Source organism: Symsagittifera roscoffensis, chromosome 6 (genome assembly GCF_963678635.1).
Source record: "Symsagittifera roscoffensis chromosome 6, txSymRosc1.1, whole genome shotgun sequence".
Taxonomy (NCBI): domain Eukaryota; kingdom Metazoa; phylum Xenacoelomorpha; order Acoela; family Convolutidae; genus Symsagittifera; species Symsagittifera roscoffensis.
This window is the reverse complement of record NC_087067.1, coordinates 12,927,190-12,999,278: the sequence shown is the minus strand read 5'-3', so window position 1 is coordinate 12,999,278 and position 72,089 is coordinate 12,927,190. Positions and strand designations below refer to the sequence as shown.

The 72,089-nt window shown below is 34.0% G+C and overlaps 1 protein-coding gene and 1 long non-coding RNA gene across 2 annotated transcripts; one reads left to right on the top strand and one right to left on the bottom strand.

The window, feature by feature from the left end:
• Positions 1–13,208: 13,208 nt before the first annotated feature.
• Positions 13,209–23,213, bottom strand: LOC134848004 (uncharacterized). Its single transcript, XR_010162884.1, has 3 exons — positions 22,726–23,213; positions 16,119–18,607; positions 13,209–15,155 (listed from the first exon to the last, which is right to left on the bottom strand). It is a non-coding gene; the product is annotated as an uncharacterized LOC134848004 (long non-coding RNA).
• A 15,926-nt stretch (positions 23,214–39,139) lies between these two features.
• Positions 39,140–70,887, top strand: LOC134848600 (receptor-type tyrosine-protein phosphatase kappa-like). Its single transcript, XM_063866117.1, has 9 exons — positions 39,140–39,165; positions 39,548–39,668; positions 57,103–57,306; positions 60,515–60,712; positions 62,339–62,408; positions 62,625–62,740; positions 69,597–69,642; positions 69,952–70,126; positions 70,576–70,887. Exons 1-9 carry the CDS (start codon positions 39,140–39,142, stop codon positions 70,661–70,663), a joined length of 1,044 nt encoding a protein of 347 aa, XP_063722187.1. The 3' UTR covers positions 70,664–70,887.
• The last annotated feature ends 1,202 nt before the right edge of the window (positions 70,888–72,089 follow it).

The following is a 72,089-nucleotide window of genomic DNA, read 5'->3' as shown; positions in this document are numbered from 1 at the left end:
AAAAGTTCAAGAGCGACTCAAAAGAAAAGGAATACTCAGTCGAAATTCGAAGAGCTCGATATAGCGAGGCGGAACGCGGCCATTAATAGCTCCAGAGAGACTCTACTTAGAGAGGAGGAAGAACAGCGTAAAAGACTAAGATTTCCAATAGGCCTTGAGAGCGACCATGAGACAAGCCCGTCGGGTAAACCCGACCATCGTAAAATTTGTGAAAACGAAACTAGAACGACGAATCACCTAAATGAAGACTTATCAGACGACAATGCTAGTGACCTAATTCCGTTACAAGAACTAATGAACAAAACCTCAGATGACCCTGTAAAACCAAAAGAGCATTAACATTAGACCGGACAGATCTTAAGGCTGAATTCACGGATCAGACCGAACAGAAAGCAGAGATGACTAAGATTCAGCTTATCGATCTGGATTCAGGCGACAATGGTGTGGACCCACAGGTGACTCCGCAGCTGGTTCTCTTGGATAGCTTTGATGAGGCGGAGAAAGGTAATCAAAAAGCGCCGATTCCTCGGGAAACTCCTGGAGGGGAACCGATTGGGAAGAGCGACGAGCCGGTCGTTATGTCAGAGGCGGAGAATCAGCAAATAGACCCTGTCCCTATCAACAAAAAACCGAAACTGTCCGGTACAGCTAAGAGGAAAGCGTCATCTTCGGTGAAATCACCGCCCTCGAAGAAACTACCTGAGATTTTTACCCGACAGAATACTAGACCTATGCGATCCAGACAGCCCCCAAAGATGCTGGGTGAAAGAGTGTTTACCAGCGTAGTAGACCTAACTGACGAAAGTTTTGACGAGCCAATATCTAGGCCTGTTTATACTCCCCCAGCCTACCCAACGATAGAAGCAACCTCGGTCGAAATGGAGAGCCATCATGTTGACGTTGTGGACTTAACAACCTTGACACCACCCTCATCATCGCAACCCACAACAGTGTACCTGCTGGAAGAAAGCTTCGAGTACCCGAGTGATACAATGTCCCTTGTAGCAGCCAATCAAAGTACATCAAGCAAGAAGGTCACATTCAGTCCGGAGGTCTGCACTACCAAATTCCACCCATCGGGCCTACCCTCCGAAACTTCTGAACCAACATCTTCACCATTAGTACTCGATCCGGACTGGTTAAATACTTCCTCTATCATTTCAGCGATAGAACTCTTAGGACGGCAAATGACGCTCGAGGAGTTAAAGAGATGGACGATTAATAGAGCTGCAAATCGGGACGCAAGTTAGAAGTATTGAAGTCCAGTAACCTTACCATAAAAACTTTCAGAAACTTTTAGACATTCCAAAACTCTTTTAGTATCTTAGATTTTGTGTACTGTCGAGCCTCCCGTAACATTAAAACGCATTTAGAGCTAAAAACAAACTTCAAGTGCTGGCCTAATACGCTAAAATTTATTTATTTCTGGTTCCATTATAAAGCTTAAATTGAGCCATATAATCACGCTTTCATCTACTGCTAAATCCTTCTCTCATCCATTGGGTGTCACTATTGGATAATTATATGACTTATTCATTTTAGTGCTACTTTCGTGCCCATCGGGCCCTCTTGTGGGGTTTTTCCTAACGAGCCTACCCGATTATTTATCCTAGCGCTAAAACATTTCTTGGTGTGGCGAAGAATATAGATCATACACTCTGTATTACATTATAGTGCTACTTTCTTGCCCATCGGGCCCTCTTGCGGGGCTTTTCCTAATCAGCCTACCCGATCATTTATCCCAGCGCTAACACCTTTTTTTGTGTGGCGAAGAGTATAGATCGCGGGGAATGTAAAATGAGTTATTTGATGTTGACCTTTCAACCTTTGAGTTATGCTTAGTTGTGACCTTTTACCATACCAATTTAAAAAACACCTGCCAAAAGCGCAACAGCTTTTGTTAGATTTGGAGTTTGTTCACTTTCAATTTTGATATGCAACAAATCATCTGAAACCAATTCAACCTTTTTAACATCTTTTACCTTAGTTAGATACCACAGTCTTTTATTTAGTCTTAGATAAAAGCCTACAACCACCTTGTAGGAATCTTAAACAACCTCGTCTTAGTTTAAGTTATACAGTCTTATTCAACCCAACGTTTTATCTTAATTTTTTAACATGTTCTTGCGCTGATATGCGAAAAAATTCGAAAAAGATTTCCACAAATTTTTTTTTTGACTGATTACTAAAAAGGATTTACCGCGGCAGCTCGCGAGTTTTTCCCCAAAGCTCAGCACTTGGGATGTCATTTCCATTAATCAGGCTGTTTTCAAAGCAGTCCAAAAATTTCATCTAACAACTGAGTATTGGCAAAACCTAAAAAGTCGCGAAATAATTCAACGATCGTTTACATTGCCTTATTTGTCTATCGGATTGGTCAGAACAAACTACACGCGAACAAAATACGATCGGAAAAATCTTATTTTTATCGGAATTCACGACGGAACTTCAAAATCGAAATGTTTTTTATTTTTTCGGCACTGTTGAACAATAAAAAAAATTTTGGCACTGTTGAACTAGTTTTTCATTTTCGGCTCTGTTGAACTAATTTTCTTTTTCGGCATTGTTGTTCATCGGCACTGTTGTACTGCCACGTCAGTAAGCAGACAAATACTATATTAAACCCATCAGAATCGAGATTAGAAAGCAAACTTACGAAATAAACCATGATTAATTGTTAATTTTTTCCTTGTCTCGATTCTGATTGGTTTATATAGCTTTTGTCTGCTTACTGACGAGTATAAATACGCGGTTGTCTAACTACTGCTACATAACCACATATATCACATGTATATATCAATAGTAGTGCGGCCTGTATTTTGACAACCGAGTATTCTGACACTATTAACCAATCAGAATCGAGACAAGGAAGAAATTAATTTCATATCTTCCTTGTCTCGATTCTGATTGGTTAATACAGTGTCTGAATACGCGGTTGTCTAAATACTGCTACGTAGCCATATCAATACACACGTGTGTTAGGGTGGTTTGTGCGGGCACAGTTGATAAAAAGAATCAGAAGCAGACTGAGGCGGAAGCTGAAGTGGCGCCAGTTGCGGTCAACACCGAGTACATCTTCCAGTACTACGCCATCAAGCCAATCTACACTGAACGTACGCTTATTCGGATCAACCATACAATCCCCCCTCCTCCTGATAGATTTAGGGGGGGGGGATAAAAAATTGATTTTTCATTGATCAACTTTGAGGGCAAACTAAATTGATATACCAAAATCAATAATTCATAATTAAATCTGAATTAAAATTTGGTTAACTAACAATATATAATACGCATTCCTTGAGAAAAGTTTTCTCAAGCTGTTTGTTCTGCGCTTTTTGTTTGAAATGAATTATTTGTAAGAAATCAATTTTCAAATTAAAATATATGGCTGAGGGGGGGAGATTGTACGGTTGATCCGCTTATTCTTATCCTTGTTCCCCTTTTGCAGAGACAGACTGTCCCAAATGAAATAATCCGACTCAGAAATTAGTTCAACTTAATTCAATTCAGCATTTTAAGCCTGTTAAATTGATCTTATTATTGCTTCAAAAGACGGAAAATTTTACACTGATTTAAAAAAGTTCTTGTTTTTAGCCAACATTATAACATTATTGTTTTAAGCCCATGTTGAAATGCATTCGGAGTCGGAACATTCAGAGTCTACACCAACTAGGCCGGGTTCTTTTTCCCTCGGGCATCTTTCAACTATGTTCTAACTCCTACAAATAAGACAAAACTCCACTATCGAACAGTGAAACTGTAAAGATCACGAAAGACAAGATCAACTTCTAACTTCGAAAACGGAATTTAAATATCAGATTTCTCAACGAAGTATAAATTTTACCCATTGACTCATATTGGGTTAGTTTTATCGAAAAAAAGTCAGCCATTAAATATTCAAGAAGTTCAAAGAAACTGAAGGCCATATATTTTTTTAGAAAAAAATACTGATTTGTTTTTTTGGAAAAATCCCAACTTCAAAAAAAAACATGGCCATAAACTTTTGGAAATTTTAAAACAAACTATGAATGACACTTTTTTATAACACTAACCTAATTCACTAAAATTGGATCAAAAATGAAACATAGGCAACAGACAGTTGAAAGAATCCATGAATTCAATTAAACAAAAAAAATGCTGACTTGATTTTTTGAAAAAATTTCAAATTTCGAATTGCCATTTGATAACATTCTCTGACACTTTTCCAACTGTCTGTTGACTATAATTTATTTATTTTAATTGCATTGAGTTTTATATATTTTTACAGACAAAAGTTTTAAAAATTGCTTAACATTCAAATTATGTTTTGGCAGTTTGACTTTGATTGTTCGGCCCAAAAATGACATGTTATATGAGTACGGAATGTTTTTTAGGTGTTAATGACCGGAGTGAAGACACTGATAAAGGTCGCAGTATTTTCTTTTGCGTGTTAATTTGCTTTGTTAAAGGAAAGGCAAATTCCACTGCCAAACAGCGAAAAAATAAAAACCCCAAAAAACGCGATTGACTTCTAGTTTAAAAAATGATTTTTATTTTTCAGATTTCCCAAGTGTTTAATGATTATACTTATTAATCAAGTTTTTTCAAATTGGGTTACTTTTGCCAAAAAGAGCCAATCATAAATTGTTCTAGAAATTCGAAAGTTGAGATTTTTTTTCATAAAAACAAGTTCGTGTTTTTTGTTTACTTGTGTTCATTGACTGTTAGCGCGTGAGCGGCAACGCGGCAACCATAAGAACAATACGGCTCAAAAAATGTTCCAATTTAATTTGAGACAAAATCTTTGTCTATATTATGCTAAATACTTCATTTTTTTAAAATTGTGTCTAGATGGAAATTTGTTTAAATCAAAAATTATATCATAGACGTCAAGGGGCAGTCCGCCGAACGTTTTAATTATAAAATGAGTTGCCCCATGTCCTATCACGTATAGTTTTCAACTCTGAGAATGAATGGTGTATTGCCAGCTTGAACATTAGTATAGTATGGCGAATGTTTTCAAACACATCCTTTTTTTGGAAACGCGTCACTAAAAAGCCCAAATGAAGCCAGAAGAAGTTCTACTACAAGGCACATTGTTGGACTGACATACAGAAAAACTGCAAAACATAAAAATTTCAAATCATCGGCACAATTTTTTGTCGAGAGAAACTTTTTTTGAGAGAAACTTAATAAAACACTGGACGATCCATTGGCTCACTTACTGTTTTGAACTAAGCTAACTAATTTTTTTCGACCCTGATAGAATCGTAACATCTCAATTCAGATAATTGTCTTGCCATAAAAAAATTATCTTTCACCCCAATTTTTTTTAGTTATTTATGTTTTTTTCTCGAAAAAAAATCTGTAGATTAATTTCTTGACTTTGTTGTGTTTTAATCTTCGAATTGAAAAATTGAGTGTTTCGATTTCTTTTTTCATTGACTCCAATGACAATTTTTCAACTGTCTGTTGGCTATGCTTAAGAACATGATCTCAAATGATTTTTTGCAAAATTTCACATTTTAGGTCTAATGTAATTCTTAGGTTTATGATTTAATACTTGGCTTTACTTTTGTCGTCAAATCAGTCAACTCTTAAGCAATTGTATTAAAAAGCAAACAATTTTTCTGCAACGTCAAAAAACAAAATAGATCATACTTCAAACGCTTGCAATGTGACAAAAATAGAGTGAAAAGTGTGAGAGATTTTTTACCGTCAACGAAAAAAAGACATGTATATATAGATTGCGTTGAAAATTTTTTAACTAAAAATTGATTGTTCGCGGATCTGATGTTTGACTACTACAATCTTTGTTCAAAATTTTTTTTTAATGACAAAAGGCTAAGTTTCTCTAAGTAGGTCAAATTATTGAGAAAAGTGCCAATGACACAACATTTCTAAACTCAAAAACCTTTAAACGTGATCAATTTTTTAAACTCGAAATCGGAAAAAAATCGAAATTAATTTTTTTCGACTTTTCTTAGTTCCTTAAATGTTTTGGCTGTGATCCTTTAGTTATTTATTTGCACCCCAAATTCTTGTTAATTGAATTTTGATTCTGATTAAGATCAAAAACGGTTTTACGGAAACAAAAAGTAACGAAAAAAAATTTGCGTTAAATTAAAAAAAAACAGACATGCAAAAATCGAGGTTTTGATATTAAAATCAACCAAACTAAATTTCTAAAAGAAAAACAAGGAAAATCAAAAACATTTTTTTAATAGCGTTTCGTAAAAATCATAAAAATATGCATCTTTTTGTTGACAGCGACGGGATTAAAAAATCTTCTAGGAGTTTTTTTTTCTATCCCTTAAACTGTTTTTTTTTCAATTTCTTAAAAACTGATCGAAAAAACTTGTACTTTTTTTTCGAGTTGCACTTTATGAAACATAACACTCAAGTCAGTTTTTTGCGAATCGTGACATAGGAATTAGTTTATTTTCAGTCAGTTAGATAATATATAAAAAAAACTTGAGTTCAGTAGTTGATTTTATTTTATAAACTTTATTTGAAAATAGATTTGACTTGAAACAAAAATTCAGATGATACACTTGTAATTTATAGAACCTTGGATGTCTCTTATAACTTTTTAATCAGAAGAAGCAAGTTTTTCCGAAAATTATGATCGAATTGAATGATTTAGTTTTTCTACTTTTCCCGCTAGACTAAGTGATTGTGATTTTATGGATTTTTTTGTAGGTTCAAATTTACCAATAAAATAAATATCTTGACATGTTGTTCAACCAAAAAGGGATGTCATAAAAAAATACCAAAGGAGACCCTTTGGTTGGCGAGGAGGTCGAATCGCCGAGGGGGGCAGAGCGAGCCCTCCAACCCTCCCCTCAATCCGCTCCTGCTTCATTACGAGGCCAAACTTGTGTCTGTATGTGTCTGGATTCCAGAGACAAGTCTTTAAATAAGTTCCAAAATGTAAATGGATTCCACTTACAAAATTCCCGTGGATTGCGCGTACAAATACCTATAAAGTGAAACTTGTCGCTACATTTGTTTTAACTATAAGTTTATTCCGCAATTATGTTTTTTACTGAACTAAACCAGTTGTTGCATAAGAACAACTAAGAGCTAGAGCTGCACTGATTATCAAGCAATGGGGTAATTCAAAATATAAGATTTAACCGTTTTCAGCGGAACCTACGAACAAATCCTAAAACATTGTTTTACAAAATCGGTGGGTGTCACCCTTTAGTAATTATGAAATTTCCCAACAAACAAATTTTTGCGGAATCAATTTGGAAACACAATCATCGAATAAAAATAGTATTTGGGATTTTAGTTATCTCAGAGTGCTTTATTTCAGATCCTCAATATTTGAGGTGAGATGGTTGGTTAAAAACATCCTTATTTGAGCTGAAATGGTTGGTTGAAGATGGGAGCAATTAAAAATTATCAAAAATTGAAAACCTACAGCTGAATCACATGTCATATTAAAATACACAAATGTCTTCATGAAAAAGTTGCATTATCAAACTGTTCTGGTTTGTTTGCAATTTGAAACTATTTGAAAACAGACTAAACTGAAAAGAATTCATTCGAATTGAATTGAATTGAAATGAACTGATCCTTTAGTTTACTTCAGTTTGTTCTTCAGTTGGGTGTAGGAAGTTGAGTCTAAGATGGCAGGAATGGAGATCGAATTTCGCGATAAGCTGGGGGCAGGAACTTAGATCGTTGGTGACTACCTGGTAAATAACAGATTTAATATAAAACGATATTTTATTTGTAACTGGATTCCTCAAACAAAATGCGGAATCCGCTTACAATTTGCAGATTCTGCTAACAGTTTCGGATTCCGCAGCAGCTCAATTTAACTATAGCTATACTTCATGTTTTGTTTGTGGATTCCACAAACTGTTCCGAATTCCGCAAACTCATCAGTTTGTGGAGCAATTTTGAGCGGTACAGTGTTTTAGCTATTTGTTTGCGGAATCCAGAACAGCTAAAAGACCAAATAAAAGTAGCAATGTTGCGGATTTTGCGACAAATTGGATTTTGGCATGATGCGGAATCCGCTTACAACTCACAAAATGTACAGTTTGGCTTCGTAATGTTTGATTACTGTCGTCGAAAATTCTCTGCTAATGTTTTTTGTTATTTGACTAAATTGAATTAATACAGGAACGGCAAATTGAGCTAAAAAAATTTAATTGACTTGTCAATTCGAAAACTATTTTTCTCAAAATGGATTAGATTTAACAGAAACAATAGTTTGAAGCAATCAGGCGGTAAATTGTTTGTATTTTTTTCTGTTTCCATGTATTTTTTCTGTTTCCTTGAGTTCATGAAGAATGACGAGGGTGCGGGGGTTAGAAGGGCGGTACATTCAGCTTTCCGATGGAATAGTTAATAGCCTTCAAAAACAGCTTTAATTGGTTTAATATATGAATTGTGAGAGAAGATTAAAGGGAAACGACTATTTTTCATGAAAAAAAAACAAGAGTGCAGAGTGTTCATATCTCGTCAAACTTTCTCTAGCTTGTGTTGTTATGAAGCAACATCTGACAGGTTTCAATTATTGATTGTAAATTTAAAACTTCTTTTTCAATAATATAGGTCTTTTATAATGATGATTTTTAAATATTTTTTTGTCTTGAAGTCCTTAAGTCTGAAGTCGTCTTAAAGTTTGTTCACGCTCAAACTTGACTTTTTGTTTCGATTTTTGATGTTTATAACTTGAATTCAATTCCTTTGTTTTAAAAAAGGCAAACTTCACTATTGACTTTTTGTTTAAAAAATTTAGTGTAGTTTTCTGAATTCCCAGCAGAATAAAAGTTTATTTATTGATCCAGTTTTCTATAAATGGGATCATTTTACAAAAAAAAACTATCACAAACAGTATGACGATCACAAACAGTATGAAAATGTTGAACAATTTTTGGTCAATTTTATTTTATTGGTTTCCTTGTTTTTTCAACTCTTCTTTCAACTGTTTGTTGTCTATGTTGATTTTTTTAGCCCCACATAAGTTGATAGTGGGCATGAACATGGTGCGCATATTCGTGGACGACCCAACCCCAATTGCTATGATTGTCACCCTCACCCTTATCCTGTTAATGGCAATCGCGGTCAGGGTCAATATTGAGGTCAAATTACGTCGGCGGTGAGTTTTGAGAAAATGTTTGATAATGATTATGAGAACCTATTAGCTAATTGGCAGTCGTTAGGGTGTTTTCCGTGATGTGATTGTTTTACTACTTATGTAAATTATTCATATCAAGGTGTTTTCATATCTCCCTCTCTCTTTTTTTTGAGCAAACTGGTAATAGGCGCTCTCTTTTTTGCAGTGGTTTGCGGTATGAAGGCCCATTCAGCAAAAAGCGGGGAAGAGAAAACAAAGGAGGAGATGGCACTCTTCAGAATGGAGTCAGATTATGGTAAGAATTTTCAGAATTTTTCATGCTCGTGTTATTAAAAAGAAAGGAACTTTTCGACGCCATCAACGCCATCGAAGCACGAGATTTAGCAAGATTTTACATCTTTGAAGCTCTAGTTTTTGCTCTTTGGGTTTTTTTTTGCTAACTTGGGTTTGTTGCCATTTTTCCTGTCTGGCGAAAAACTTGAACCTAGCGCTGATGAAAACCGCAAATTATGATCATTTTTTGCTCTCTTTAGGTTCACTGTCATTTTTTCCTGTCTGTTGGCTATGTTTTGCAAAACTTGAACCTAATCAGGGGCGGATCTAGGATTTTCTCGAGGGGGGCAGACTCAATTTTTTTAGGTCAACCAAATTGACTTTCTGAGCTCTCCCAAAGCTTTAAAAAGACCCTGTTTTGGTAAAATATCTGCGCCGCTGACAAAAATTTAAAAAACAAGCCAAAAACGGCATTTTTAGGCACTTTTTTGAATTTTCGACCAAAAAATCAACGCCCCCCTCCCCCCTAAAATCGGCCCCTGAACCGAATATTTCTGAAAACCGCATTTTATAATTTCTTGGCTCGCTGTGCTGCAAATTGGTCACATTTTGAAACTTCATTTAAACTTTATGAAGTGAATTGCTGAAAAAAAAATACTTGTGGTTCTGAAACCAATCAATTAAATCTTAAGCACATTACTTGGGTTGTCTTTATTTTGAAAAAATTAGCCAATTGTAAAAGATTCTTAAAAATCAAAAATTGATATCTTTTTTGGTTTACCTGAGTTCGTTTACGCTTTTCCATTTTCTGTTGACTGTGTTTTTATATTTTTGAATTCACCGACCATTGGTGCTTTTTGAAAGTCGATGAACGTAATTCAGACTCTTATTTAGGTGCCGATGATTTTTTTCGTTTTTTTTTCCAGAAAGTAACGGAATATTTGTGCTCGGGGTGGGTTTTTTTTTCTTCAGACAAATTTGGACTTTTTAAATAGCCACATTTGACGGAATTTTTTTATTCAAAAGGTATTGTTGTCCTGAGCTTAAATTTGAAAAGATATTTCACCTGTGATCATTTTTCGTAATGTTATGAGGGTTTAAAGATTGCCATTTTGACCAATTTGGGACAATTAACGCGCGATATAAATCGCGCTATTAACGCGTAAGCGGAGATTTAATCCGTCTTGAAAATTGTTCCAAATTGGTTGAACGAAGCTTATTTTTCATAATTGATTTGTTACAAGTAGCGAAATCTATCCTTTTGTACTTTATATGGCGTGTGGGGGGATGATTTTTCTAAAAAAATTTCAAGTTTTAGAATAAAAAATTTCGTTTTATTTTATTTCATATAATTTTTTTGATTATATTAATCAGGGGCGGATCCAGGATTTTCCCGAGGGGGGGGGGGGCAGACTCAATTTTCTTAGGTCGACCAAATTGACTTTCTGAGCTCTCCCAAAGCCTTAAAAAGACCCTGTTTTGGTAAAATATCTGCGCCGCTGACAAAATTTTAAAAAACAAGCCAAAAACGGCATTTTTAGGCACTTTTTTGAATTTTCGACCAAAAAATCACCCCCTCCCCCGCCTAAAGTCGGCCCCTGAACCGAATGCTTATGAAAACCGCATTTTATAATTTCTTGACTCGCTGTGCTGCAAATTGGTCTAATTTTGAAACTTCATTTAAACTTTATGAAGTGAATTGCTGAAAAAAAAATACTTGTGGTTCTGAAACCATCAATTAAATCTTAAGCACATTACTTGGGTTGTCTTTATTTTGAAAAAATTAGCCAATTGTAAAAGATTCTTAAAAATTAAAAATTGATATCTTTTTTGGTTTACCTGAGTTCGTTTACGCTTTTCCATTTTCTGTTGACTGTGTTTTTATATTTTTGAATTCACCGACCATTGGTGCTTTTTGAAACTCGATGAACGTAATTCAAAATCTTATTTAGGTGCCGATGACTTTTTCGTTTTTTTTCCAGAAAAAGTCTTAAGATTTTTTCAAGCCCAAATGTACTTTTTCCCGGTTTGACATTTGTTTTCTTTTCAAGTTTATGTCTTTTCTTAAAACCGTATTATTTCAAAGAATTTTACACTAATACGAAAATTGAAAGCATGGTTTTGAATTTTAAAAAACTGAAAAAAGCTGTAAACGTGAAAGATTCATTAAAAAATTATGAAATTCAGTTTTTGCTAAGACTTTGAGGTTAAGATGAGCAAAAAAATTATATAAATTGAACAAACAAAGCAATTGTTTTTGTTTCGGTTTGTTACACTTTAAATCACTAGTCAGAAATTTTTTTGTCGATATGATTGGAATAGTCGAGAATTCCTTGGACATTTTTCCCCGTAGGCTTTTCGAGCTGTTTATAAGGTGGGTGAAACTAGATAAGATTTTTTTTCTAGCGTTTTGTTTTTTTTGTTTTAAATTCTAAATTTTAGTAATCTAAAGGTTTATCACTTATATACTTGATGTACATTAATTTTTTTTCAAATGAAGGTCTTCAAACGCTTAAGCTTTCATTATGTGTATAATTAGACTTAATAACGCCACCAAATCCAATTTTTAACGGTTTTTTGAAATTCAACAAATGGTTTCTTTGTTCATTATATATTTTGCTCCAAGCAAAATAATTCTCAAGATAACCGCAATAAACGGGTTTAAAATTTTCATTGGTTGTATTTTTTGTTCACCATTTGCAGCAAGTTTCAACTTGGTAGATTTTTATAAAAGTATTCAACGAAGCCTTGATTTATTACTTTAAATAATTAGTCAGGGTTTTGTAGGAAAAAACCGGTACTTGTTTTGTTTGTGTTATTCTCGTTATCCTTGATTTGTTGGCAGCTCTAATAAACCTCTTGATTGGCGAAATACAAATCGAAGCAAATCGTCTGTCATTGAGTAATTTCGAGTTAAATGAAACCAAATGGAACCAAATGAAAGCTTGTGCTTGTTGTTCCGACTTTCGATACGAAAGTAACGGAATATTTGTGCTCGGGGTGGGTTTTTTTTTCTTCAGACAAATTTCGACTTTTTAACTAGCCACTTTTGACGGAATTTTTTTAAACCATTCAAAAGGTATTGTTGTCCTGAGCTTAAATTTGAAAAGATATTTCACCTGTGATCATTTTTTGTAAAGTTATGAGGGTTTTAAGATTGCCATTTTGACCAATTTGGGACAATTAACGCGCGATATATTTCGCGCTATTAACGCGTAAGCGGAGAGTTAATCCGTCTTGGAAATCGTTCCAAATTGGTTGAACGAAGCTTATTTGCCATAATTGATTTGTTACAAGTAGCGAAATCTATCCTTTTGTATTTTATATGGCGTGTGGGGGAATGATTTTCATAAAAAATTTCAAGTTTTAGAATAAAAAATTTCGTTTTATTTTATTTCATATATTTTTTTTTATTTCATTACTGCTGCTCCATAAACCTTAAAGGCAGTCGGAACATTCAGGGCTTCGCCCTGATACGAGCAGTCTTGTTTTATTTGTATAGGGAAGTTTTTGGCCTACGTTTTTTTTGATGCTCCAAATTCAGAAGAAAAAATGATATCATTTTGATGATTGAAGTGCTTTTTATCTCGGTCTGGTCTGATATACAATATGTCTTGCACTCAATACCAACAATATAAATTAGCTGGTATCAAAAATCTATGGTTGGATTTGAAATTTGCTAATTTGGCGAATTCGGAAACATTAACATGTAAACAGCAAATAATTCCGACTCAGAAATTTTTGCCAAATTAAAGTAAAGCACGCTACCAAAACACTTAAAAATAAATTTTAATTAGAAAAATAGTACCAAAAGTACCAAACATTTTTATATTACCAAAATCTATAATTGCAATTTTAATAATGCAGACCCGCGTGATATAATTTCCACCGTCATTTAATGGAATTTTGATCAATACGACAAAGTTATTGATCATCTACAGGGGGTCCTTCCGGATAGAGTTTTTGCAGCCACTCCTCAAGTACAGGCGATGCATTTATGTCTTTCTCCGCAAGTTCAGCTAGATCCAATTTTTCTTTCTTTTCCGAGGCTTTTTTTATTTCCGCTTCCAATAATTCGAAAAGCACATCGTAACATTCGCCACTGAATGGGTCCATATGCAGGCCATTAAAAACAAACTTTGCGACATCGAGGAAAATAACACTTGATCCACGTGTATCTATTTGCGATAAACACCATCTCGCAGATTCGGCACAAGATCTGCCAATTTCCCGTCTGTTTGCTACTAAACTACACGAAGATTCCGTATTCAGACTGTTTCTGTATTGCTTGAACAGGGCATTGGTGATATCCAATCTTGAATTAAAACTTGATAGGATGCTTTGATACTGACTTAGAGAAAAAAGTGATGCGCTATCGTCATCCGGGTTCTTTTGAGACTAAACGGGGAGATATAGTAATTTTTTAAACAAAGAGTTTTACGCCTCTATCTCGTGCCACAAAAAGGGACTCTTTTCCGTTTTCCCCTATTTTTCCCCAGAATTTTAATTCCAAATGTGTTTTTGCTCAATAATGGCTAAATGAGGTAACCCAGCTTTTCAAGGTCAATTTTTTTTGTCTTTTTCTGGTACATGCATGATCACGACTTGATTTCTTCATTTTGTAAGTCTTTTTCTAACAATTTGTAAGACTTTTCCAGAAAAAAAACTCCTGCACTTTTATTTTAGTCAATATAAGAATAGAAACTCTATATGTCCCTTTTCTCTAAAGCCAGCTGCTCTTTGGAGGAGTTGCAGAAACTCAAAATGATTATAGTAACTTGTGTCCATTCGTGGTATTGTTTGAACATGTAAACTCGTAGTTTCAGATCGATTGTTTTTGATCAAATCGTTCAGGAATGTACATTTAGAGGTCTTGTTCGCTTCCGTAATGAGCCAATCCTTTTCATGCTTTAGTGTTTTTAAGACATCTTGGCAAATTCGAATGATTTGAAGATAACCCTTCGAAAAATTTGGATTGAACCAAACCGAATATTTTGCATACTGAATACCCATAAAATAAAGAAGCCGGTTAAATTTGTCCTTTTTTGAAATGTTGAAAATGGTTTCGGTGAGTGACTTCAACAAAACAAGGATGAAATTTGCTGCTTCCGCTCTGAATTTTACAGCTGGCGCTTTACAGCCTGATTTGATACACTGGCGATATTCTTCTAGCAGCACACTGAAAGAAAGAGTGTAATAATTGAATTTTTTGATGCCGACCCCGAAAATCGTGAAATGTTTGACCTCTTGTAATGAATTCTCGACGTCTTCCCACGAGTATTTTAACTCATTTGAAATTTCTGATTTTATTATCATTGGATCCGATAACCGTTGTTCGCAAACATCATTTCTCTGTTCTTTTAAGGAACAGCAAAATTCAGTAATGTCAATCAAGTCCCTCGAAGTATAACTAATGTTATATGTCAAACCGTTGAAACACTGTAGGTTTGCCGAGCATTCGCCTTCTGCTAATTGATTGATCTGGTTTTCAAACTCATTTCCAATAATTTTGATCACCGCTGATATTTTCCGATTTTGATACCACGTAAGAGCTTGGAGAGAGAGTGCGCGAGCGAAATTAGAGAAAATTAGTACCATTTGATCCCCATCGAATAAACAGTGTTGAACTTCAACTGAACACGAACCGAAACTTATCTCTGCTAATTTCATTTTTTTCAAGCATTTCATCTCTGGTATGGTTCCAATGATAACTATGGTGGATTCACATTTCTTTAGACTCTTCAGCAAAATTGATAAATATAATGGCAGACTGTCTTTGTTCACTAGATAGTGACGTTCATTGCTGTTTATTAGTATTGACTTTTCGTGCTCATTCATTTTTTAACACATTTACATGAAATTATACAATATTAAACTGGTTTGTTGTTCCGACCACCAAAATTGCGGAGGAACTTTGTCTTCGGGTGTATTTAAGATTTTTATCTGTCGCTCTAATTGAAGTAACGCATTTGGAAATCATAAAAAAAAACATTCCATTTTTTTTTTCATTTTTCCGTTTTTTCAGAAAAATAGTTTTACGATGGTTAAAAAAATCCCGCTTAAAATTAGATTTCACAAACAAGCATTAGTTTGGGCTGAGTGGTATATTATTTTAAGTCCTTCTCAGCCGTGATTCGAACGACAGTTTAAATTATCTCGCGAAAAACGAATTTGAAATGTTTGTTCATAGTTTATTTTCGTATAAATAAAGCGAGCGAGCCAGTGCAATTAAGTAAAGTTTTATGTTGAACGCAAAAGTTTTGCTTTACTCCACCAAATTTGGTGTTTTGCATTTTTTCGGGAAAAAAAATATTTTTGTGAAAATTTTTAAAAGTTTCTAAAAAAAGCTTTTGAACTTTTAAAATTTTTAAATCGTATTTCGTCTCATTTTTTAATAAGTATCTACTTGTTTATGACTATTGAAGATGCCTAATTTCTAGGTTTTTGTTCAGATCATCACAATTTCAAAATATTTTTTTGCTAAGTTTATAATTCAAATTAATTTTTATGAAATTCTTTATTACAGCAACTGGCTATCATTGTTTTTGAAAATTTTTAGATTCTTAAGATTGAGTTTAAGGTGTTAATGAAAAATTAAAACTGGGTTCATCCAACTTTCTCCTTTTTTTCTGTATGATCTTATCTGAAGAAGAAACTGCTGACATTAGATGGTTTTGTTTTCTGTTTACAGCTAAGCCGGTAAAAAATATATATTTTTTTCGCATGAGCTTTTTGTTTATATTATTGAAAGCATTAAAAGTCGTACAATTGGGATAAATGGGCCTCAATTTCCTCTATACTCAGGGCAGTTTTTGTACTTGCTAAGTCGGTAGCAACAACGGCCAAGTTGGTTGTCGCCCGGGTTGCAGACACGAAAAATCTTCGTATGAAATTCAACGGTGAGATGTTCACTGAACGTTCTAGGAGTACTATGACACATCCGAACTCAGTGCCACCTACAAGTGTAGAAGGCTCCAGTCTAATAGTGGGTAAATTTTGGTCGTGGTTCTTCCTTCCGGACACATTTTTATATGACGCCGAGCAGAGATTCAGATTTTTCTCTTTCAATTGGGAAAGAATGTTTAGTTGGCTTTTGAGCGACAAGAAGTCAAATATCACAAGAATTTCTAATTTATCCATTTCTGATTTTTCTGAAACAAGATTTCTCGTTGGAATTGACGTTGACAATTTGGTTGATGTTTCAGTTGCGTATTTACAAACCGTTTCGACGCATTTTTCCCAGAAGTACTTAAAATCACAACCATCGCTGGCTCGGTAGATTTTTATATCTGGACTGTTGCTTCCTATCAGACTATGACTAATGGCTCCATTCATATCCGGAATCGATAAAGTGTTTTTCAGCAAGTTATTGAAAAATATTTGTAGGCTGCTGGTGGACCTTAGAGCAAGTGTCAAATATAAGCTTTTGAAGGAATTTATGGCGCTATATCTTCCCTCTGAAGAAAAAACACAGCAATGAGCTCTTTTGTTCAACTGTGCCAGAAAGTTCGAGTGCACATTGAAATAAGTCTCATCGAAGAAAACAATGCAATTTTCTGCTATATTGTTCAAGGTTTCATGCAATTTTCTGTAATCTATGACAAATTCGATTCCTGTGTTTTTCAACTTCAATCTTAGTTGTGAAAACAGGAGAACAGGTGAGCCCCTATCGCCATTGCAAATGATAACTCTGCCGCCATTTTTCTGATTCTTAAATTCCAGCTCAGCTAAACGAGCCAAATATATCATAAGTATCGTTTTACCTGTGCCTTTAGCTCCTTTTACCATTACCCGCATTCCTTCATTTGTCGATTTCATCAGCCCTTTGAAGACAGTGGCTATAACATTAACCTGCTCTTTCGTCCAGAAAAAAAATCGTCTTCTTCCATTTATGGGCGGTGTAGAAATTTCCTTCATAAACTTTATCAATTTTTTTTTGCACTCTTTGTCTTCTTCTTGTGGAAGAGTTTCACTAAGTTGTTGCTCAAGTCTATTTCTTACTTCGCTATTTTTGTTGAGAACATTAAAGGATTGCAACTCATTTGACACAATTTTCTGGTGAATCACAGCGCTGGCCCCGTTCTGTGAGTTGAGTGCAACAAGTCGAGCGACCAAAATGTCGAAAGCCGCAGAATTTTCCATTGATGAGATTTTTTCTAATTCTTCTTTCCATTTTGTCTCAAATTTTTTTAAATCCGATTTTTGAAACACTATAACATTACCAAGGCCGCTTTTCTGAACAACACCATGATTGTACCAATTTGCGTCATTATCTGCAAGTTTTGTTAGTGAGCTTAAATCGTCAGGAATATAGCAAAAAACTGCATGAATTCGAACTGTATCCGTTTCAGTAACCTCACTTTCTCCCCTTGATGACAAGGTTGTTGATTGATCCGAAAGTTTGCTGTAGTCCAAAAGATATCGTATAAAATTGGTATGCTTCAACATTTCTGATTGGAGTTTTTCAATCCAGTCGTTTTCGTCATTTTGTTTATTTTTTCCAAATCGGAATCCGCTTTCGTTCTTGACATTGAAAACGAAAATTCCTTTCCAAGGGTGAGCTACAATCATATCTATTTCGACTGAACCCAAACCACCTTGTTTGAAAATATGATTCCCATTAACGTTAGGGAGAACAATTATACCTCCATCGTCCGTTGCGACTTCCTTTAGAAAAAATCGGTAAATTTTCCCTTCACCATCATCACCTTTTCGCTGTGAGTTGAAATGTTTTTGAAGGCATTTGCTTGAATAATCTTTCCGTACAAACACTTTAGGTATCCTTGCGCAGGGTATTGATGTTACCTTTCCTGGTTTTTTCCAATCGGGATACAGGCATTCGAGGAAACACTTCAAAGATTTATTATGGTTAAACTTGACTTGAAAATTGCCGGCGCACTCAATATTGATTTCGTCGAGCTCTTGGTAAAAATTCTCCAGCTCTCTTTTGAAATCTGGTTCCGAAGTAGTTTGATTTTTAGAGGTTGTTCCGTTATGTTTGAAATTTATCGTTCGATAATTTTCACTTTCTGTTTTGTCGTCTGAAGTCGGATGAACTTTAACATTATTTTCTCTATATGGTTTTTCACTATGAAATGCTTGATTGGAATTTTGAGTTCCTGAGAATTGATTGCTTTCAGCTCGCATTAACTTGTTATTTTTAATGCCTGGATCATCACGAGCATCTTGAATATCATCGTTTTCAAGAATCGGCCGATTATGTCTCTTCATTCTCAGCGAATTTTGCAAACCCAGCTAATAAACACAACATAAAAAAGGATAGCCGGTTGTTGTGCAAGTAGCACAGAATGTTCCGACCATTGACTACAAAAAAAAATTTCTTTTTTCAAATTAATGTAATTTTTTCTGTGGCGTGATAAAAGGATCTGACGTAAGTTTATAGTTTAGGCATAGTTTCGACAATCAAAACAATATTAGCAAATTGGACAAAAATGACTAGAAAAACAAAACCAAAATTTTTTTAAATTGAAAATCAGATTTTTTTTGCAAATAATGTTCGAACTTTTTGAAGTTTTTGGTTCCCAAAATGGAGCTAAAAAAACTCCTAAATTAATTTCACTTGCTTAAAACTAAGTTTAAAGGGCCTAAGTTAGGCACAGTTAAGTTGTTGTGAGCCTGCTTGCTTGCTTTTTTCGCTCGAATTGAGACAAAAAAAAATCAAAAATTTCGAACCGGTTTTTCTCGACACTGGAAAAAATTTTCAAAATTATTGGTGGTACCTAATTTTGCGTGGAAAAAAAACATACACGAATACAGAGCTCTTCCAACTTTCAATGGTCGGAACAATAAGAGTACCATTGCAGCCTATTATTTAGCTTCCCGTTTTTTTAATGATTTAAATTGATGTATCAGAAAGCAAATATTTAATACTAGCCAAGTAGGATCCATTATTCTAAGTTGATCAGCTTCCTGGAAAATCGGCTTATGAAAAGATTGAAAATATGGATCTCAACCTATTTGCTCTTTGACCAATCTTTAAAACTTCAAAAACCTCAAAACTACTATAATTAGATTAGAAAAATATTAAGTTTTGGAATTTTGCGTCTTAAAGCAAACCCGAGAAAAACAAAAAAAAACTTATTTTTCAAATAATTTGTTTTTCATTTTGAAACAAGATAGTCTTTTAAGAATTAAGAAAAAAATTAATCTTGAAAAAAAAATAAAAAGCTTTCGAGATACAGAGAGCATACTGATGTAAACCTTTTGTGTTTTAGATGTAAATAAGAATCAACTCCCCAAAAGTTTTGTAAAACTCCAAACGATAAAAATTAGAACTGAAAAGCTCATTGATATTCTGATTGCAGTCTAAAAACTGCAGAATTCATCCAAATATTAACAGTCATAAGAAGTTTCAATTTAAGAAAACTGATGTTCTGATGTTCTTTATTCTGATAATCTTCTTCTAGCTGACAAATTTAAAACCTTTCAGTGTTAGTCAAATTCATTGAGTCAAAGAACGCAAGGAAAAATTTTTATTTTTAAACATAAATTTGAAATTTTTTGCGCTTTAGGAAAAATTTATGATTGACGCCTTTTTGATAGAAGAAATTGAATAAATAGATAAGATTTGTATTCCGCAGGGAAATCTGAAAAAAAAATCCAATTCCGTACTTCAAATTGATCACGTTTCTTGTGAGGTGTACTTTTTCTTGTTTAATGGCGGTTTTGTCATCCTTTAGCAAAAAAACTGAATTTAACTAAAAATGTATCAATATCAAACAGGGAAACACCAAATTTAAACGTGAACCAATTTTAGGACTTTTTGTTGGTAAAAATTAAATCAATCATCACAACCTAAATAGAAGTCTTCAATATGTTCAATGACTCATAAAAATTAAACAATCATGGCGCATTATGAAACAATAACTCTAAAAAAATGAACGTTGATAGTTTTCTCTGACCGCTTCTCGGTCAGTCCGCTTCATATACTGATCAAGATAGAGTTGATTTCTACATAACCTTACTTTGACCATTGCTTCCCCAGAGTGATTGAGACTCTGGAAACTAAGACTAGGACTAAGAATTACTAAAAGATCAAAACATTCACCTAATATATCCGGACAAAAAAAGAGCGGATGGTGTAACATAATACACAACGGGGAATCCACACTTTGACCAAAATATAGTTTCAAAAAATTAACAAAAACTCAACTTTTCGCTTCTGGTTCTTGAACTTCAAGTTTATATAGTGTAAAAAACATAATTGATTTTATGCAAAAGCTTATTGAAACAAGTTTTCTTCAAAATTAACTTTTCCTATATATTTTCAATTTTTACTTTTGCCAACAGTAATGAAATCTTTGTGCTCTCGTTGTGTTTTTCCCTAGAAAATTTTAAATTTTTGAAGGAAAGTTGGTGGAAATAATGGTTTGGTATAGTCTGAAAAGTTTTGACGCACTAGGCTTAAGAAAAATATCTCATCTGCGACTTTTTGTTATATTTTGGGGGTATGAAGAATGCCCATTTTGTCAAAGTTGGATAATCGTTTTTCAAAGTTTCGAATTTTTTATTAATCGGCAACATAGGCAGCGCTTCGCCATCAGAGTCTCGTGGATAATAATCGAATACTTTGGAATCTTTTATCAGTCTCTAAAAAACTCGAAAAAGATCGATTATATTCAATTTAAAAAAATTATAATCTTAATTTTAGTCAAATCAAAAAAATCCATTTGAATTTAATATAATCAACTATTTTGCATTATATTTTTTTATTAACTATTCTAAAAATCCGCAGTTTAAACACAAAGGTTTATTTAAGGCTTAACAGTTGCGTTTGGTTTGATACGCGTGACATCAGATGAAATTAAGCTTACTTCGGGTTTAAAATTGTTAATTTGTTTTCAATTTTTTGGTTCAAATTTTTTTTCATATTTTTTTTTATTTTACTTATTTTTTGTTGATATTTTCTATATTTATTGTTTACTCTCCCTAGCCCAATTCGCCTTTTTTGTCTTTCCTCTAGCATATATCCCCCCCCCCCCCCCCAACGCCCCATCACGACGTGTTCACCACCTTTTTCCTCTCCATGTGCAGACTTCCCTTTCGCTTATACCTCCTCGCTTACATCCCCCACTCCCGTTTACTCCCCTCCCCGTGCATTTCTTCTCTTAACTTTAACTGTGGAGTGTGGAGACGTGGGGGAGACATAAAATAAAAGTATAGGGGACTGGTATAAATGCGTGGGAGGGGATAGAGCGTGTGGATGTGGGTGGGGGGGGGGGGCAAATATGGATGTGGTGAGGGGGGTGGGGGGGGGGGGGGGGGGCATTGGAAAGCGAGGGTGTAAGTGGGTAAATGTGGTGGTGGTGAGTGGGGATGAACGGGTGGGGGTTCAAATGTGAGGGGGGGGTGGTACATGTGTTGGGGAGTTGGGGTATAATGTGGGGGTGGTGAATGTGGGGCGATAAACTGGGGAAGGGTTGTGGTTCGGGTGAACGTGGGGGCGGGGTAATTGTGACTTTTATATCAAAGTAGGATTGCGAAAAGGCCGTGAGTAACGCAGAAGTTGCTGCAAGTTTTGCAAGTATTTTTATAAAAAAAATTTATAAAGATAAAAATCCATCATAATTAATTATAATGGTTTTTAAATGAATTATAATCTATTAATAATGGTTTTTAAAGGATTGCGTTTTTATAAAAATAATCGATTTTGTAGTCTCTATTTAGACTCTCCCCCCCTCCCCCCCCCCCCCCCTCCCCCTCTGCAATATTTTACTGGTTAAATTTTGTTCACGTTTTCTGAATGTTACGAAAAGTGGCCTGTGAACTAAATAGGCCATGGCAAACATCTTTGGTCTTGTTTAACCTTGTAACAGCCCTCGTTACACCATAAAATTGATGCTTATTTGAGGTGGGGGAAAGGAAAAAGAGCCTACATTTGCAACAATAATTTGCACCAAATAATTTACAACATTTTAGAGAGCAATTTTCCGTTATAATCAATTATTATCTACAGAACTCCGGTGCGGGTTGCTTGAAGTTTTTTGTAAATAACTGAAACCTAATCAGAAGCAAAGTTGTCTTTTTATATTTTCATAAATGCGGGGAATTACATTTTTTCTCAAAAAAAATAAAAAGATTACAAGTTTCAAGTTTTTTGCCAAAAAAGTGGTCGTAAATGCGCTAAATTTAAATCGGAACGATTGTTCAAAAGTGGACAGGGCACACAGCTCTTCCTTAAACTGAAAATTATCAAGTGGGTTTTTACGTTTTGTACAAATACAATGCGGACCAGTTAAGCCGAAGGAACTTTTATGGCGGACCGCATTTAAGCTAAAGAGTAGCAAAGGTAGAAAATTACATAAAAATTGACAACATTGTCAATTGTTTCTGCGCTTCTTGCTTTGACTAACCTGTTGCAATGTAGAGTAACCTGTTTCTGCTTTAGTTTGAAAGCACAAATAAGTTCAAATACAAAACTTATACAAGAAAAATATAATCGAAAAAATGAATGAGAATATATGAGCGAAAACTGCAATTTGACAGAATTGGAATTTCTTGGAAACTAGATAAGATAAAAAAAATTTAAAAAATTGGTTTGTGATAAAATTGACGCGAAATGTGATATAAATAATGAAGACATTTTTTTTGAAAATAGCTCAGCATTCACTCTCCTGGGAAAAATTAGCAGTTTCAAATCAAAATGGTTTTGAAGTTGGTCTTCTATAATTGACAGCCAACAAATACAATGATAACACTTACAATTATAAATAGTTCTTGTTTTTTTATGATTTTTAAGTACTACTGTCCAAAAGTGGTAAGTTCAATTTCAATCATATAAACATTTTTCTTTTATTTAGTTATAAATAAGATTTGAAAAACTGATAAATGAACTGCTATCAATAACTATTTAATCTTTTTTTTGTGAATGCGATTTTAAGCGATTTTCTTCAGTTCAGTTTTTTGTTATTTTCTCAGCAATTGAACGCACGTGTAAATATATACGTACCATCTTTTGTACCATATACGTACCATCATTTCTAATCAACAAGTAAAAACGTAGAAGAATAAATGCGCGTTAAACGCAAAACTTGCAGAAAAGTTTTGAGACGACAAGAGAATAGAAAAATCACCCCGACACGTCTCAAGGAGCCGCAAAAAAAGTCAAGATCGATTAAAACCAAAATTATAAACGAATAAAACAAAGCATGCATATTAAAATGCATGCAAGAGGCGAATATTTTTGCTAATCGGTTTGAGGACCGAAAGTCACTTGCAGGCTTTGAACATCACATCACGACTTGTAATTTTCAGATAAAAGACTCAAACTCTTTTTTTGGTTTTCATTTGTTGCATTTGAAAACTTATTTCAAACATCTGTTCTAAAATCAAACCTCCACGCATATTTTCCCTCACCTACTTTTTGAGAAACAATTGAGATATGATTTTAACTGTTTGTTTTCATTTCTTATGGCGTACATAGCTTCTAGTGCCCTCTTGTAACCTCACTCAGGATTGAGAGCCAGCCCAAGAATTAAACTCACTTTCGTTCGTAACTCATTGTCTTTTCTGTAATCAAGCGCCAGTCCTGAGTCTTTGATTTTTTGCCGACTAGTCGGCGCGCAACAATAGAAGCAGTCAGTACAGACACTTGCGCATGACCCTGAATCCTTTTACCTGAAAATGATTTACCGCACACACACACCAAATATTGCAAACGTTTCAAGAGTAATTTTGAAACTGTTCGTCGGTGTTTGTCGTTGGTTGCAACCCGCACCGGAGTTCCATGGATAAAAATCGATTATAATGGAAAATTGTTGACTAAAATGTTGTCAACATAATCCATTATTGTTTCAAATCAGACCACAAAATCGATTATTTTGTCATTATAATCGATTATTCTCGTAAAAACACAACCATTTAATTCCATTATAATGGATTATAACCCATTTAACATCCATTATAACTGATTATAACATATAATAATCTTTACATTTTTTGCAAAATCATCATCTAAACCTACTCAAATTAAAGTCTCCCTACCTCCTTTTGCCGCCCCCTATCCGCACTTGTCCAAATCCCCGCCACCACACTCCCCTACGTTTATCCCTACGCCCAACCTAATGTTTGCTAAAGTTTACTCCCTAACCCAACTCCCCAAGTAACAGTTTAACCACCCCCCAGTTTGCTTACCATTGAATGAGGACGGGAGAGGGGGGTTACCCAGTGTGAACACCATCTAACTACCCCATTCTCCATTTTAACTCCCTCATCCAAGTTTTTTGTTTCACCTCCCCCCATTTTTACCCTGTCCACGTTAACGGGGGTTAAACTAAGATAGGGGGAGGGGGCGGGGAAAACTGACAAGGGTAAACTGTGTGGGGGGGACTGGGGAAGGGGGTTGTTAAAAGGGGCGATGGAGTTTACGTAGTATAGAAAAGTTAGAGAAAACTTAAATGAATAAAATCTTATGCGAGAACTAAAAATAGCAAACTTCATAATTTCTCCAAACATATATTATAATCGATTATTATCTATTAAAATGGATTATAATGATTAAAACAGATTGTGATTATAATCCATTTTAATGGATTACAATCGATTATAATGGATCATACTGGCCTATATTGGCATAAAAAATACTATGATTATAATCGTATTGTCTTTGATGGATTGTAATCGATTATTTTGTAATTTATAGATACTGACTACATAACGTCAATATAAGCAATAATTAACCATGGAACTACAGTGCGGGAATCCTGTGATCAAAGTTCTTTACGGGCAAAAAATATAGTACCCGATTGCAATACCTTTGCTTAATGCAAGGTGAAAATTTTAATCGCACACTTTTTCCTATTACTTCTTCTGATTCATCTAATACGTTACCGACCTTGTTTAAGTTTTGTTCAATGCTTCCAAAATGTATAAAAAGGAGCTGGTTACTGGTTATTCAAAGAAAATACCGAGCGTCTTTTACACATTTTTGAATTATCTAACAACAAGCAAACCATTCGGAAGGTCGGCAGTTTGTTAGACGAATCATTAGAAGTAACAGAAAGCTACACTTTTGCATGATAACTCTAGAACTACATATCTAGAACTACATATCTGTAACTACATATTATGTTTGAATGTTCTTTAAGTTTTCTGGCTTTTAAAACCAAACCACGTGAACTTCAATGATTCACAAAACTGATTTTCTACTTACGAAGACGCTTCAAAACTAACTCTTAAACTCAAAACCCAATCATTACCTTGTTTGCACCAGACAATTGATTTAATGAACGCGAGCGAGCCAATATATTCATTAAACTCAAATCGACTTTCAGTTCGAAAGTAACGGAATATTTGTGCTTGGGGTGGGTTTTTTTTCTTTTGACAAATTTCGACTTTTTAACTAGCCATTTTTGACGGAATTTTTTTGACCAACTTGGGACAATTAACGCGCGATATTTTCCCGCTATTAACGCGTAAGCGTTGATTTAATCCGTCTTAGAAATCTTTCCAAATTGTTTTAAGGAAACTTATTTGTCATAATTGATTTGCTACTACGAGCGAAATCTATCACTTTGTTTTTTATATGGCAAGTGGGGCGATGATTTTCACAAAAAATCTCAAATTACGAGCAGTTTTGTTCATATTATAATCATATCGATCTCTTGGCCAAAAGTGAAATGATTTAAAATAAAAAAAAATAGAAGCGTTAGTGGGAGCATTGGCTTTAGTAAACTCCCTATTGCTATTTTTTTTTAATAGGGGAGACGTTTTTTATTCATAAATTCGTTTTACATGATGGTACTTTTTTAAAAGAAGGACTGAGTTTCTACAATGATTCTCTTTCAAAGGGTTCTGGTTTGTCTTGAAAAAAGGATAGTGATCATCACAGGAGACATTCCAGCGCGGTTGTTAAGTTTGGCTAAATTACAATGAGCTTGCTTAGAATGTATCTACCGGTGAGTCAAGTAGGTGAGAGAAAGCCATGGCATTCTCTCACCTGCTTGACGCACCGGTAGAGACTCCTGAAAAGATCCTGAAATTATCATTAAACTTTTTTCAAGACAAACCAGAATCCTTTGAAAGAGAATCTTTGCAGAAATTCAGTCTTTCTTTTAAAAAACAAAATAAAATGTTAACAACTTGATCAAAGGAAAACATTTAGACATTTTGTACAAATTTTTTTAAAGACGTTGGCTTGTGATCGATTATTTTTTAATTTATAGATACTGACTACATAACGTCAATATAAGCAATTATTAACCATGGAACTACAGTGCGGGAATCCTCTGATAAAAGTTCTTTACGGGCAAAAAATATAGTACCCGATTGCAATACCTTTGCTTAATGCAAGGTCAAAATTTCAAACGCACACTTTTTTCTATTACTTCTTCTGATTCATCTAATACGTTACCAACCTTGCTTAAGTTTTGTTCAATGCTTCCAAAATGTGTAAAAGGAGCTGGTTACTGGTTTTCAAAGAAATTAACGAGCGTCTTTTACACATTTTTGAATTATCTAACAACAAGCAAACCATTCGGCAGTTTGTTAGACGAATCATTAGAAGTAACAGAAAGCTACACTTTTGCATGATAATTCTAGAACTACATATCTAGAACTACATATCTGTAACTACATATTATGTTTGAATGTTCTTTAAGTTTTCTAGTTTTTTAAACCAAACCACGTGAACTTCAATGATTCACAAAACTGATTTTCTATTAACGAAGACGCTTCAAAACATACTCCTAAACTCAAAACCCAATCATTACACTGTTTGCACCAGACAATTGATTTAATGAACGCGAGCGAGCCAATATATTTATTAAACTCAAATCCACTCTCAGTCAATTGGATTCAAATTAGAGTCTAGTTTATTGTTCCGACTTTCGATACGAAAGTAACGGAATATTTGTGCTTGGGGTTGGGTTTTTTTTTCTTCAGACAAAATTCGACTTTTTAACGAGCCATTTTTTTGGACCAACTAGGAATTTTTTGGACCAAATTAGGACAATTAACGCGCGATGTATTTCGCGCTATTAACGCGTAAGCGTCGAATAAATCCGTCTTAGAAATCTTTCCAAATTGTTTTAAGGAAACTTATTTTGTCATAATTGATTTGTTACTACGAGCGAAATCTATCACTTTGTTTTTTATATGTCGTGTGGGGCGATGATTTTCACAAAAAATCTCAAATTACGAGCAGTTTTGTTCATATTATAACCATATCGATCTCTTGACCAAAAGTGAAATAATTTAAAGTGAAAGAGGAGGACATCCCAAAAAAAAAACAAAAAAAAATAGAAGCGTTAATGGGAGCATTGGCTTTAGTAAACTCCCTACTGCTATTTTTTTGTTTTATTAGGGGAGTCGTTTTTTATTCATAAATTCGTTCTACATGAAGGGTTCTGGTTTGTCTTGAAAAAAGGATAGTGATCATCACAGGAGACATTCCAGCGCGGTTGTTAAGTTTGGCTACCCGGGATGACCAAAAATACTAGTAATACAATTTCCAAATATGGAAAAATGCTAGTCATACACTTTCCATACAATTCCATACGTACAGAAAATTGCATGAAAGGTCTATGATTAGTATTTTTTCATATATGGAAATTGTATGACTAGCATTTTTCCATAAACCAAAAATATTGATTTTTTACATTTTTAATTTCTCAAATCTTTTTGGTTCTGTTCGTAACCGAACACAAATGACATAAACCTTGATTACTCAAACGTAATTGGACCAACGGTTTGGCCGTCTCGCATTAAAACTGCATTGGAAACAGCCTGATATGTGCTACTTCTGTCTCAGACAAATAATGTAACGAAAGTAATGAACTTTTAGGTTTTGGCAATAATTTTCAAAGATGATTATTTCTATAATTTGAATTTTTAAATTACCAGACATTGATCAAGTCATACAAAAACATGTCATACAAAACAAAGAGGAGTTTTAAGCGTTTTTGAAAAAAAGTTGTGAATAGAAAAGGAAAAAAAATCCAATAGTAGTATATCCAGGACTACGTTATACACACAAAAAATTAAATTTTGCATGCAAAATTTTTTTTCAAAAAATGTTTGTTTGAATACGAAAATCAATTTGCGGTTGCGGTTGAAAAAACACAAAAAATTTTTGGGGAAGATTTCAAAAAAATTTTGTCGTCATCAAAAAATGCTAGTCATACAATTTCCATATATGGAAGTTGTATGACTAGTGTTTTTTTTTCAGAAAACAAAAATAAAAAAAGTCAAAGTTTTCAGTCGTAGCAGCCCAAAAAACGCTCAAATTTTTTGCCAGCAGTTGAATTGATTGTTCAAAGCTTTTTTTTCGCAAAAAAATTCTTAAAAAATTCTAATCATACAATTTCCATATATGGAATTTTGAATGGTTAGCATTTTTCTTCATACCATTTTTTTTCATTTTTTTATGAAGAGATACCGATTTCGATACCAAAACAACTATAAAATACCTTTGAACTTCGATTAAATTCATTTTGCAAAAATGTATGAAATTTGTATGACTAGCATTTTTCCATAGACTAAGTGTATGAAATTGTATGAATAGCATTTTCGGTCTATGGAGGTCAACCCGGGTAAATTACAATGAGCTTGCTCAGGATGTCTTTACGGGTGAGTCAAGTAGGTGATAGAAAGTCATGGCATTCTCTCACCTGCTTGACGCAACGGTAGAGACTCCTGAAAAGATCCTGAAATTATCATTAAACTTTTTTCAAGACAAACCAGAATCCTTTGAAAGAGAATCTTTGCAGAAATTCAGTCTTTCTTTTAAAAAACAAAATAAAATGTTAACAACTTGATCAAAGGAAAACATTTAGACATTTTGTACAAATTTTTTTAAAGACGTTGGCTTAATTCATAATAAAGAACTTTTTCTTGAAGTTTCTTAAATAACTTTATCCAAAATCTTTTGTGACAACTTAGGAAAACCAGTCAAAACTTTTATCTATAAGCCCTGATACGAGCTGTCCTGATTTGTTTCTCTCATTTTTTTTTATTGATTTTTCAAATCACAAAATTGATAAAATTCGAAAAAGAAACAACAAAGATAACCGGTTGTTGTGCAAGTAGCCCAGAATGTTCCGACCATAGTCTTAAGAAAAAAGTACATATTTTTTTTTCAAATAATGTCGTTATTTCTACGTGGTGTAATAAAAAGATCTGAACAAAAAACTACCACTCAGGCGTATTCGATAACCATAGTTTAAGAAGCAACCTGGACAACAGTTTATGAAGCTAAATCAGCACAAAAAAAAACAAAAGAATTATTTAAAAAATCTTTTGAGTTTTTGAAGTTTTTGATTCTCAACACTCCGAAAATAGTTATATTCGAGTTAAGCTAATGTTAACAGGTTTTTGTAATGATTAATACTTTTTGAATTTCAAAAAGTTCTTTATAAATAACTTTTCAGGAGTTCGTGATTTGATTCCATTTTCATATTTAGTCTAATTAGTTCATGCTTAGTCTAATTGATTTAAACGGTCATTCATGCTTGACCTTAACATTCTCATTCTCTCCGGAGGAGATAATGTTTTTTCATTTTTTAATGTTTTATGTTTTAGGTTAAATCACTCTCACCCTTTTATTCTTTTAAGTTCATAAAGTAGAGTTAGCTGTAACAAAGTAAAATTTTAGCATGGCGCAGTCAAAAAACGAATCTAACGTGAGAGGAATACCTTCATTCTGACAGAGCCATGCAGTGGACCCACCAATTCTTTGGAAGAGTAGAGCGATATTTTCCAACTAGCTCAGACAATCCGACGTAGAGCGAATCAGAGAATCCCAGGAAATCACGAATGGAGAGGAAAATTCAAGAACAAAACAGAAACAAAAAGGCTTAGCGGACTGAAAATCGAAAAAGCCGACAGGAAGAACTGCGTTCAATTCCCTACCTAGAACTCGAAAATGAAGGAAAAAGGATGTTCGGACGGAAATATACAAGAGTAAAAATCCTTCCAGTTCATTTCAAAGAGTTTTGGGAAAAGTTAGCAACGGCTTTTGTGAGGAAAACAAATATTAACTTGACAGTCACAAATTGTTAAACAGGAATCAATGTGATAGAGAATCATTGGAACAATTTTGGGGCGCCCTAGCCAAAATGGCCAAAACGTGTGACATATCCACTTTAGAGTACGAATGGAAAAGGGATATTTTTATTTAAAAAATGAAAAATTCAGACGTACAGAAAAACTGCTGACAAAAACTCTAACCTCTGGAGGCACTAAACGTTGCATTGATAGACGAAAAGGGAATATTCAAGCACATGAAGAAAACTAATCGTTTCAAATCCAACGGATCATCCGTACACAAATCGTATAATTGTTTTAACTTCAAAAGAGAGCCAGCTCTATCGAACGGAACAACACCTGTACGAAATGTTGGAGTTGTATGCTTCATTTATCTTGAACGCCTAGAGTCAGCTGGCCTTGGATAATTTTACCACTAACCAGTATAATTTTAGCGTAGTCGGTGGCAATATTACCGGCAATTATCAGTTTCTAACTGGTTTTTATGGACTGGGCGATACGCCTAACGAAATTCAAACAATTATGGTCTCAACGTTTTTTACAAATTGTTATTTAGACGATTTTTTACTTGCATCCAAAGGAAGCTTTTTAGATCAAAAAAACACTGTCTAAAAAAAATCATAGATTTTAGACAATTGCAATTTTGCCGTGAAAAGGTCAAAATGTAATTTCATCCAAACAAAATTAAATGGCTGGGATTTAAAAACTCATGTTCAGGATTTTCCCCGTGGATCGATAAAACAGAAGCAATTAAAAAAAATTACCAACCCCCAAAAACCTGGAAGAATTAAGATTGCTCTTCCGATCTACAAATCAATAAATCAAATTCGTCCCAAATTTAGCATCCTTGGAAGCTCTCTTTACCTTTTGCTAAATAAGAAATCATCTTTCCGTTGGAACGAAGATTATACAAAAGCATTCGAGAAACTTAAGCAAGAAATTATTAATCTGACAGAAAGTACCTAAATCGATGTAAAACGTAATATCAGAGTAAAAACCGATGCGTCACATAACGGACTAGTGGTATAGTTAGAACAGCTCTATGGTATAGATTAGAAGACGGTTTGTTTTGCCTTACGGTTTTTAAACCCACACAAAACTAAATCTTCTACGAACGAACTAGAACTTCTTTTGGGGTCTTTTGGGCTGTTGAATATTATAAGAACTATCTTCATAGATCAGATTTTGAAGTTAATACAGACCGTAAAGCCCTACTTTCCGCCCTTTCAACAAACCACGGGAAAAAACATGTCCCAGTAGATTAACAATTTGGGTCGATCAGTTTTTACTTTTTAACTTCACTTTCAAACACTTGACATGAAAAGATATGAGTTTCACTGACTTGATTTCTAGAATTCCATCTGGAAAAACGTTACCTCCAACACATTATGATAAAGAGTTCGTAGTTGCTAACATTAAAAAAAACTAACAAAGCGCACTATTCTTCGGATATTTAAAAACTGTCATGCACTGCGATTGGTTCATTTTTGGAAATTTCCGATTACGCAAGATTATGTAATTACTTATCAGCATCGGTTGTAAAGCTTAATAACTGGAATCTTCCAGTTCATCTCTCAAAATATAATCGAGCTGAATTTTTACCTCAAAATGCATTCCTTCGATTTATTGTAATATTAATTCTTCAGAAATATTTGTTTCAAAATCTGCATTCTTTTAATTTTTTCATTTTTTAGTTTTAGCATAATTAATTCAGCCTCAGATAGAAAAAAGATAACTACTCTATTTTTGAAAAAAAATGTAACGAATCTGTCCTCTTCCGGTATTCAAGTATTAATTGTTATCATTGTTATCAGATAAAGAAAATTTTTTAAATTAAAACCGTGAAAACTTGAAGTTGCCTGAACGTCCTTCGGATATAAATCTTTTATTTAATGCCAAATTGGTTGCTATTCTAACTCAACATGACCCAATGTTGGGCCTTATCGTGAAAACATTTCAGAACAACGCTGAGAAAATTAATTCATTTTTTCCACACTTCCATCTTTTTTTACGTGATTTATTTAAATCAGACGTATTATTATACCTTGGTGGCAAACTACTGATTCCTTTTACCCTATGAACTGCCATTTTGAAGACCGTTCACGAAGCACACCTTGGCCACTTCGAAATGAAGTATCTAGCCCAATACATCTGGTGGCCCCATACAAATGGACAAATTTAGCGTTCAGAATGCACAAAGACGGGTAAGAATTTAAAAAGTGTAATTCCACACTCACAATTAGTAAACTGCCGCAAACATCCGAACCTACCTAGGAACTCAACTTGGACTTCTCTGGTCCTTTGCATTCTCACTGGGACACAAACAATTTTTTTTCTATTATGCATCGATTGATTCTCAAAACTTCCATAAGCAAAAATTATCACATTTACATTGACATAAAAAGTTACGAAATGCTGCAAGATTATATTTTCCTACACGGCATACCTTATTCCAATCAAGTATATCACGCATCGTGTTTTAAAAATCATGATTTTAAAATGTTTGGTGACTCGAATCATATTAAAGTAAAATTTTGTACAGTAGGGGATCATCGCTCCGACGGGTTAGTCGAAAAAATTGTACTTTCTGTAACATTCAGACTTTTGGCAGTGGTTCAAGATTTTCAAAATTATACACTACAAGACGCGAGATTGGAACCCTAACGACAGAGTGCAGGATGGATACGAAGATATCGTAATCCCCAAGATGAACCAATCACCACTGGAGATGGGATATAAATTGGATTACCCATCTCCTTTAAAATCCTCTTTGTCAAGAATAACAATCCAGAGTCCATTCAAAGGTAAAACCCTTCGGAAAACGAAAAAAAGAATCAACGTAAAAGACTTTTTACATTCAACTAAGCCAAAAAATAACAAATACCTCTAGATCTACGGTAGAAATTTCCGACGGAAAAGTTACCAGAAAATAGGACATTGCTTTACCGAAATCGAAATCTACTCAAATCAGATCCTTCAGAGGAAACATATCATTACCACTTTTCCTTTTCTTGTTATTGAAGTGGGTACGAGGGGCGCAAAATTACAGGAAAACACCAACTTCTAGAAAACTGCGACCGAAGACCAAAAAACAGAGCAAATTGACCACTTCGGATAAAAACATCAAGACGAGAGTTTAATTTTTCTCGAAGAATTCCTCCAGAAGTTAGCCGCTTCGTGCTATAAAGTAGACCATTAATCCAGGTTACCTAGCTTCAGAGGAATCGATGTTTATTCCTTCGGATACTTCCGACTTTAACGACTGAGAATGGATAGCTGCAAGTTTACTCTGTAGGGATATGATTATGGATCTTTCAACCCCATATATCCAGAGATAATATAACGTTTGTGATTTTAGATGACCATTCAAACGATACTACAACGCCAGAATGCCCAAATAGCATCATTCTCGCGAAAACAGACGATGCACCACCGGCAACCAAAGTGGATAGCTTAAGTAAAATTGAGCCTCAGGTTAATCCGCCGGATAGGACGAACTCACTGCAATCAGAAGAGCCTTTAGTAAATTTTTTTATTTACGAGATAGTCGACTTTTCAGACGAGGCTCCTTCTAATCAACAGACATCTCGTACTCCCGGTAACGATAACAATCCCCTTTTACGTCGGTCTTTTCGAAACGTGGGCCCGCCAAAATTCTACGGTAAAAAGTATTTCATGGATGTTATAGATCAATTCCACGAAACATCAGGATCAGCCTCTAACCCGATTGTCTGGGACAACATCAGCTATAACGAAGACCCAGGAAACAGATCGAGTTGGCCAATTTGGATAAAAACATCCAGACAAGGGTTCAAATTTTCTCGAATAATTCCTCCAGAAGACATCCACTTTGTGCTAAGAAGTCAACCTTTAATCCAAAATACTTAGTTTCAGACGAATCGATGTTATTCTTTTGGATACTTCCGATACTAGCGACTGGGAATGGATAGCTAGAGGTTTTCCCTGTTTGGATACGGTTATGGATCGATTTGATTTCGATAACCTTAATGATCAAAAACACGATAAATTACCTTCAACCCACATACAACCAATGAATAAATAGAAATTTGAGTTTTTCGATGACAACTCAAACGATCCTACAACACCAGAATGCCCAATTAGCATCATACCAGACGATTCACCACCGGCAACCAAAGTGGATACCTTGAGTAGCCTTAAGCCTCAGATTACTCCGCCGGATAGGACAATTTTCATGAAGTTAGAACAACCTCTAGTAAAATTTCTCATTAACGAGATAGTCGACTGTTCAGAAGAGGCTCCCTCTAATCAACAGACATCTCCTTCTTCCGGTACCGAACCCCATTTATGTCAGTCTATCTTACCGAATTTCGGGCCAGCCGAAATTCTACGGTAAAAAATACCTCATATATGTTATAGATCAATTTGACGAAACAACAGGATCAGCCTCTAGCCCGATTGTCTTGGACAACATCAGCTACAACGAGCCACCACCATTACTGTTACATGAAACTCCTTCGGATGATTTGACAATACTTTCGGACACAAATCTTTCTTGCATTCTCCCTCCTTCTTCTACAGACGAATCACTAAGAATGGCCATTGACAGTCATGATGAGAACGCCGACTTAGATAGTGAACTGTTTATTGCGCAGTTAGAAAATTTTATCAACACTAACAAAAACCAAAAAGTGACACTTACTTTTTGCATCCCTTGGTGCTTTGTCATTAAGTTACTTATTCCTATCAAGGCCGTATTTATCGTTAACTTCTCATATCACCTTATTGTGGGCAGTAAATTTCTAATTTTTAAACGTTCATCATTCCTTCGGATAAAAAACCTTCATTCAACTTACCGCTTAGATATACATAAATTTGGCCAAAATATCTACCTTTTAAGCGCTTACTTTCATTTACATAATACAACCCTCGTTACTTAATTTCCTCTAACTTCAGCGTGGAGTTAATTTGCTTCACTGCGCTATTTTTTTTGCCTAGTTAACCTTCTATAAACCTTAGTGCATAACTACTGTGCTTTATTTCCTTTTTCCGCTTCTCGAAGGGTAGAAAAGGAGCAGTTATTTAATTTTATCAATTCGCAATTCAAAATTTTTCCTATTTTGAGGAATGAGGTGATTCCACTTTTTCATTTAGTGTAATTAGTTCATGCTTAGTCTAATTGATTTGACCGGTCATTCATGCTTGGCGTTGACAGTCTTGTTCTCTCCAGTGGAGAGAATGTTTTCTCACGTTTTTAAATGTTTTAACTTTCAATTTAATTCACTTTTATCCTTTTATTCTTTTCATTGTAAAAAGTAGAGTTAGCTGTAAAAGAAACATTTTATCAGCTCGAAAGTTGAAAAATCTCCAATACTTTCTTTGTACTTAATTTTGAAAAGCTGTTAGATATCTTCTAAAGTTTTTTTGCACTAATTCTAGATTATTTTAAAAACATGTAACTAATGAAATTTACTTCAAGAATTGATTACTTCAAATACTTCATACGTCATGTAAAATTTTGACGCCTTGAGTCCAGTATTTAAAAGATATATAAATCTCTTCAACGATCATTTTAGAGATCCTAGGGTTTAAAATTCACGATTTCTTTCAAGTTTTTTTGTTTTTTTTATTGGTTAAATTGTGGATTTTACCTTTCAGAACTCCCAGCTGAGAAGAAATTGTCCACAGTTTCATTGTTCTCAAATTGGGTGCTTTTTTTTGAAAAAAAAAAAGAGTCATAATATAAGAATCTACACACTCAATAGGCGTTAAGACCATTTTTGAAACTCAAAAGTTGGAAATTTGAAAGTTTTTTATAAAACACTTTATGGTGGAATGTGTAAAAAAAATTATATTTTTGAAGATAGCTTGTGAGTTAGGACTGGAGTGTATAACTCATAGAGTAATTTCGGATAGGGTACACCGTCTGCTCGTCACGCTATCTTATTTTCGGCCGGATAGATTCGTGCAACTTCTTAGTCTAATACCGATCCTAATCTTACTCTTATACTATCTAGTCTCAGGTTGTTTAACTAGTCTCTGCTAGGCTCAATAGATCTAGGGTATACTGGTTTATTGCGGCTGCTGAAGTGCTCGGGAGAGTCCAACTAATTTCTAAGTTAAATTCAAATCTCTCTGGTGCTGAAATTACAAGTAACTTCAGCACTTACAGATAAGTGGGTTGTTAGTTAGATGGGTCATGATTGGTTAATATTAAATACTTTACATTGGTAAAATATCTAATTTATCCAATCATAAAATGTAGTTTAGATCAGGTTCCACCCATCCGGGTTTTACAGAGTTTTTTAGAATAGTTCTTCTGCAATTCGAAGGATGGATGATGGACGTTGGTTTTTTGGCGAACATCATAATTTTCTTCCGTTTCTTCTTTGTTAAAGAAGTTCCAGGAAGCTGGAGTTATAAGACGTTGTGTCTTCTAGTGACAACGACTAAGTCTTCGCAACAAACTCAAATCTGATTTCAGAATGGTTGGCTATGTCAGGTTTTTCTGTTCTGCGTGGAGAACTTCTTTTGTGTCTGATCTAGTTTGGGAATGGCGTGGAGATTGTGCGTGGAGGGGATGCCTGGTTACTCGGATCTGTACGTATACTTGAACATCGAGGTGGTCATTGGTCTAGTTCAATGAAGTCCTTTTCTGCGAAGTCAAGTCGTACTCTAAATCCTTTGAGTTGTGATTGTGAGTGGCATATCGATTGTGGTTGGCCATTCTCTCTCGAGTGTAGTAGGGTTGTTTTGTCTTTAGATGTTCGTCCTTGGTGTTGTATTCTGATCTATGTATTGCATAATGTAATTTACATTTTATAAAACATTTATTAGTTTAATATTTTTTAATTATGATTTCAGTTAGTTGTTTTCACAAAAGCTTTTTGTTTTAGTTCGGTTATTTTGAAGAGTTACTCACCCTTGAGTAGCTCTTATTAAAAATAGAGGTGTGGTCACAAAGCGTGGATGTAGCGCGGTGGGTTAGGCCGGCTATAGAGCATGCTCAGGACGTCCTTCCTGGTGGGTTAGGCCAGGAGTGGGAGTATGATTTCATGCGGTTTTTGTGAGGGGTCCTGTTATGTGACAACGTTTTATGTTGGGTTTGTTGTGGTTTTTCTTATGTCTTGTTGGTTATGTCCTTTTTCCAAAAAGCAAATTGTTCGTGGTATGGGTTTGTCTTTCGATTTTTTTGTGTTTTATTATTTCTTTGTTAGACTTTATAATAGTCTTCAAAAGAATAAATTATCCAGTTTTAAACTGGGTTAATCCGGTTTGGGTACCGTTGGTTTCCTTTTCTTAGTCATGCTGTTATTCTATGATTTGTGGTATTTAGTAAGCTGCGTTGGTTAGTTTTGTTTAGTATATGATTCCTTTCCAACCGGGTTAAAGGAAAGTTTGAAACATGTTATTATATGTTAGAGTTGTTGAGTGTGAAAAGTTGAAACTGAAATTCATTATTTTAAACAATTCTTCGTGGGCGAGCTGTGCGAGTGTGGATAGAATTTCTGTGCGAATGAATGAAAATATCAAAAGGTTAGTACTGCATTTGCATTTTATTAATTTACTGCATAGAATTTGGAAATTTACTGCTAGTTATGGGGGAATTTTAAGTTACAAATTTTCATCATAATTAGATTTACTGCTTGTGGGGAAAATTTTAGAAATGAATTTACTGCATTGGTATTAAATTTATAAATTTATAAGTGTAAGAGATTAATAGAATTTTTGAAATCTGTTTGATGAAATTTGCGATTTTTATTTGTCTTTTGTGGTTTTTGTAGGTGATTGTCGGATGAAGGCTAAAAATCTAAAGAAAACATGGATAAAGTATGGTGAGTTTTTTAATATTTTAATTAGTTAGTAATATTCATTTGATTCATACTTACCTGTTAGTCGTCGGGGAAAAAACCGTGGGGGAAGATGTCGTGGATGAGATCGGAAGTTGTTAGTAGTTTAGCTAAGATGCGGATGATATTTTTAGTCTGAAGCAGTGGCCAAAGCAATTGAAGTGCCTTGATAGTGGTTATTTCTTCAGTGCCAACTGCAAACTCATAAGGTGTGTTTTGGATTAGATTATATAATTTGTGATTGAATTTAGTGTTGTGGATGAATTCTAAAATTGGGATTTCTATAGGTTGTACAAACTCGTGCGGGATAAGGAAGGGTCGGGATTCTTCGGCGTTGAAGGTCTTGGTGATGGGACAGAAGATGTACATTTGGGTTATGGGATCATAATTGCGAAGAATACCATGAAGGTTAGTATCTTTAATGCAATATGTGAAATTTAGGAAAAATGGTGAAGTGTATTTGGAATTAATGAATTGAAAACGATGGTGTGGTTGTCTAGAGGGTGTGTGTTGGTCAAAGTGATTTTGGATGAAGCGATAATAACTATATGTGTGGGTTTGTTTAGTGCGCAACATAATATCGTGTGAGCAGTGTAAATCTCTTTCGTGTGGTGCAAGGAAATGAAAGGTTAGTGAAAATATTTGGAAGCGTTCTTTAAAACTTTCGTATGCTTGTGTGTCTGTTAGTGCTTCTGAAATAATGTGATCAAACTTTCGGTCGAAGATGTTTAGTGTAAATATATATGGTGTCTTGATGAAAAATTTCTCGGTAATTTGTGGATTAGCGAAGCGATCGTCGTCTAAGAATTGATCTTGGTTAGCTCTGATGATGTTGTGATCATAGTATTCGAGTGTATATTCGTTAGCTCTAGGTGCAGTGTGTGTTTTTAGTGATTTTTTATATCCAACGTAAGTAAATTGTCTAGCGGTTAGTGGTGTAGTGAGTCGATATAGCATGTCCGTATTTCGCTCTATATCGATGTGAGTGTTAGATAAAGGTAAGCAAAATATGATGAAGACGAAAGACGTACTTTTAAGAAGACGTATTTTTTAAGAATGCTGAGAATGCTGCGGCCATCTTTTTGACTAAAATTACAAAAATTGAATAGAGTTGTTAAAAACATTTCAAAACTTTTCTAAAATTTTTAAACTTTTCGCCTATATTTTGATATTTGATTCCCAAAACAGCGCTGAAGCATCGGAATTGGTTTATTTTTCAGTAGAAATTTAAATTTTCAGGGTTTGAGTAGAATTTATACGGCGTGTCCTTTATCTATCAAAAGCCTATTTCACGACTGCTTGCTGACATTTTTCGCTCGAAATTAAACTAAAAATCAACTTTTCACCAATCAGTTTTCTTCAGGAAGACGTACAGACAGCTGTCCAGTTTGAGCGTAGCCACGAATAAGTTTGAAAACTACGCCTTCAGACAGACCGAGTCGACGCTCTCCTCTCACTACCAACAACTCACCAGGACAGTCAAGGTAATTTTCAGGGGAGGGGGAGGGGGAGAGGCGGGGTTGAGGGAGGGGGTTTTTCAAAAAACGTTTTTTCAAAAAACTTTTTTTTTTGGAAAAGTTTTTTCAAAAAAAAACAAGTCAGTGTTTTTTTCCTGTATACTTGCGTCCATTGCCTCTTTTCCCTACTGTATGTTGGCTATGTTCTTGAAACTTCCTAAAACAGAGAGTTTCAATAAACAGTTAAACCGCAATAACAAAATACTTATAGGCCTAGTTTTTTCAAGGTTTTTTTATCCGAAAATTGCAAGACAAAACAATTCTTAAAACAAAGCTGTCAATTTTCGGTTTTCTGGATTTTATTGGCCATTTTCAACTGCCTCTTGACTATGATTTTACATTGAGAGGCTGCAATGAAACTTTGCATAACACAGGGCCCAATTTAAATAAAAATCACAATCAATCAACATCTAAAAATTCGCTCAAATATGAAACTAATCAGGTTGCTTATTGAGTTATGACCGAAGTGGTTAACTCATAGAGTAATTTCGGATAGGGTACACCGTCTGCTCGTCACGCTATCTTATTTTCGGCCGGATAGATTCGTGCAACTTCTTAGTCTAATACCGATCCTAATCTTACTCTTATATCTACTAGTCTCAGGGTGTTTAACTAGTCTCTGCCTAGGCTCAATAGATCTAGAGTATACTGGCTTATTGCGATTGCTGAAGTTCTCTTGGAGAGGCAACTAATTTCTAAGTTAAATTCAATTCTCTCTAGTGCTGAAATTACAAGTAATTTCAGCACTTACAAATAAGTGGGTTGTTAGTTAGATGGATTATGATTGGTTAATATTAAATATTTTAAAGTGGTAAAATATCCAATTTATCCAATTATAAAATATAGTTTAGATCAGGTTCCACCCATCCGCGTTTTACAGAGTTTTTTAGAATTATCTTTCTGCAATTCAAAGGATGGATGATGAGCGTTGGTATTTGGCGAACATCATATTCTTGTCCGGTTCCTTTTGTTAAGGAAGTTCCAGGACGCTGGAGTTAGGGACATACAATCGTTGCGTCGTCTTGTGACAACGACTGTGATCCCCAATGAAATCAATCTGATTTCAAAATGATTTGCTATGACGGGTTTTTCTGTATTCTGTAGAGAACTTGTTTTGTGTTCAAGCTCGTCTGGGAATGGCGTGGAGATCGTGTGTGGAAGGGATGCCTCGTAACTCGAATCTGTACGTATACTTGAACATCGAGGTGGTCATTGGTTTAGTTCAATGAAGTCCTTTTCTGCGAAGTCAAGTCGTACTCTAAATCCTTTGAGTTGTGATTGTGGACGGCATATCGGTTGTGATTAGCAATTCTTTGTTCGAGTGTGATGGGATCGTCTAGTCTTTGGATGTTCATCTTTGTTGTTGTGTGTTGATCTATATACTGCAAAGTATGATTTACATTTTATAAAATCATATTAGTTCGGTTTTTAATCATGAATTTAGTTACTTGTTTTCACAAAAGCGTTTTGTTTTAGTTCGGTTATTTTGAAGAGTTACTCACCCTTGAGTACCTCTTATTAAACATAGAAGTGTGGTCACAAAGCGTGGATGTAGCGCGGTGGGTTAGGCCGGCTATAGAGCATGCTCAGGACGTCCTCTCTGGTGGGTTAGGCCAGGAGTGGGAGTATGATTTCGTGCTGTTTCTTTGAGAGGTCCTGTTATGTGATAACGTTTTAAGTTGGGTTTATGTTGTTCTTTTTTATGTTGATTTGGTTGTGTCCTTTTTCAAAAATCAATTTTTTTTTGGTATGAGTTTGTCTTGCGACTTTTTTTTTGTTTTATTAATTCTTTCTTAAACTTTATAATAGTCTTCAAAAGAATAAATTATCCAGTTTTAAACTGGGTTAATCCGGTTTGGGTACCGTTGGTTTTCTTTTCTTAGTCATGCTATTATTTTATGATTTGTGGTGTTTAGTAAGCTGCGTTGGTTAGTTTGGTTTAGTATATAGTTCCTTTCCAACCGGGTTAAAGGAAAGTTTGAAACTTGTTATCGTGTGTTAGAGTTGTTGAGTGTGAAAACTTGAAACTTAAAATCATTATTTAAACAACTCTTCGTGGGCGAGCTGTGCGAGTTTGGATAGAATTCCTGTGCGATTGAATGAAAATATCAAAAGGTTAGTACTGCATTTTAATTTTATTAATTTATTACATAGAATTGTAATTTTACTGCATTTGGGGGAAATTTTAAGTTACAAATTTTCATCGTATTGAGTTTTACTGCTTCATGGGAAAATAATTTATAGATTAATTTACTAATTTTGGTATGAATTTTATCACATTAGTTAGTGCAAGATGTTAATATATTTTAGAAGAATTTTAACAAGTTTGTATTTTTATTTTTCTTTTCTGTTTTGTAGATGATCGTGGTGTGAAGACTAAAAATATAAATCAAACATTGATAGAAAATGGTTAGTACTAATTTTAAACTTATTAGTGAAGAGTATTTTAAATTATACTTACCTGTTAATCGTCTGGGAAAAAGCCGTGGGGGAACATGTCGTGTATCATATCTGATGTCGTTAGTAATTTGGCTAGTATGCGAATGATGTTTTTAGTTTGGAGCAGTGGCCAAAGCAATTGAAGTGCTTTAATGATTTTTATTTCTTCAGTGCCTACTGCAAACTCGTATTGTGTTTTGAATGAGGTTATATATTTTGTGATTATATTTAGTATTGTGAATGAATTCTAAGATTGGTATTTCTATAGGCTGGATAAATTCATGCGGGATAAAGAAGGGTCTGGATTTTTCTGCGTTAAAGGTCTTCGTGATGGGACAAAATATATACATTTGTGTTATTGGGTCATAATTGCGGAGGATGCCGTGGAGATTAGTATCTTTGATGCAATAAGTGAAATTAAGGAAAAATGATGATGTGTATTTTGAGTTAAGAAACTGAAAACGATGGTGTGGTTGTCTTGATGGGGTATGCAAATCAAAATGATTTTGTATGAAACGATAGTATGTATATGTGTGAGTTTGTTTAGTGCGTAACATAAAATCGTGGAAACAGTGCAAATTGCGTTCATGTGGTGCAAGGAAGTGAAAGGTTAGTGAAAATAACTGAAATTTGTCTGTGAAACTTTCGTAAGCTTGAATATCATTTAGTGCTTCAGAAATGATGTGATCATATTTTCTATCAAAAATATTAAGTGTGAATACATATGATGTTTTGATGAAGAATTTTTCTGTTAGTTGTGGGTTAGCGAAGCAATCTTCATCTAAAAATTGGTCTTGATTACTTCGGATGATATTATGGTCGTAATATTCTATTGTAAATTCGTTAGCTCGGGGTGCAGTGAATGTTTTAAGTAATTTTTTATATGCTACATAAGTAAATTGTCTAGGTGTTATTGTTGCGGTGAGTCTATATAACATCTTTTTGTTCTTTTCTATGTCATCATGAGTACTAGATAGTGGTAGGCAAAGGGGGTTAGTAAAATGATAATAAGCTGTCCAATGAAGTGTGGGCATGAGAACATGTTCATCTACGAAACTTCGTGTGTCATTAGTGTCGTTAGGTGTATTTAATGTATATTGTGGAAATGAAGGTAAGGTGATTGCTAGAAAATCTTTCGTGTTGGTGTGTTGTGGGTGATTAATATATTCGCAGGCTGTTCCTGGTTTGGTCGGGAATGGATGATTCGGGAATTTTCTTTTAAAAGTGCGATAAGCTCGGTTAGTGCTACTAGGTGTTTCGGTGGATGTGGATGATTGTGCTAATGATGCAGTGTAAGCTGAGGAGGTTGTAGGAGTAGATGGGTTTGAGGATTCTACTGTGGATGAAAATTGATGTATTGTGAGGGTGTTAGGGTGTATTAACTGTTGTTGTAGGGTGTTAAAATTATCGAGTTTCTGGGAAATTTGGGGGGTATCTGGAGAATTATTATATGATTGGTCTGAATGAAGTGGGGAATAGGTTGGGGTCCCTTGCGAAGCATAAGAAGGAGTGAAAACGGATGGGAGTGAATTAATTGTCGGGATTGGTTGAAAAGGGGGTTTTGAAAAAACTGAGGAGTTGGTCTGAAAATTATTTGATGGAGATGGTTCGGAATCTGCAAATTCGTCAGGGGTTTCTGTATTAGGGTTATTAAGTTGTGAGATAGAGTATAAAACTGAAGAATCTGAGTTAGTATCCGAATTTGTGCTTAATGATATATTAATAATTGGAAAATTGGGTGGTGGAAAGCAAAAAGTGGGATTATTGGGATTGGAGTTTGGAGGTTGGCTGGGTGGGAATTTGAGCGGTGTAGGGATCCAAGTTGTCGGCTCATCGTGGGCTTAAAAAAATGATTATTTTGAGACTGAAAAGTGGTGGTATGGGCTTTTTCTGTAAATTGCTCGTATGTATTATCATCTTGTGAATGATGTGTCATTATGTGTTGGATGGGACTTTGTGTTGTATTTGGTCTAAAATTTGGATTATGTGTGATTGCGAGGTTTCGAAAATTCCGTGGAACTAATGATAATGGATGGTTTTGTGGTAGGAATGGCAACTGTGGTGCGGTAGGTGTTATATCTATATTATTATGTTCTTCGTCGTAAGTGTTCTGTCTTGTGGATATTTTCGTGTTATATTCTTTTATTTGTGCGTCTAGAAGTATTTTGTTTATTGATGATGAAAAGATTCCAAAAAATCCTGCAAACAGTATGCGTGCTACACTTCCTTGTCTATTTACTTGTGTGTGTATAGCGCATGTGTTATAGATTCCTTTTAAGAGTGAGAAAAGAAATCCTATAAAGTTAAACATTGCGTATAAGATAGTTAATTTTTCTAAGATGTAATAGGGCCATCCTAGAAAATCTAGAATTTCATTTTTAAGGGTGACAAAACTGAAAATATTTATAGGTGAAATATCTTGTGGTCTGTATTTTTCACCGTTTAGATATATATAATCTTTAATGTCTTTAAAATATCCGCTATAATCTTGTGTATCAATAACTGCAAATCCTGCGGTTTCGGCAAGTTTTCTTAAATTTTGATCAATTGACTGTCTTTGTATAGTGTCCATTTGTGTTAATAATTGTTGGAATTGTTGTGTTCTAATGTGGTGTTGGATATCTGATTTAGAATATATTCCAATTGATTGTAAATCAATATTTGGGTTACGAGCAATAGCTCTGATGCTTTCGGGTGAAAATTTTTTGAGTGATTGCATTAACGTAGGGCATGGAGTAAGGAGATAGAATTTATCTTCATCAGGATTCAATTGTACTACATTGTGGCTATTTTCTGATCCACATGGGACTGCGGTATCCCAAAAATATGTTCGTCTTGAAAGTGTGTCAACAAAATCTACTTTATTTTTATAGAATATAGGGATTCTTTTATAACAACGTTTATCTTCAAAAACATAGAATGGTGATACTTTTTTGGTACAAGTATAAAACCATAAAATATTTCCTTCGTAGTCAAGAAAATTTGATCTGTTTCCGGACAATAAGTATCCTGCGTAGGGTATTTTCAATACTGCTAGTGCGAGTGATTGTAGGATTTGTGTACGTTCTAATTCGCATAGTTGGTGAAGTGTTTCTAAAGCGGAGATTGAAATTTCTTGAAAAATTGGGCTAATTGTGTAGTCTAATTTCATATCAAAGTGAATATCATAGTGGATATTACCAAAATAGGTGTTATTCATTAGGGATAGTTCTTGTAAACGTGTGCTTCTACTATCATGTGGCTTTAGTTTTCCACCAGGTTGACCTGTGCTTTTTTGAAAGTTAACTGGATGTATGATGTTCCTTCGTTTAGAGGGTGACCTGTGGCATAAGGGTCAAATTTTTTTTTCCAGTGGTCATGTCGAAACCTTTTCGTATTCGACAAGTATTTCAGAATAATGTGTTTTATAAAGTGGGTTTCTGTATTTGCATGCAATTTCTGTTTCTTGATAGATTTGGAAACGTGTTAATTTATTTTCTATATCATGAATATTTCTAAAATCATTACTTTGTTTTCGGGATGGACTTTTTTGTTCGTACGGAATTGATTCTATAAAATATTTTTCATGAAATTTTATCATTCGAGTGTGTATTTTTGCTACTTGAAATGTTGTGCATGTATCTTCGGGAAACCAAACATTTGTTGCTTGTGTCCGTGTGGTATTGTGTCCGTGTGGCAATAACTTGATCGTTTTTGCAAGGTAATCTAATTCCTTGATAGATCATTGTGTTATCTGATAAATCTCGTGTGAGTTGTACTTTTTCGAGTTGTATTTTCCAATCGAAAAACATTATTTCTTGGTATCCTTTATTTTTTGTGTGTGCTTTGCAGTTTGAGGGATCATTAATTCCAATGTGTGGTATCCAGTGTTTATCATTTTTGTCATAAGTTAATCTTCCGTGTGCGCCGTTGTATGGGTATTTTTCATCTAGTTTTATATGTCCTTGATATCTTTCAAGTTCTGCTTGATGTACAGAATCGGCAAAGACTTGAAAATATACTATTTTTCTGTCCGTGTTTTTATTTTCTTGTGATGTTTAGTCTGAGTAGTTCGTTTTTACAATCATCGGGATTTAGATGTAGAAATCGTTCTATATTACTTTGGTAAAATTATTCGTGATCAAGTCGGTTTTTATTTCCGTTTGAAACTTGTGAACAATGTACTTTCTTTTCGGAAAATTTTGCTGTAAATTTATGTCCTGCAACTGTTGTTGCTCGGGCGTTTGAATACAGTGTCGCTATTACATTTGTAGTTTCTATAGCTTGTGGTTCTGTTTCGCTTTGTGATATTTGATTTATAGCATATTTAAGTAGTGTTTTTTGTTCGTTTTCTTCACAGTCGTAGTGTGTTACTAATAAATCCTGGGGTCCTGTGCGAGGAGAAGGATTTGTGTTCTGGTCGGAAAATATTAGAAAAAAGATGTGTTGAAATGTTAATATTTTTAGAATATACATGTGTATGATAATCCTGAGTATGGGTTATAAAATGTGATGTAACCAATTGTGTTTTTGGTATATCTGTCGTACTTATATATCACTTCAGTTGTTATAAATGGTGGTGGTAGCGATTGAGCTGTTGTATTAGGTGGGTTTAATGGGTAAAGGTGTTGAACAATATTATTTAATTTAATCATGATTTCGAGTTTTAATTGGAGACTATTTTGTTGGAGTATTTGGATGTTATGTTCACGAATGTCTTCGTGGATATCTTGTCTATAATGTAGTCTTTTGAGTGCCCAACTGTGAAGTCGGTTACTTTCTTGATGTTGTCCAAATAATGGTGAGGGTGCTGTGAATGTGTTCCAATCTAATCTTAATGGGATTTTTGTTGATGATTGTTCTCGATATCTAGCGTCGAGGTTATTTGGAAAATTTAAAGGGGAAGGTGTCGGTGAAATTTGGCTTAATGATGGTGTTGATGGTAGCGATAATGTTTCTGGTAGTGATGATGATGTTGTTGTATCCGTAGAAATATTTATTGGGTCGTTTACTACGTTCGGATCACCTTGTGTAAATGAGTGCGTTGTCCAATATGGTAGTCGTGCTGTGAGATTGGGGGGGGGGGGGGGGGGGTTAAAGGGATTTTCACATATTTGTTCAGATGTCGGTGTTGAACCTAAGTAATCTGAGGGTATACTTGAAGTGCTACGTTGTGAAAGGAGTGGGGGAGTTTCTGGTAATGTACTATTTGGGTTTTCTGGAGTAATTGGTGTTGGTGATTGGGGTATGTCAAAATGAACTCGGGGGGTTTGAAAATTTCTACTTCGTCGTGGGTTTAATATTTGTCTATTTATTTCAACTGTATTTTGGTTTTGACTAATGTTTCTTATTCTATTTAATTCTTGTGGTAATGTTGGGTATAAGTTATATGTTGGTTCACTTAGGGGTGCCTGTCGCTGAACTGGTTCTAATGGTTCGGATAAGCGAGCGTGTCGTTCTTCAAAAGTGTATGGGTTATCTTGGAAAGAAATTCGTGTGGATGTTTGGGGGTTTTGGGTAGTTGTAGGTATTGTCGGGTTTTCTTGGGATGATGTCGGTGAAGACTGATTCTGTGATTGTTGGTTAGCAATTTTTGAAAGGATTTTGATTGATTTTTTCTATTGAAAAAATTTAGGTTTATTGTAGTATTCTTCAATGAAAAGAAATAAAAGGATTGTTGCTAAAGCGAATGTGATTATTGCCTTTCTTATACATTTGCACATTGTCAATATTAGGGATGATAAACTTGTTATAAAAATTACAAATAGTAAAAAAATATCTGTTCTACTAAAAATTGTTCGTATCATTTAAATAAACTTTGGGTTATCGTACCTGTGAATATGGTCAATGATTTGGGAAAAATGGAGATATATTTCAATATTTCAAATAGGGAGTAAAAAATTTAAAAAATATTGCAAAAAATGATTAAAATTATTATACAAGCTTCAAAGGTATCAAATATAAATATGAATAAAAGTTTAAGTATTATGAAAAAGTTTATGAAAATGTTGAAAATTGTATTTTTAAAGATATTGACTGATTGAGAGAAGAGCATTTAAGAAATGATTTTTTTGTCAAAAATTTTTTGTTGTTTGAGGCGAGATTCAAGTGTGGTCGAGTTATTTATTGATTTTTTGACAAGTGGGTTGATTTTTGTGGAAAGTTGTTGGGGGCTAATTTTATGGTGTTTGGGAGGTCTTCTTTGCTTTATTTTTATTTGTCAGGTGATCTGGGGTATTTTTGAGATTTTTGTACTTTAGGCCAAATGAATATGGTCGTATTTTTTCTTTAGGCTAATTAACCATTTTTCGTTGGAGGGTTTTTGAGGTCTGAGTTGGGAAAATATTGTTGATCTTTGCGTTATTAGATAAGGGAGGGTTATGATATTATGGTGATATTTATTTTAGTTGTCAAGCTTGAGCGGTTTGCTTATTTTTGACCTGGAGGTTGTAAAGTTATATTTATAGATATGCCTGGAGTTTAATATCTTTCGTCTAATAGGTTGGTGTTATAGTTATAGAAAAGTGACGGATTGAATGAATCCTATTGGCTGAATCTGAACTAGAATTATTGCGTGTTTTTTCAGCATGTTATTTTGAAAAATTAAAGTTCAATATAATCCAGAGGTGCAAGGATTATTAATTTCAAAATTAAAGTTGGTTTTGAAATTCAACTTTCTTTAATATTTTAGATGGTGGGATGAATGTTTTGTAGTTTTTACGTGGTTGATTTCTAAGTCGTGATGATTCCTTATGTTCTGATTGTTCTACTGGTTCTTGTGGTAGAATTTTTTCTATCATTTTCCTATTTTTTCTCTCTTTTTGAGGTATTTTTTGATCTGGCGTTTTTGTATTGTTTTGAGTTGTAGTTGGTTTTGTATTTTATTTTTCATGATGAATGTTGTGTTGTTCATCTATTTCTTTTTCCGAATGTGGATAATTTTGAATAACTTTTAAACTTGTGAAAGAATATAATTGAGTTAAATCGCGTAGTGTTTACTCTTTTGGGTAGTAGGGCAATAGATTGTTTCGATGTTGAACAATTTCTTTTTGATTTGAATCGGTGAGTTTATACGTTACGTCAGTCGGTTTGGCAATTATTTGGTATGGTCCTTTTTGAAGGGGTTGTAATTTTTTAGAAATTCCTTTTTGTGTATTAAAGTTAGGTATTAAGACAAATGTTCCAATTTTTAAATCTGTAGTTGGTGTAAAGCGTGAATTAATTTGTTCGTTAATGTTCTGCCTTTGTAACAATTTCTTTGTTACTTTTTGGTAAATTTCATTGTGTTTTTTATCTCTATTTAAAATCCATTCGGTGTGTGTGCCGGAGGCTAATTTAAGAATTTGTGGGTGATGAAAATGATCTTCATCATGTGTGTGTAAAGGTAGATTATAACAAATTGAGTCTTTATTTGGTTGGCAATAACCTTGTCCATTTTTATGAGAATTTGCCGTAAACATAATTGGTTTACGTGGCTTTTGATTAAAAATCATTTCGCATGGTGACATTTCTAAAATTTCTAAAGTTGTCGTGATTTGTGAATTATATGCGAAGGGAAATAATTTTACATCTGCTGACCATTCTGTGTATTTTGTATCATTTCCATTTATGATACATCTGAGATATTCTTGTAGTGAACGGTTCATACCTTCGACTAAACCGTTTTTCCAAGGTGCATGAGATGTACGTATGTGGTTCATGTTTGATGTTATATCAGTGGCATAGTGTTATGATTTCATTATTTATGAATTCTGTACCGTTGTCTGTAACTAAGATTTCGGGTAATCCGAATTTAGCTATCCAGTGTTCATAACGTGTCGTGTAAGCATAATAAGCATTACAATGTGGTACCGGTTGAGTGCTACATAATGTGTAAATGCGTCAACAATTACCATAATGTAGAAGTTTCCTTCTGAGGATGGTGAAATGGGTCCTTTTGTATCAAATGAAATGCGATGGTTAAAATATAAACTTTGTCCTTTAAAATCTTGTTTTTGTCCATATGTTTTTGATTTGGAAAAAGTTTATTTAGTTAACAAACTATAAAATCATTGCATAATACTTTTATCCAAATTGGTGCATTAGGGAAATAAAAATTTTGTGTAAAGTTTGAGTATGTTTTCTCTGATCCGGAGTGTCCTTTAGTATTTTGTTTATGTGAGATGTTAAAAGCTATTAATATCATACTTAAAGGAAGACAGGGAACTGTAGAATCCTTTAACTGATATTCTAGAAGATCTGTGTTTTCATTAACTGTTGTATTATTAAATTTTCGGAAATATCGGAGGAGTGTTTTTTTTCCTAAAATTGTGGTATCTGCTTTTACGGGCTTAGATTTGTATTTGTGCCATGATTTTAATTGTCTTATTACTGGATCGAGGTTTTGATATTGTTTTAAGAGTTCAACAGTAATTTTATCTGTTGGAGGGAGAAAAATATTTTCAATTTCCAGTTTTGATAGGGGAATTGTGTCAAGTGGGTCATGGAGGTCAAAAACTTGATTTATTGTGTATTTTGAATCATTTGTTTGTGTTCCTGATAAATTTTATTTTATCAGTTAGATTTTGCTTTTCAATTAATGGAAAAAGGTCTTTTTTATGCGGGTGGTGTCTTATTCTTTTTTGTTGAGTGTTATTTTTTATCCATTGTGAGTATGGAATTGGTTTAAAAGTTGATGTGCCTAGTAAGTCAACTTCGTAGTGATTATTCTGGCAATCTAAGTAGAGTGGAAAATGTTGTAGGTTATTTATCTGTGATTGATCATTATCAGTTTTTACTGCGTATTTGCATTCTAATCGGGGTGAGGTTTCATCTTTTGCGAGATAAAATTCAATATTTTGTGATATTTCAACTGTAGTTTTTCGTGTGAGTAGTTCAGGTGGCGTATTTCTACTTAATGTATCTGGTAATGCAAGGTTTTTTCCTGCTGTCCAAACTATATGTAAGTTTGGGAATTTCATTAGATTTAATTGAAATTAATAAACTCTATGATTTGGATTCGACTTTTGTGTAAAGAGAAAAATAATTGGTTTGTGATCTGTGAATAGAACTGTTGGGTGTTTTGATCCAAGTATCAGAAATTCATATTCTGTAAGTGTATAATTTATAGCTGTACATTCACTCATTAGAGTTGAGAGTCGTAGCTCTGCTTGGGTGAATAATCGGGAATTTCCTGATATAAGGTTCATTTAATTTGTACTACTATGTGATTGTAGTAATGCTGCGCCGATGCCAAAATTTGAAGCATAGCACATTGCATATAATGGTTGGTTTGGATCTGGAATTGTGTTTGAAATTTGTTCAGTTAAAAGTTTTTCAATTTCTTCAAATCGTGTATGATTTTCACTGGTCCATTCAAAGTTATTTTGTTGTCTGAGGATATTATAGAAGGGTCTTAAGTATAATTGCAGTTTATAAACGTATTGGCTTAAGAAATTCAACATTCCAAGGAATTCTTGGATTTTCTTTTTGTTTGTTGGTGGCTGAAGTTTTTGAATAGCATCAATGAGTGATTTCAATGGGCTGATAGTGTTTCGTTCAATATTATGTCCTAAAAGTTAAATTCGTGTTAGAAAGAAGTGTGATTTATCGGGAGCGGCCTTCAGATTTTTGTTCTGAAGTATTTTATGATAGTGTTCTAAAGCTGTAAACATTTCTTGTTTAGTTTGTGATTGCATAAAAACATCGTCTAAATAGGTGATTGCGTTTTTCTTGAGTATAAGTGGTCTAAAAATTTTACTCATAAAAGCTGAAAAAGCTGCTGGTCCTATGGATATTCCATAGAACAAGCGGTTAATTTCATATTGTTGTTTTCCAATAACAAATTGTGTTAAACGTCGTAATTATTCATCTAGTGGCATTTGATTATATGCACTATTCATATCTGCGGTTGTAAAGTATTTTCCATTTATTTTTGTTAAGATAACTTGTATTGGTTCAATAGGCCAATTGCATTTTGATTCATCAATTAGTGAATTGAGATATCTAGCGTCTAAAACTATTTTTAGTTATTCGCCTTTTGCTAGAATGATAACAGGGTTGATAAAAGTGTTACCTTTTGGTTGTTCTTCCTTATTTACTGGTGAATCAATTTTGTATTGTTCTAAGATGTCAAGTATTCTATTTACTTTGTCGTGTAAGTGAATTGGTACTTTCTGGCTCTTTGTTTTTTGAAAACTGCGTCGGGTTTTAACGGGAGATGTAGTGATGAACTGATTTTTCCAACGTCAAATTTTGATGTTGCGTAAACTGTTGAATATTTTAACAGTTGCTTTGCTAATTTATCAAATTCGATTTGTGTAGTTTGTGATGTTCAAAATTAAACACTGTTAAAAATTTTTGTTGTTTTTTTGTGTAATTTGTTATATTGAATGTTGGTTTAAAATATGGTGTTTTTGTGAAGTAATCTGTGTTTATCTTTTCATTACTTACTATGTTATTTATGGACAATTCTTCGTCAAGAATTGTGGATTGACAAATATCTAATAATTGGAGTATATTATTAACGCGTTAGGCTACTTCATGTATGGGTGAGATTGTAGCGCTTGTTTCACAATATCCTAAAAGTCCTAAGGGTAATGTTACTTGATATGGTGTATTGTTATACACGTGTAACGAAATGATGTCGGAACTAGTGTTTTTCAAATATTTAATAGATGAGATCGTGATTTTGAAAAATTTATGAATAGGTTTAAATTCAAAGTCTGACATAAAAAGTTTTTGTTTATTTTGACTTTTATCATACTGGTGAACTTGTTTTATTGAAGAATTATATATATTTCCTGATAGTGGTTTCAGGTGTTTCCGTTGTTGGTTATAAATTTAAAATTTTAAAATTTTGTTTTGCTCCATTGTTCTCGTGGGGAGAAGGAATAATTGGATTTTTCCATAATTTACTAATGTTGATCCTTGTGCTGTTGCTAGTTTACTGGAGGTTTCAAGAGGCCTTAATTTTGGATGTAATGTTTTGATTTCATTCCATGTGGGAATATTAATTATATTTGATTGTGCTCCTGAATCAACTAAAAAATCAATTTCAAGATCTGGTGGTTGAAATTCTTTGTTTCTTGGACTTTCTAAGAGAAATGGTATTGTCTAAATTTTTTAATTTTTTCTCTGGGTTGTTCTTTCTGTATATTTTGATAAATATGATTGGTGTTTGAGCATTGTGTTTTACCTTTTTCATCGGGTTTAATTACCGTGTTTATTTCGTTTACTTCTTGTGTAGTTTGTGTAGTATCGGTGGGTTCAATATAGTAATTGTGAAGGAGTTCCAATTGATTTTCATATATATGTGATGTAAAAGGTTGTTCATAGGCTCATAGTCGTTTTCGACTGTTATCATATTTACTGAGATAGTATTTTCTGTATCGCTCTCTGTATCTGATGATTCACAATGTATATGATTTAGTTGTATTTCGTGATTTTCTGCGTCATCAATACCTGGAGGGTCTGAAGTTGTTACTTCATTTGTTTGCACTTGATTACTGTGTCTTTGATGTTTTGGTGTACTACTTCTGTATCGATGTCTAGAGTCAGGGTAACGGTTATTATTCCTATGTGGTGACTTGAGTTATATGGTGATTGATTCCTTGTGTAATTGGTGTCGTTCGGAAGTGGTTTTCCTGAACGGTTATTACAATATAAATTTTTGTTCGGTAGGCTTTGATCTTTTTTCATGTATTGATAGAACAATTTACTTGGTTCTTTATGCTTTTGAGGTTTATTCTGATTGTCTTGTTGTCTTTGTCTTCATTCGGAGATGCTGTGTCCGTATCGTCGGCAATAATTACACCATTTTTTGAAAGATGGTTTGCCTTTAAAATTTGGATGTTTTTCATAGATATTCAGTATTTCAGTGATTTTTTCAATTAAGTCTGTATCTGATTCCTGTATGTTATTTATATGTGTAGTGTTTGTTTCGATTCGATTAACATATTGTAGTTTTAGATTTTCTGTTTCTTTGAGTTTCATTGTGATTTCTGCTTGTTTTAGTTTATCTACTAATTTTCGAAAATCTAAATCTGGTTCTCGAATTGAAGAAGGATGAGATGCTCTCTTTTTTATTGCTATTTTTCTTAATTGAGGTGTTATGGTCATCATTAGATTATAGTTTATATTATTGCAAAGACTTTGTTAGTGACTATGGAGTTTGCTCTTTGTGAATTATGATATTGTATGCTTTTGATATATTCTAGGAATACTTTTGAAAATTCTAAATCAATGTCGTCTCTTTGAATTACATATTTGCGATGGGCTGTATTGGGTGTGCTGAATTCTATGGTGTAGATTCCATATTGTTGTGTTAGATTTCATGTGTCTTTCAAACAATGTTCAATAGTTTGTCTTTTGATTTTCACATCTGGGAATTCTGCTTTGCATGGACTCATTCTGGGTTCAAACAAATTTGCGAGTAAGTTCTTGCAAAAATCATGTTGACCTCTATCATCGGGTGAATCTATAAGAAAGGGATAAAACTGCTTCGTCATCTGGACTATCGTCACTTTGAGTGTGGCTCATTTTTTCGTTTGATGACTGTTAATATATAGCTATCGATGTGTCTAATTGGTTGATTCCAACTATACAAGTGTACTGGTTTGTGTTTCTATTGCTTTTTTGTTCTTCTTTTTCCTCTTTTTGATGAATTTGAAGTTGTTCCTGAGTCGGAAAAATATAATTGATCGTGGATGGGACAATTTTTATCAATTGTTTCGTTTAATTTGTAGAGTTCATCTAAACTACTGGCTTCTGATTCAGAAAATGCGTTTCTATTTTTTGAATATATTTTTCGTGTGATTTGTCTTTGTTTGTTTATAATTTTTCTTTTTTTTGTTTGTCGTTTTGTTCTAATGTATCCAACTGTTTGAGTATGAGGTGTGATTACAAGATCGAATTTTTTGTTATCTATTTCACAGTTGTGTAAAACGATTGTTTGTTTATTTCCTAAATTTTTGAATGACATAAGGTTTAGGATGAGGGATGCAAGAAGTTGTTAGTTATTTCTATTTCCTTAGACTGTTAGTCCTTACGATTTTTTGGTTAGCTTAACGTGGGTCTTTTTGTTCAGAGTTGGAGAGAAAAGTATATCGACTCCGGAGAATGATTTTTTACTTTCTCGTGGCTAGTCTAAGCTACGGTGTTAACTTACTTAATCTTACTTAGGGGTAGTGATTGTGTTCAAGGGTTGGAGAATAGTAAATCGATCCACAAGGTTCAGGTATAATTAGAACGCAAGTAGTTCGTTAGATACTATTTTAAACTTACTAAGTCGAAGATCTATCCTGGGTCTGGTAAGAGGAGGGTTCAAGTGAAGGATGAATAACCGAAGTTCTTCACTGTTTATCTTCATTTGAATGGGTAGTTTTATTGAAAAATTTCTATTAGTCCTGGGTCTTTTGAAAGGGTTGGATAGTGAATCGACGTTTGAGGTCGTTAGACACTTGCTAAGTGGGTGGGGGAGAACAAAATTGTTCTTTTGATCCAAGGATAGGCCTTGATGATCAGGTTTTAAATTTAGTGAGATAGAAAATTTATTAAGATCCGAGGATAAGCCTTGATGATCTGATTTTAAAAATTAAGTGAATTTAAGTTTGAAATGATTTAAATTTATTGAATGAAAAGATTTAGTTCTTCAATGATATTAGTGAGCTTATGAATGCTGTTATGTTTAGATGATGAAGCTGGAACAACAGGATGATTTATGATTACTAACAATTTATTGTCATGCTACTAATTTTTATTTTTATTTTTAATAAATATTTTTCAAATATGTTTTATATAGTACTGCAGAAATTAAGAAAACGATCTGAGATCTTTTTATCAATCGTTATTGTACATTAATAGTTTTGTTAGCGCCTGAATTGATCATGAAGGTTTACTTCAAAATTTTATGTTTGCAAATGAAAATCTAAATTCATTGCTAATAAGATTCTAAATACAAAAGTTTGTGTTGGCTTTTGCCTTACAATCATAAAACTAAATGGTAAGTTTCTACTTTGTCGTATGTCATCTCTTGTCCGAGGTCTTCTTCCAATTTCGGGTAGTTCTATTATCGTTCGAAATATGGGCTCTGATCTATTGAGTCGGAGAGACATTTCAATTAAATTTTTATCGTATAACATTTTGAAAATGTTTTGTCTAATTTCTAATCTATTTTTGGTTATTTCTAAGCTATTAAGGTCTTATTCGAGACTTATGGTCGCACCAGATGAGTTATAATCGAAGTGGTTAACTCGTAGAGTAATTTCGGATAAGGTACACCGTCTGCTCGTCACGCTATTTTATTTTCGGCCGGATAGATTCGTGCAACTTCTTAGTCTAATACCGATCCTAATCTTACTCTTATACTTACTAGTCTCAGGGTGTTTAACTAGTCTCTGCTAGGCTCAATAGATCTAGGGTATACTGGTTTATTGCGGCTGCTGAAGTTTTCTTGGAGAGGCAACTAATTTCTAAGTTAAATTCAAATCTCTCTGGTGCTGAAATTACAAGTAATTTCAGCACTTACAAATAAGTGGGTTGTTAATTAGATGGATTATGATTGGTTAATATTAAATATTTTACCGTGGTAAAATATCCAATTTCTCCAATTATAAAATATAGTTTAGATCAGGTTCCATTATTCTTTTCGATAGTTATTGGTAGCTAAAAAACTATATTTCATTCAGTTCCTTTTTTTGCCATCAGATAACTTCCAGATTTCTGGATACAGCTATGATTTATTATTTTGTTCCATTTTGTGTTTTGACCATTCTCAAAAACGGATAAGAAAGAAACAAACTTTTTGAAAGTTGATTGGTTTTCGAAAGAAGAAAGAAAGAATTTATTTCTCATTGTTAATGGTAAATATGCAAGTAACGAGAATTCAAACATGAAGCAACAGAAACAGTGAGGGGATAGTTAACGAGCCCAGTTGGGTTACAGAGCACAGCCCGTTGGTAGTTCGTTTTTGGTAGTGTGTTTGTTGTTCAATTATGTTTTGCAGCCTGGAGCGACAAAAGATATCGCAGAGCATCCCGAGAATTCAACTCGCAACAGGTGGTCTAATGTGGTCTCATACGATCATAGTCAATTCATGCTTGACGAGGACTGTGCTGGACCCCTTCCACGTGACAAAGAGCCGCCCACGTACATTAACGCCAGCTGGATCCCGGGCGAGAATGACGAAAAAGAATATATTGCCACCCAAGTACGCAATCAAAAAACTATTTAACTTAAATAAAAAACAAATAGTAAGCAGGGTATGCTTTGCAAGTAGCACAGACAGAATGTTCCGACCCTTTTTAATTTTTTTTTCAAATTAGTGTCTTTTCTTGGGTATCATGTGAACTAAAGTTATACAAAATAAGCATAAACGGCTACAATTGTCTTCAAAAAATAAATAGGAAATTTTTTTAATCATTAAGAGGCCAAACTGTGCACTGGATAGGCGCACACTTTTGAGTCTGTATGTCCTGTGTTCCAGAGACACGTATGTTAAGATTTTGACAGAACGATCAAAGAAAATGAAAGAACAAAAGAAAAACAAAGGGAGCGTTCTTGTTGCGGAATCCGTTTACAACTCACGAAATGCACAATTTAACCTCGTAGTGATTTTTTTTCAATTTTGTGCCCTAAAAATTTTAAATAATTTCTGAAATGAAGCTTCCAAAATGATTTTCTTTTTAGAAAATCAAGTTTTTTTGACTAAACTGCTAATTTTTATATATAACTAATGTTTTTCGATCGCTTTACTCGCATTGGACTCTAACTCAAAAACTTTAAACCAGTTTTTCTCAACAATGGGACTGATAGAGTATTTCTAATCACTGCTAAAAGGGTTTCAATATGATACATCACTCGATCCATTCCGATTGTTAGCCGTGGTGCCTGATTTTGCGTGGGAAACAAAAAAGTTTTCAAAAAATTTAAAAAAACTAAAACACAATTTTAGAATAATTCCTTTTCAAAGTTACTCCTCTTTCAGTGGTCAGAACAAAAGCGAATCTGAAAAAGCAATAAATTGAACAACTAAGGTCAAAAACATTAATAAAAAAGGGTGATGTAAGAACCTTGCAAGGCATGCTTAGGTTAGATTCGATTTTAGCTGACCCAAAGGCACAATTTTATGACAGAGGGAGGAGTGCAAGCCGAAAAACGCAAAAATTTTGTCCAAACTTTCCGAAAAGTGTCCAAAAACGATGTTTTGGTTTTTTTTCAAAAACGTGCCTGCGACATAGAAAAATTGCGCAAAATAGGTTTTGTTTGATAGTGATTTGAAAAAACTCAAAAATTTAGTTTGATGCACCTTTGAAAAACAATTTTTTCAAACCCCTTTTTAGTTAAATCTTTTTTGTACACATTTCATAGCACGTGTCAAAACATAGTTGACCTAAAATTATCACATTTTGACTGAAGAGTACCTATCAGTGTCAACAGTCTGCCATTACTTTGGTCTTAAGCTGAAAACAAAATTGGAGAGAGAGAGAGAGCAATATTTGAAACGAGCACTGCAAATTTTGAGAAAAATTTGCTGGCTTATTTGAAAAATTTAGGTCTTGGGCATAATAATCAGCTAAAAAATAAGCTTTTGCATTAAGAATTCGTCTTTCTTCTTTTTCTGTCCTCAATCATTTATTTCTAGTTTTTAAGTGTCAATGAACGAACTTCAGTATTTTTTATAGGTTTAATTGTTTATTTTTTTCTCCAACTATTTTCTCCCAACTAGTTAGTTCACTATCATGTTTTTTCACGAAAAGATTGAAAGACAACACGCACAAAAACAAAATTTTTTTAAAACCAATTGACTTATTCTTTTCATTTGAATTCAAGTTGATGTGCTTAAAGGAAAACAATTTACGCATTCCAATGACCAAATTGAAATTAGTTCGAACACCATGATTAATTTTATTTGGAAATTTTGTTAAAACATACACTTTTCAGAGATAAAACTTAATCTAACTAAAGATTAGGGATCAATAAACGCAGAGAAGACTCCTTCATAGATCTTGATGATTTTTTTTTGTTTTTTTTTCCCAACTTTTTTTTCATTTTTGTAAATTTTTTTACGCATAAATTCAATTTTTCACGGAATTACATTAGTTTTTTACAAGCCTCGGATCATTTTGTTTTCGTTAAGAGGAAAACAAAAAATTGAGAAACAAGTCGCACCAAAACAGAAGCTTTTTAAGCGACTTGATTTATTGTTTCCAATTGAATTCAAGTTGAAGCATTTAAAAGAAAACAGTTTACGTTTTTCAATGACCAAAGAGAAATTGGTTCGAACAGCATGTATAATTTTTTCGGAAAATTGAATTAAAACATAGATTTTTCAGAGATTATATTCAACTTAACGTATGATTCAGAATCAATGAACGCACTGAAGACACCTACTTAGATCTTGATGATTTTGTTTGTTTTCTCCAGTAAAAAATTTCAAATTTAATTATGCTTAAATTATTTTTTTTTGCGGGTTGAAATATGTTTTTTTTTAATATAAAACACTGATCATTTTGTTTTTATTTAAAGCAAAACAAAACCTACCTTAGAGTAGAAAAGTTGAAAAGCTCCCAAAAATGTGATAGACTTCTAAATTCGAAAGTTAAATTTATGTTTCAGATTTCTCAGCGGAACAAAAAAAAATATCGATTGATCCAGTTTTCTCAAAGTGGGTAAACTTTTATCAACAAAATAGTCGTTCTTAAATTGTTTTTGAAATCCACAGTTCTTTAAAACCTTTTTATATTTTTTGAAATTTAAAATCTGTAGTTATTTCATAAGAAAACAATATTTTGTTGCTTCCTGGCGTTCATTGACTCTTTCCAACTGCTTGTTGTCCATGTTTCATTTTTCAAATTGAGTTGTTTTTATCAAAAAGATGTTTTTCATGAAATTTGCTGGATTTCTAAAGACCTTCAATATGATACTAGAATTTTTGTTTACAATCAGAAAATAAATGAAGTCAGTCAAAACTGTCATTTTGTAGCCTCCTTCAGTTTCTCGACTTTTTTTTGACCTTTTAATTGACAATTTTATTGTATTATCAGACTTCAGAGCAAAATAATTTTACTCTCCTTTGGAACCTTAAATTATTTTGCCACTATTGGGTTAATTTTATCGCAAGAATATTGATCATAAAAGCTCTTACGTTAAAAAATTTTCGGAAAATTTGGAATTAAAAACATCCTTTATTCGTTTTGTTTTGGTTACCTCGAGTTCACTGACACTTCTACTGACATAAAGTTGACCTATCGGCCAATAAATTTTGACCTATCATCCAGATCCTTGTATAACTGCTAGCTATAATGAAATTGATGTTTGTGGAAGATGGAAAAGAGGTGTCATTGCTTCCTTAATCCAGATGGGCGCGCCCAAATGCGCACTCATTTAAAAGGTACTATATTATTCCAATGTTGTAGGGTCCGAAGAAAGGATACATTTTGGACTTTTGGACAATGGTATGGCAGACTAAGTCCAGAACGATTATAATGCTCACCAATCTTCGAGAACCTTCTCCAGGTGACAGGGAGGGGGGCAAGATGATGGAAAAGTGCGCCAGGTACTGGCCAGACAAACGCCGCCACCACACCACACTAAAACTCACTCCAAACTTCAAAGTGAGTTCAGTTCGTCTTATTTTGACATCGTCTATCTGAAAAACCAGATTATAATGCTCACCAATCTGCTATTTTGTTTTGTTTCTGAACCAATGATGGGGGAGTGCCTCAAAAAATAGCTGTTAAGTTGTCCTTTTAGTTTTTAGTTTTTAATCTATCTTTTTTTTTCAGTTAGTTATGATATCATTTAATTTAACTTTTAATGTCGGCTTGTCGTTCATTCGAACCAATGCTGTGGTGAAGTGATTAAGTTCCCGCCTCTACAACTAAGGATTGGATGTTCGAGGCCGACCACCATCCATGCTCGTTGCTTGAGGGCGAAGCAACAGTACTCAGAACAAAATAATTCCAAGAAATAGCATGTAATTCTTAACCAGGGGCACAACAGCGGTTCACCGTGAGAAACTGAAAAGATCGTGTGTTTGTCCACTCCCCTGTGGAGAAGTCGTTTAACGATGATATTTATGATTTTCTTCACTAAACTACATTAAATTTAAAATGTCAATGAGCGTAGTGAAAAGTGAATATATAAATCATAGAAATTACAGAGAGAATAAAATTAGTTTGAAGGTTTCGAACTTTCAGACAACTTTCCAATCCTTTTAAAAAGTGACATAATTTGAATCCATCGGTCACAATTTGAATCAGTCCTACCACAAAATGTTAACAAGGATAACCAGATACTGTGCAAGTAGTTCAGAAAGTTGCGACAATAGTTTTAAATAAATACAACGAATTTTTTTTAATTAATGTATTTTTTGGTCGTGGTCGTTCGAATCACTACCAAATGAGCTTTAAATTGATATATAACTCAACTCTCTCCAATATTTATTTGTGTTTTTTTTTCAAATTTATGTAGCTGTTTCTGCATAATGTGATACAAAAATCTGAATATTCGACAGTCATAGTAATTTGGGCAAACAGAACAAAATTTTTTGAAGCGAAAAGGCTAGAAAAACAACAAAAAAAATCATTAAAAAAATTCAAAATTTTTTTTTCAAATTTTTTTTGCAGAAAAAGGCATTTTCTCAAAAATGGCATTAAAAATCTCCAAAAACTAATTCACATGAGTAAAATTAAAATTAAGTTTAAATAAGCTATCATAAACGGCCTAAACTAAGCATAAATAAGCGTGCCCGCTCGCTTTAATTGCTGGAATTTAGACGAAAAATCAAAATGTTTCAAATGTTAAAAGTTTCGTTCGAATCACGATTGAAAGGGCTTTCATATGATATATCCGTCAACCAAGTCCGATGATTATTTGTGGTACCTAATTTTGGGCAGAAAACGAAAAAAAAATAAAAAATCTAAAACACCAGAATACAAAGTTACTCCCCATTTTCAATGGTCAGAACAAATAAAACTAAAACAAACCCGAATACAAAATTCCTCTCCAATTTTCAAATGGTCGGAACAATAATTAGAGATTCTGAAAAATCAAAAGGCTTAAAAACCGTTTCTTTCAAAACTCTTCTTTCTGGAATGGTTTTATACCAATTGGTTGTCTTATTTTTCATGTTTGTTTGATTTCATAGATGATACTAAATAAAGACAAAAACAATTTTATCGTCTATTTTGATTTACAAAAACTGAGAAATAGGTTGTAAAATATTAGTTGATGAGCAGGTGGAGAATCAGGGAGAGGAGAATTTGGGAACTTGTGGCGTCATCAGAAGCCTCAAAGTCACGCAAATGGGTTAGCCAAAGTTTAACTGATTCTGTCTTTTCAAATACTTACAAAAATTATTAACCTGAAAATGCGTGATCCAATTTTTCACTATTTTCGGCACCTAGAAAACGTTTCAAAAATGTAGCCTTAGGAGTACTGTTTTCTGACACGTTAAGTTGCTCAAGGTTATCGATAATGTAAGCAGTTTGATATTAACCGTAACTTATCATTCATTTTGTCTAGAAGAAGAGCTTTTGGTGAAGCAATTCCACTTCACTGTGTGGCCCGATCATGGGGTGCCTAAAAACTTCGACGAGTGTGTTCTCTTTCTCAAGGCCACTCGTGAACACGCACACAAGGTCAGATAATATTTTTTTTTCGGGAAAAGGTCTGTCTTAAAATTTGTTCATTGTGAGATTTGACTTTTGGTGCCTTAAGATCAATGAAAATAGTGAACACACCTATTAAGTGTAAGCGAACGAAGTTATTGATTGTCACTTGTCAAATGTCGATGAACGTAGTTCAGATTCTCTTTTAGGTCGTAATGTTTTTTTTTCGTTTTTTACAGGAAAAGACTTAAAATTTGTTTGTGCTCAAACTTGATTTTTTGCGGTTTTACTTTTTTAAATCTTTTTAAAATCAGTTCATTTTCTTTGTTAAAAGGAAGGCAAACTCCGCTATCAAACAGCGAAAAAGTTAGGCTTCAGATTTCTCAGCAAAACAAAAATTTTACATATTGATCCAGGTTTCTCGTTTGGGTTAATTTTATTAAGAGTGATGAACGTAGTTAAGACTCTTATATAGGTCTGGCTGATTTTTTTTTCAGGAAAAGTCTTAAAATGCCCTAATAACTACAGAGGTGCATTCATACATACTGATTCATTTATGAATGCACTTAGATATAATTGCACTTTTTGAGTTCAGTTGAAAATCATCTGCTGAAAGTGACCTAAATAAGACTCTCCAAATACGAACGTGGAAATGGCGCGAAAAAACGTGAACGATTTCTAGTTTCGAAAGCCGAATTTAATTTTTAGAGTTCCAGCGGAAAAAAAACTTTACCTGTCGATCCAGCTTTTTTCAAATTGGGTTAATAATATCAAAAATGCGCCAATCATAAACTGTTCTAGAAATTTAAAGAGCTAAAAGGGCGTCTATTTTTTTCTTTGAAGTTCGAAAGTTGAGATTTTTTTCAACAAAGTCAGTAATTTTTTTCCGTTTACTTCGTTCATTACTTTTTTTCCAATCTTTAATTGGCTCTGTTCAAAAAAGTTCCAATCATAAATTGTCCTAAAAATTTAACAAAAAATTAAGGCCATCTTTTTTCGTTGAAAATCGAAAGTTTCAACAACAGCCGGATTTTTTTCTATTTACTTGCGTTCATTGATTCTTTTTTTTATTCTTCTTCTTCGTTCATTGATTCAATTTATAGGTTTGGAGTTTAATTTTAGATTATAGGTAAAAATATATATATTAAAAAAAAACTGCTCAGAGGAATTATTTGGTTCATGTTCATGGCTTCCGGAAACACAACATAAAAGAAATAAACAAAACAATGTAAACAAAAAGCTGTTTAAAAGTGTGAGATGAAGTCCAAATGATTTCAAAATAAAAATGTAAAATGTGCTTTTCAAGTTTTCATTTAAAATACTTTTAGCTTTTTTTTTAAGTTTCATCCAAAAGGGTTGTTGAAATTTAGAGCATTTGTACAAATTTATTTTTTAACTTCATATGAAAAAAATAATATTTCATTATTGAACAAGCATTGGGAGAAAAGGCAAAAATCTAAAGCTTTTTGCAGCAATTTGAGCAATTAATTTACTAAAACGAATAAAACGAATGAACGTGATAATGATTTAAGATTGGAATGTCTCTGCTTTCTTTTTAAATCAACCTTTACTCTTGAGTTGTCAGTTTTGTAAGGCCAACTACGGTCCTAAAGATTCATAGTGCAAATGGCTAAACGAAAAAGCGCGGCTCACTCTATATTTTAAAATAACGTGTTTTCAAGAATGTCCTACTGAAATGAAAATGTTAATTTTGACCCAATTTTCTCAAGTTGAGTAATTTAATTTAACAAATGAAATGTTGAAAAACTCGAAACTTGATTTTTTTCGCTTTCTGTTATCAACTTCAAATTGAATTCTGAATCGCCAACTGTGTTAAAATATCAACCTTTCTTCTATGAAACTGCTTCAAAATAGTTAGTTTTTTTTTAGTTTTATGAATTCAATGACATTTTTTCAACTGTCTGCTGACTTTCTTCGCAGGGTTTGTTTTCTTTTTATATGTTTCAGTTACAAAAAGACAGCTCTTGGGGAGTTTAAGAGTGGTGTCAAATATATCTAATAATCTTAATTTATATAAAAAATTAAACTAGGAAATTTTGATTCAAAAAGTTGCGTAACAAAAAAAAATAGAGTGAGCGTAACAAAAAAATTAGTGTGAGCGTAACAAAAAAAATTGAAGTAACAAAATAGCGTTACAAAAAAATTAATTTGCCCAAAAGAGCTGGCCCGGGTCGCGGTTGTAGTCTTATGATTAGACATTCGAGTTCGAATTTTTGTATTTCCACACTGCCTCGACCAAAAATACGTATTTTTAGACTGTTGCGACCAAAAATTAGTATTTTCAGGTTTTTCAAACCGCTGCAGTTTGAACGCAACCAAAAGAAAGTTAAACATGACCAGTGCGACCAAGAAAAAGAAGAAAAGTTAATTGCGACCGGCGCGACCAAGGTTTGTGATTTATCTTAAGACCGACACGACCATAAATTGGCTTGTTTCGACCGTCTCGACCCAAGCTTGTTATGTTTTGACCGTCTCGACCAGAGTTTCAACTATGTGTACCGAGAAAACAGTTTTCAACGCAGTTGGACCAAAAAAAAACATTTCAACTCAGATGAATTGAGGAGTATTTTTGACCGACAAAAAACAATACGATTGTGTTTGACCGAGAAAAAACGTTTCACTTGTGTTTCGCCGGGAAAGCGTATCGACTGATTTCGGCAGAAAAAGTTGTCTGCCGAAAAAACCAACCTAGATTAAATGTTCCGAATATCGCGACTACCATTTCTTTCATGACGTGACTAACTTTGCATCCATGTCTTGACAAAATTTTCGATAATGTCGCGACAAATTTTTGACCATGTCGCGATCTGTACTTCGAGACGAAGTTTTTTTTACTATGCCGCAACTAATTGATCAACCATTTTGCAAACTATACTTCGCGAAGAACTTTTCAACCATATCGTGATCAATTTTTCGACCATGTCGCGACTGATTTCTAAACCATGTGTCGACTCATTTGTAGACCACGTCGCGACCTAAGTAAAAACTTTGTTGCGAGTATTTTTTAAACTATATTTTGACAAACTTTCAAACCAAACCAGAAATGTTTCCCTTTTTTACTGCGTGAAAAGAACCGCTCGAACGAGGTAGAATGAAACTTGCAATATATAAAAATGATAAAGTAGAGAGTAGAAAATGTAGTCTAAATGCGTCCTATTTTCAGAATATCGCTATTTAATTTTCGACTATGTCGCGATTATTTCCAGACCATCGCGACGAGATACGTTATTTCCAGACTTTAGCCAGGACTATAAAACGCTGTCCAGAATATGGCTTTTTGTTTGCTGAATTAATTACGGCGCGGCCGACAAAGTTGAATGAATAATCGCGGACTTCGACACGGGTTACGTAACTTAACAAACTTATGCTTTGATATTTGACGCAAGACTTGAAGTCAACTCTAGTTTTTGACTACGCGTTTAATTTTTTCCACTGTGACAACTCAGAGGCAGATTTTTATTTGTTTACAATCAAGTTCAATCTTGATCAGTTTGTCATCAAAAAATCACTGTTCACCTCTTGAATATTTAATCGAAAACAAAAATATTTTCAAGAGCAAAAAGAAAAAGAGAGCAAAAAGAGAAGTCCCCAGGACAAAATACCTCCGAATAAAACACCTGGGATATAAACCCCGCGGTCATCTTGGTCTGAACATTAAGGCACGACCTGGATCGGGGTCTGGTGCCAAAATTTTAACTGAACATATTGAAGTTTCAACTGTAGTTATTATATGCATCAATAACTGACTTTTCTGCTGTTTATTTTTTCATTGATTCATTTTTAAACAAATCGCACGCATCGCCTTTTTGACATGGGCTTGTGAGTTTTCGCAATTCAATTTTCATTTGACATTCTAAGTCATAGCTGTTAGCTTGATCAAGAAAATTCATGTGATCAATTAGCGTCGGGTACTGTATAGCGTTCAACAATTTTCGCAATACTCCACAGATAATCAAAATGTTATTGTTCTGACTTTTGAAGAAAGCGCCGAGTATTTAGGCTTGGGGTGTATTTTTTATTCAGCCAAGTTTCGACTTGCTACCTCGGCATTTTGGACGGATTTTTTTTTGGTCGTACTAGGGATGCAAGAAAGTAGCGTATGGGATACAAATTAATAAAAGTTTCATTGTTTTTGTTTATTCGGTTTTTTCTAAATAATTTTTTTTTATTGGCAATAATGTGCAATCAGAGTATTCAAGACTTCTTCCTGATATACGAGCAGTCTTGTTGATATTTTTTGTTGCATTTATTGCAACGCATCTGATTGGATTTTTGTTGAAGTATTCTCGAACTTAAAAAATGACCCGTCTTCATTTTATTGTTACTACCTCATTTTGTAGAGCCATTCTGTAAAATTTTTTGCATAGTTTGAGTTTGTTGAAACTGTTCAAGTGTTGAGATACTCATAAGTGAAAAAAACTGGTCGTATATCAGATCAAATCCTTCAACGTTCCGACTGCCCCTAAACCAATATCGAATAATTTTTGGGGGAAAAATATTAATAAGCTTAAAATTTTGAACAATATCAAAGGTTAAGTGTAAAAAATTGAGTCGTACGAAATTAACACGACCATTTACCTAGCCTCAATTCAATTTGGAACGATTTTGTTGAGCGGGCTAGTTCGAAACGCATAAACAACTCGCGCTATATTTTCAGCATTATGAATGAAACCTTCACTTAACGAATAAATTAGTCCACATCATAGCCAAATTGAAACTTTTCAAGCTCCTAGAACTTTGCAAGAACTGATCCGAAGAAAAAAAAATTCTACATTTGATTTCCAAGTGCCGGTATCTTCAATGGAGAAATTTTTTTTTTAGTAATATTGCGATCACCAAAAATTGACTGAATAAAAAACACCCCAAACAAAAACAAATCAGGCGTATTGAAGTGCAGTATCAAGTTAGGTGACTTTTTGATGCTTGCTGCGAAAGATCACATCATTGCTTCAAACATCAGTGAAACAAAAGATGAGTAAAATATGCCTCGAAAACACCCAGTTCTCTGGATTTTATAATGTAGCTTGTTTAAATTTTTTCCTCTGCCAGACACAAACGAGAAAACTACAGAGTGTCCCAAAAACTATGAGACTTTTAAAAAGGCTGTCATTTTAGACTGAAATGCGGTATGAGTCTGATTTTTTGCATTGTGATAATGAGTAGCGAAATTTTGAGAATCCGTGAAAAAAGCAGTTTAGAGAAACACAAAAAATGTTTTGCGCCGTTTTCTTGATTTTTAATCATGCTTCATTGAATTTTCACGCCAGTTTCTTCAATCTCGTTCATTTTATCCAAGAAATGAAAGTCAGTGAAGAGCAGCGCAAATTGATTATCCTCCAGTTTGCAAAAGGATTGTCAGCAATTGCTGTCGAGCGAAAATTTCTTGAAAATTATGCCATTTGTGTAAGGCAAAGAAGCAAGTTCATTTCGACAGATTTTCAACGTGAATGGCAAAGATTTTTGGGACAGGTTACGAACAGAGGAGGTCGACTAAAAATTCGAAATAACAATTATCCGAGAGTTGCGACACTCTATGAAAACAACCCCAAATCAAGCATACGAGCGTCATCAAGGGCACTTGATATCCCTCAACCAGTATATGGCGGTCTTTGAGGCGAGACTTAAAGTTTGTTCCATTCAAAGTCAATCAACTGCATAAATTATCAGAAAAAAAATTACGAAATGCGAGAAATATTTTGCCTGTGGTTTTTATCTCAGGATCGAAACTTTCACTCGAAGGTTCTCTAGAGTGACGAAAAATGGTGGGTTTTGGACTCAGTGTCCAACAACCAAAACGTTTGGGCACGTTACAACCCTCGTGATTTCGAAGAAATTCGAAATCAGGGCAAAAGCAAAATATTGTGCTGGGTTGGACTTCTTCAAGGCAAAATCATAGGCCTTTTCTGGTTCAGAGATGAGAATGGAAGACCAATAACGGTCAACCAAGTTGTTTATCTCAACATGCTCATGAACCAAGTATGCCCCCTTGTGGAACACCGGCGTGATATTAGGAAACTTTGATTCCAACAAGACGGCGCATCATGCCAGACAACCCCTGCAGTATTACAATTTCTACAGATTGTTTTTGGTGGCCGCAGTATCAGTTGTCATTCCCAAAATCCTTGGCCCGCTCAAAGCCCAGACTTTAATCCCCTGGAAAACTGGTTCTGGGGTTATGGTTGTGCTGCATTTCATCGCAAAAACCCCAGGACCACTGCCGAACTGATCACAAGCGTTGAAGATTTTTATCGTTGGATCACACCGGATTAGATTTTCAGCTGCTACAGCCTCAATTCACAAGCGAATGATCAAATGTCAAGAAAATGGCGGTAAAATTATTCAACATCTCTTGAAATGAATAAGTTTTACTTCATATAAAATTTCCACATCTCGTCTAAAACGTGTTGAATTTTCATGTGTTCACGTCAATTCAGTCGAAAATGACAGCCTTTTCAAAAGTCTTATAGGCTTTGGAGCACCCTGTATATAAGACTTTTGCTTACAAAACTAAAATTTTCAAATTACTTATTCCGACTGCTGAAAATGAGGAGAAACTCTGTCTTTGTTCGTTTTTTTTTGTTTTTACATAATTTTTTGCCACAAAATTTAGGTGTCACAAGTAAACGTCACCCAGGATCGACTTACATTTCAAGTCCAATTTATATCAAGTCCAATTTACAGCGAGTAAAGCAAGTGAATAATTAGAGCAAAAATAGATTTATCAAATTGAGAAAGATGATAAACCACTTAGCTTTTTCTCAGAACGTAAAAGTTAAGAAATCTAAGAAAACGAGAAGTTCTTTTAAAAACATCAAACGTGAAACATTTGAAATGTGTTTTACTCTTATTTTTGGGTTTATTAAAGATTTATGAACAGAAACCAACAGAAGCAAAAAGAAACCAACAGAAATGTTAACAGAAGTTTTTGAACAGAAATTTCATCAGATATAAATACTAATGTAGCTAAGTTTAATGTTCTCTCCTTTATTCAAATTTTTACTTGTCATGGAACCGTCTGCACTTGTGCGCAGTTTTTGTGGTTTGTTTGAAATCAGGAATCAAATGCTAGTTAATTTCTTTGATTTGCGTTCGCCAAGCCGGTTTGCCATCTAGAGAAGGTTTGCCATCTTGAGTAGTTGAGAATGTTCGGCATTTGAGTATTTTCCTTTTTTTTTAAATATTTTTGCTCCACTTCATGTTTGATCCGCTTGATGATATAGATACTTGTCATGAAGAAACAATTGGTTTTCAGTTCCCGCTGTCAACCCCGCGCATTGTGCACTGCTCAGCTGGTGCTGGAAGGACTGGTTGCTACATTGTGTTGTCTCGGGTACTGGACCAGCTGGAAAGGAAGGCCACCCAGATGGACATCAAACGACTCGTAGGCGAGCTCAGGTAACATTAAAACACAAAGTGACGCATCAGTGCACGGGCAAATTTATAGTGAAGACATTTCGGGTACAGGAGCTTTGAAAAAAAACTTGAAAACTCGTCAGTTGTGGATCTAGGTTTGTTTTGAGAAAGGAAAGGGATCGAATGGGGAGTGGCGTTAAAAAATTCAAAACGTCAAATGTGCAATATTTGTCGAAAACGGTTTATTTTTTGTAAATCAAATCCCTTTTCCGAGCTCTCTTAAAACATTAAAAACCCTATTTAGCCAAAAATTTCTGCAAAGCTGTCACGGAATAAAGTTCTTTTGAAGTTAAATGTAATGCGTGAAGTCGTGGGTTCCCGTTGTTAACTTGAAGTCATCCTTTTTAATTTATCTTTCAGCTTTGCTTAGTCAATTCTTCTGTTCTTATCCTTCAACATATTAACATTTTTACTTATTGCCTGTATTGTAGATACAACAGAATGGAAATGGTTCAGACTTCGTCCCAGTACAAATTTATCCACGATATGACGGCATTCCTCATCAACAAGATGAACTGAAGTTACATCATAGTTACGTCATCGTTTCGTCTTGTGCCAAAAGGAATCGTTACAAAGAAGAAACATTGCCAGTTGGACCAAAACGTTCATCGCTCTTTGAGCAAACCCGTAGTTCGTTCATTGCCTTCCTGATGAAGTGACGTTTCGCCATTATTACGCGGTGTGCCTAGTTAATCTTTGCCGGCAAAAAGTTAACCAGTTCAACAAAAAAAACGTTCATGATCTTTTTTGACAAAATCATCTTTCGTTTCATTTCGTTAACTCTCTCACCATTCTTTTATCAAGTTTAAAAAAATCAATTTTACAAAGTAACCAATTTTTCTACAACGATATTCATGAGTTTAAAATTTTTATCAAAGGAGACATAAGTGTGAGTTTGAGTACAAAATAGTTTATTTAGAACAATTTGGCGACAGAAATAATCGGTTCCGATGAAACGTTTTACACTTCATTGAAGAAATCGATATTCTGAGGTCAAATGAACAAAAAAGAGGTCAAAAGTATTTAAAAGTTTTAATTTTCTGCCATTAGTGTGGTTGAGTTATAGGGGATGAAAAATTGCCAGTTGGCCAAGTTTTGGACTGTCTTATGCTCACTTTCTAAAAACTAATTATGATGAAGAGAGCGTGAGCACAGATAAATTGAGTGTTACAAACAAAATGCTAAGTTTTGAAGCTTGAAGCAAAATGAAACATTTTTTCAGGTATGCTTTCAAAGCTTGTAAAATTGGACTTAACAAACGCCTGTTGTTATCGCGGTCTACCGGAATAAATGAATAACAAATAGGGACAAATTTTTGGAACCGTTGTTCGGTCAAATGGTGTTCTTGGGGGAAAAAGTTAACATTCTTTCCCCCAGAAAATCTTTCGACCTATCAACAGTTTCAAAACTATCAACAGTTTCGACGTTTCAACAGATTCGACTTATCAGCAGTTTCAACAGTTTCTTTTTTTCAATTTTAGTGGTTTGTAACGGTTGTAGTTGCATAAGAATCTAAAAGATACCCCCTAGTTCTCGGAGAATGTGGTGCCAATAATTATGTTCCTCAAAAAAAAGTTTTTCAAAACAAAACCAACACTAAGTTTTTAAATAGTAATTTGTTTTTTCAAACAGTTGATGCAAAAAAAATTTGATTTTCAAATATTTTTCGCGCATTTAAAACATCCGACCAGCGAGTCGCAGTTTTCTTTTTGCTTTTTTGTTTCTGTTGCAAAAAGTTCAGTTTTCTAATATCAAGCAATATTTTTAAATAATTCGTTCATTTTTCCTAAGAATGCAATGATTTTCTATGCTTCGATGTTTTTTTGGTTTGTAGATGTTTAAGAATGAAGTTTTTCTAAGCAATTTTAGATCATATTGAACGCCTTTCCGCCTTTGCATTATTATCAGAAAATTTTTGATGCTTTTTTTGTATAAGATAAGGGTT

Bases quoted from the DNA above. Each gene is read 5' to 3' on its own strand.
- LOC134848600 (XM_063866117.1), top strand. From the start codon at position 39,140: ATGTCCGTATTTCGCTCTATATCGAT. The intron at 39,669-57,102 runs GTAATTTTCAGG...TATGTTTTGCAG, and splicing joins AACTCACCAGGACAGTCAAG to CCTGGAGCGACAAAAGATAT. The intron at 57,307-60,514 runs GTACGCAATCAA...CCAATGTTGTAG, and splicing joins AAGAATATATTGCCACCCAA to GGTCCGAAGAAAGGATACAT.